At 36.4% G+C, this 72,089-nt stretch overlaps 2 pseudogenes, besides 2 other annotated features; one reads left to right on the forward strand and one right to left on the reverse strand.

Annotated features, from left to right (window-relative positions):
• Nucleotides 1-7,105: 7,105 nt before the first annotated feature.
• On the forward strand, nucleotides 7,106-8,836 carry CTBP2P3 (CTBP2 pseudogene 3; annotated as a pseudogene).
• On the reverse strand, nucleotides 17,780-18,376 carry LOC100420948 (ARF like GTPase 14 effector protein pseudogene; annotated as a pseudogene).
• Nucleotides 29,171-29,672: an enhancer, noted in NCBI's record as "H3K4me1 hESC enhancer chr18:58352137-58352638 (GRCh37/hg19 assembly coordinates)". NCBI's record gives its function as "activates a minimal SCP1, AML or CMV promoter by ChIP-STARR-seq in naive H9 embryonic stem cells {active_cell/tissue: H9 hESC(naive)}" and the evidence as "EXISTENCE:reporter gene assay evidence [ECO:0000049][PMID:30033119]".
• Nucleotides 29,673-30,172: an enhancer, noted in NCBI's record as "H3K4me1 hESC enhancer chr18:58352639-58353138 (GRCh37/hg19 assembly coordinates)". NCBI's record gives its function as "activates a minimal SCP1, AML or CMV promoter by ChIP-STARR-seq in naive H9 embryonic stem cells {active_cell/tissue: H9 hESC(naive)}" and the evidence as "EXISTENCE:reporter gene assay evidence [ECO:0000049][PMID:30033119]".

The raw sequence follows: 72,089 nt of genomic DNA on the forward strand, positions 1-72,089 counted from the left end.
CTCACATGCTGCTGGTGGGAGTGCAAAATAGTGCAGCTCTATTGGAAAGCAGTTCGAACTTTTCTTATAAAGTTAAGCATATACTTACTATATGACCCAGAAATCCCATTTTTTTGATATTTAGCTAATTAGAATAAACAGCTCTGTTTATGTAAATCCTGCACACAAATGTTAGTTTATCACAGCTTTATTTCTCATCACAGAAAACCTGGAAACAACCCAAATATTCTTCAACCAGTAAAAGGATAAACAAATTATGGTACATATGCCATTGTATACTCTCAGCAGGACATACTATTGATTCCTGGAACAACATGGATGACTCTCAAATGCATTTTGCTAAGTGAAAGAATTAGATGTGAACAATTACATACTGTCTGATTATATTATATGAAATTCTGGAAAAGGCAAAGTTATAGGGACAGGTATCAGATAAGTGGATTCCGGGGGCTAGGGGTCGAGGGTAAACGGCTGTATCTAAAGGGGCAGCCTGAAGAAATTTGGGGGTTGATGGAACTATTCTGTATCAGGACTGGGGCAACAGATACATTACTCTATGTCTTTGTCAAAGCCCATAGAACTGTACTCCACAAAGTAAATTTCACTGTTTTAATTTTTAAAATTAAATAAAAAACACGTTGGAAAATTCAAAGAAGTGACTACTTTGTCCTAGGCTGCACTGTCCCTCTCTCTGAAGTAATATAATGACTTAATTCATTGGTTAGAGGGTTAACTATAGACACCAAAATTTACAAAATAACGTATACCGGTGAATATTTCAAATATATTATCCTGTTGCAATGTTACTGAAGTGTGGGGATTCTCCATGCTTATAGTGCATTTCTGTAATTTTATATTGCCTCAGCATCGATTTTAAATATAAGTTTCACTTTCTCATGCCAGAGGCAGGACTTCTCCATCCTTGACAATTTCTAGTTCTCCACCACCTCCCAGTTCCTCAGTGTGACTGATACAGATATCTGCCTTACACAACTGCCTCCTGGTGACCACTTCCCTATGGGACAGGAAGATACAACCTCACTGACCCCCATGCTCAGCAAGGGTTGCACAGATACGCCACAGTGACCACGTCTCAGTCACAGCATGACTCCGGAGAACTCATGCCTGCTTGTTATAAACCCACCAATTAGAAGTCCCTGAGGGAAACCTGCTTGGGTAATGCCCAGGACCCCAATAAAGGCTTTAGCCCATAGGACCCACGCTCTTTCTCTTTTACTTTCCACCTGGTGGTTCAGCAGGCATGTCCCTGATGGCCCTCCCTGCGCTCCATTGGTCCTACGAGTTATGCAGTCCTTTACTTTCTGGTAGCTGTAAATAATAAGCTGCTTCTGTTATTTTAAGTGTTCTGTTGAGTTGCCTCTTCGTGTCTCACCTGACTGACATAAAGAGAACCTAACTTCTTTCCTGGTTAGGGCTCTCCTGGAGAGTGGATATTTTGGTAGGAATAAACTGGACATAGATCAGACAAGACCCACGAAGATCCCTGCCAGTGTATACAAGTTTCCTTTGAGAAGAGCACCTGGTCACAGGTCACACACATAGGCATCGGGCCACGTGCTTGGATAACAAGTATCCAGTGAAAGGCATACTGGAAGCATCCATGACCAAATCCCTGGAGCCCCATCAAGGCAGGGATAGAGATCATAGCCACTCTCCAGAGACAGAGACCCCAACATCAAATTAGAGGAAAATACAGTTGTTATAGTTATTACACCATACGTTTTCATTGTCATGGCTTATAACATAAACAGACTTTATGTTTACCATGTACCATAGGTAGAAACTCCAAGATGACTAACATGTTAGAATCCAAAAATTCATGATAGATTTCTCCAGAAAGTTCTCCAAGAATGGGGTTTAGATGCTGTTTCCATTGTGTTCAAGGCATAGCTGTTTGTAATTACTTATATTGCTGAGCATGAACTTTACAATGATCTATTGATATACAGATATTCCATCACAGTAGAATCATTAATGATAAAATATATGGAAAGCAATAAATGAAGCTGCTCATTAGACATAAATGAAGGAGAGAGAGTAAGAGAAAAGTGGTTTTACAGATATGACGAAAAGTGTCCGATAGTTTACAAACAAGAGCCACATGGAAAATTTCACATCTGTTTTGGCAGAAGATCTTGAAGTATGAAAATAACTGAGTTACAAAAATCTAGGAGAAATTAGTGTCAGTAGGATCCCATTTCATGGACTTCTGACTGATTCTTCTCAGGGAAGGGAAAATAGACAAGCTCATATCGGTGCCTCTTTCCTTAATTTCAAATGACTGGTCAATCATTGGGCCTTCTATGGTTGTTGCCATGACAACAAAAAAGTAGAAAGAGAGAAACTAATAACCATGGCTTTTAAGAAACACAATTACATATTTTGTAATAAGATGAACCTAACAGAAAATGGCAGTGCAACATGTTGCTCCAAAAGACTCAATTTGAGTACGCCTTTAAAGTAAGTTGTCTTTCTAACCATCCCATCAAGTGTTATGATATCAAACCCTAGTGAACAACTTGCCCTTGATCCAATGATCCTCCTAGGCTCTTGTTTCTTTGGGCTACAAAAATTCCTACCATGTTCTTCACTGAGAAGCTACTGTCATGCTCAGTACACAATTATTACCAGTTTGATGGTTTTGTTTACCTAAAGCAGAAGAGAAAGCTCTTGCTCAGTTGGCTTTTGGAGACAGTCATCTGAGCTATGACTCCTGTCTTTACATATATATTCCCACTACTGGTTTAGACCACTCATAAGAATTTCTTCCCAAATCATAATTCCTCTTTTAATATTTTTCTTATATTCCACTCTACAATGACAGAGACTATTTCTGGAATTTCACTTTGTAACTAGTGCCAATAACATGACCATCAAAAATATAATTCACATATGTTCACTGATAGTACTGAATACATTGCATTGAAATGATATGCTTGGCTATCTGCTTCTCTCACGAGACAATAATTGCTTCTGGGTTGGGGATGGTGTTTTACTCTATTTCTGGTAATAACAGGAGTATAGTGATGCCTAGTATATCCATGAATATCATGTGCTCAGTTATATAAAGGTAATGCTTCAAGGTTTGATAATAATATAGGATGATAAAATTTAGAATTGTAGAGAATAGTTATTCTCTGTATTTCTTTATACAACAGGTGACATTTCTCATCTCCTGTTCATGGTAAAGAAGATAAATGGTAAAGAATGTGTGATAGTCTAATACAAAGAACATACAGTACATAAACTACACTTATAGCATAATTACATGTAATCAGAGGCAAATTGTGGTTCTTTCATTAATTGGCTATGGCCCTAAAGAAGTCATGTAATATACTGAATTCCACGGTTTTAAGTGGGTGTATAATTAGGAAGCAAAACCAGAATTTTAAAATATAATGACTTTGACTACCTTTAACACATTATGGTGCCAAGGTTTTAATGACATTCTCCTCAATCATTTAGCAGTTTTCTGCTGTACTCAATTAGACAAAGATTACTTGGCTGAGGCTCAGTGCTTTGGGTGTTCTGACCTTGATTTCCTGTTGGTAGTTCTTTAACTCTGGGTCATGATACTTGTATGTTGGTCAAGTCCAGTGTTTTTTTTCCGGAGCAATTGTTAAAAGTACAAATGCATGGACTCCCCAAAGACAAACTAAGTCAGAATTTTTAAGAGTGTGATCATAATATTATTTTTTAAAGTATTGCTACTGGATTAAAAATGCACTTAAAGTTGAATCACTGGTTTATATGCCAATAAAGTTAAATAGAAAAGTCTGACCTCCTTGAGCTCTATCCCCAGAATAGCCATCAAGGAATCGGCTACTTTCTAGAGACAATAAATTTAGTTTTACATATACATATACATATATGGGTGTGTGTGTGTGTGTGTGTCTTCACTATTTTAGTAAATGTTATGTTGTGAAAATTAAATATAATAATCAAATTATATAGACTTAAGCTTTAATGGATATTTCAATGAAAAGCTCCTTCCATATTATAATTTTGTAGATAAATGCAAATTAAAGTAGTTTAACATAAATATAAATGAAGAATTAAAATGCAAATGCAATAATATATAAGTAAACATTTTCAAAGAATGTACATATTTAGATCAAAAGAAGTCACCATACTACACATTTATTGGATACAACATTTTGTTTTTCCACAACAACTGATGAAAGATTAAATATTTACTTTGAGCTTAAGTAAAGTATCCAAATGACCAAAAGAGGTTTTTGTCTGGGCGATGAATATGTTAACACTATGATCTATGAAATTTGGATACAGGTTTTAGATAGAAAATATATGCTGTTGAAGAAAGCCATCTAATGTCTAGAGAAGCAATTACAGATGATCTCTGACTTATGAAGTTTCTGCTTATAATTTTTTGACTCTATGATAATACAAAAATAATACAAATTCAGAAAAAAACAAACTTCAAATTTTGAATTTTGTTCTTTTGCTGTGCTAGCGATATGCAATGCCATCCTTTTGTTCAATGCTGGAAAACAAGCCCACAGCTCCCAGTCAGCTCCGCAATCAGGAGGGTCAATAATCAATACTCTGCTGGGTACTGTGTTGCCAGATGATTTTGCCCGATTATAGGCTAATATAAGCACTCTGAGCACTTTTAAGGTAGACTAGGCAGCGCTGTGATGTTCAGTAGGCTAGGTATATTAAATGTATTTTCCAATTATGATATTTTCAATTTACTATGGATTTATTGGGATACAACCCCATTGTTAAGTAGAGGAATGTATTATTTCATTCTCATGCTGCTAATAAAGACATAACCGAGACTGGGTAATTTATAAAGGAAAGAGGTTTAATTGACTCAGTTCATCATGGTGGGGGAGGCCTCAAGAAACTTACAATCATGGTGGAAGAGGAAGCAAACACGTCCTTCTTCACATGGTGGCAGCAAGAAGTGCAGAGCGAAAGGGAGAAAAGCCCCTTATAGAACCATCAGATCTCATGAGAACTCATTCACAATCATGAGAACAGCAACATGGGAGTAACCGCTCCGGTGATTCAATTACCTCCCGCTGCCAGATCCCTCCCAGGACACATGGGGAGTATGGGAACCACAATTCAAGATGAGATTTGGGTGTGGACATAGCCAAACCATATCGAGGAACATCTGTATTCATTCCTGAATGAAAATTGCTGAATCTGTTTTAATCATATCTCTCCCTGAGCAAAAAGAAACATGCAATTTAGAACTATAGAATGCAATCATTTCTCAGTATGTGAGGAAGATTGATTCCAGGACACCCATGAACAACAAAATCTGAGGTTGCTCAGGTTCCTTATATAAAGTGGTGTTGTATTTGCATACAACCTATATACATTCTTTTGTATACTTTAAATAAGCTCAAGAGTACTTATGATACCTAAAACAATGTAAATGTTACATAAATAGTTGTTATACTCTGTTGTTTTTTTTGTTGTTGTTGTTTTATTTTTCATTTAAAAAAATGTTTTCATTCCATGGTTGGTTGAATCTGAGGATGCTTTGCAGATACAGAGGGCCAACTATATAAGCAAAAATCATTTTAAGGATACTTAAAGATCTAATGTAAATGACTTATATTTTAGTTAAAGAGCTTATTTTATTTCTCCATAGCCCATGGATGGCATCAACTAAATTGAGAAAACATAAAGCCAGCTACATAAAAGAACCAACAAGAGATTGATCTATTTGAGTTCAGAGAAAGAATAAGAAACTGGTAACAGCCCCTTCTCTCTAGAACTCCATTCAATGGGTAAACTTGGGGTTGAGTTTTCTCTCCCTCTCCATGGACAAGGAAAACAACCAAAGAGTTAATAAGTTTTCCTAGACCAGGACTCAGCTGTAAGGGAATCAACTTTCTTGTCTGAGAAGAGCTGAAGAAGTGGTGTGAGGTTTTCTGAGATTACCTAACAGAACATTATTTGGTGATAGTTACACTAAAAGCCAAGACTTTACCACTATACAATATATCCATGTAACAAAACTGACCATGTACCCCTTAAGATTATACAAATAAAATTTTTAAAAAGAAAAAAACTTGTAACAATTTAATATTGTGCCTTGATAAAAGAAATACTTGTATGAAATTTTTGACTTCCAAAAATATACGACTTCTATGTTGCTGACATAAGTTTAATATTAAATTTATATTACTATTTAAGAAATTGAAATCCTCTTACCAAATTGAGTATTTCCCAGATAATCTGAATAACTAAAACAAACCTCTAGGAAAATGATCCATAAAACCATAGAAGTACAAGTTAGCCCCTGCAATGAAAAGGTGCCTCAAATACAGATTCTAAAGATATTTAAAGTTATTTTATTTTATTTTTAAATTTTATTTTATTTTATTTTTTTGAGACGAAGTTTCTCTCTTTTTGCCCAGGCTGGAGTGCAATGGTGCCATCTCGGCTCACCGCAAACTCTGCCTCCCAGGTTCAAGCGATTCTCCTGCCTCAGCCTCCTGAGTAACTGGGATTACAGACATGTGCCACCTCGCCGGGCTAATTTTGTATTTTTTAGTAGAGACAGGGTTTCTCCATGTTGGTCGGGCTGGTCTCGAATTCCCGACCTCAGATGATCCGCCCGCCTCAGCGTCCCAAAGTGCTGGGATTACAGGCATGAGTCACTGCGCCCGGCTATGATTTTTTATATTATAATAAAATTCAAAGAAAAAAACGGATGCCAGTAATTTTTAAAAGTATCTTACCATAATTTTCTCAAGAAGAAAAGAAAATTAGAAGAAAGTAAAAAACGTGGTGCTGGACCAGCCAGCTCGGACCCAAGGTGGCGGGGGTCCAGCCAGACGGCCCCTCATGCCAGCGAGGTCTCCGGTGCCCCTCTGGTCAGCGGGGCCCCAGCAGGGGAGGAGCTGCGAGACCACACGGGACACCGGGGTGGGACCCAGCCCGCGCCAGTGGCTCGGAGCAGGGGCAGGGACCTGGCAGCACCGGGCCAGAGCTGCCTCCACCCCCAGCAGTCGCGGACTCCGGGCGCTCCAGACCTGGGGTGGTGGTGAGGTTAGTTAATTGAATGAGCGATGGTGGCCGAGTTGCAAGCAAACGGGTTTCATCATCTTAAACGGTTTTGAATGAATGAAGCCATATTTGCTTAAAAAGACGGACAGCCCATCGTATAAACTATAGAGTTTGTGGACAGATTTATATTGGGTTCATAGTGGCGTCATGCGTGCAGACTCCTGAGAGTTCCCCAGGTTCTTAGAGGACTACTTTGCCTTTTGATCTGAGAGTTGCAAAGTTCCATAAAGAATGGCCCGTGTGGATAAGCAGAAGTTAAGAGACAGCGAGTGCACCGAATTTGTGAAAGTATCCTCCCCCAGGTCATGAACGGCCCCCTGCACTCCACCACCCCCCCGGGTGGCACTGCTGGACTGCGCAACTGCACCGTGGAGATGCCCATCCCAAAGGACCTGGCCACCATGGCCTTCTGTGATACGCACTCCACGCAGGAGATCCACGAGAAGATTTTACATGAAGCCCTGGGCGCCATGAGGTATCACACCATCACCCTCGCCAGGGCGGACCTGGAGAAGTTCAAGGCCCTGGGAGTGATCGTGCGCATAGGCAGTGGCTACGACAATGTGAACATCAAGGCTGCCTGCGAGCTTGAGATTGCTGTGTGCAACATCCCGTCCGCAGCTGTGGAAGAGACAGCCAACTCAACCATCTGCCACATCCTCAGTCTGTACCGGAGGAACACGTGGCTGTGCCAGGCATGGCCAGAAGGCACGTGTGTTACAGCATGGGGCAGATCCGAGAGGTGGCCTTGGGAGGGGCTCACATCGGTGGGGAGACGCAGGGGCCTCATCGGCTTTGGTAGCACGGGGCAAGCGGTTCCAGTTCGAGCCGAGGCCTTTGGATTCAGCGTCATATTTTATGATCCTTACTTGCAGGATGGGATAGAGCGGTCCCTGGGCGTGCAGAGGGTCTACACCCTGCAGGATTTGCTGTGTCAAAGTGACTGCATCTCTTTGCACTGCAAGCTCAACAAACATAACCACCACCACATCAATGACTATGACTATAAACTAGATGAGTCAGGGAGCATTCCTTGTGAACGCAGCCCGTGGTGCCCTGGTGGACGAGAAAGCCTTAGCACAGGCCCTCAATAATGGCAAGATAAGAGGGCAGCTCTCGACGTGCCCCAGTCAGAGCTCTTTAGCTTTGCTCAGGGTTCCTTGAAGGATGCCCGGAATCTCATCTGCACTCCTCACGCTGCCCCCCATCCAGGTGTCCCTGGAGATGAGGGAGGCGGCTGCCACCGAGATCCGACGAACCATCACAGGTTGCATCCCAGAAAGCTTAAGAAACTGTGTGAACAAGGAATTCTTTGTCACATCAGCTCCTTGGTCAGTAATAGACCAGCAAGCAATTCATCCCGAGCTTAATGGTGCCACATACAGATATCTGCCAGGCTTCGTGTGCGTGGCTCCAGGAGGACTTCCCGCAGCCACAGAAGGGATCATCCCTGGAGGCATCCCAGTGACTCACAACCTCCCCACAGTGGCACATCCCTCCCAAGCTCCCTCTCCCAACCAGCCCACAAAACACGGGGACAATCCAGAGCACCCCAACGAACAAAGCAGAGAATGCCGGAAGGTAATCATTCAGATACACTTGCGGCCAAGAGACAGTGAAAAATTGATGAACTCAGAGAAAACGAATCTGACGGTCTTTTTAGCTGATTCTGGACATATGCATTATTGATGTTGCAGTGTTAAAACTACAAGAGGTAGAAAATTGGATGTCGTCTGCTTACAGAAGCGCTGAAAGACTAGGATGTGATTTATTGACGACCTACTTCTGTCATTATGTGTTAAGTTTTTCACCTTAATCACCAAGAATGAATGGCGCTTTTTCCTTCATCAGTCCTTTGGCCACAGCAGGTCCTGAACACCCTGCTCTAGAATGTTGCATCAAGAGTTCAAACATCAAAATACAAAATACTAAGAGGAAATCTCCATTGGTCTACAGGGGCTGGTTACCGCTTTTTGCTAAGAGGAAGATCACATGACTACAAAATGGGGAGAAAACTGTTTGCCTGTGGTAGACACTTGCACGCATAGGATTGAAGACAGTACAGGCTTCCGTACAGAGAAGTCTCTCACACCTGAACTGCATACTGAGCAGGCAAGTTGGTTTAAGTTCAGTAAAACCTTCTGATGATGCGAAAAAAAGTATTAAGTTTCACAAGCTGTTTGCACTCAGATATACTTTCTCAGTTTCAGATCTTCTGCTATTTTACTGAGTGGAAAGTCTTGAGCTAAAAGGGTTCAAGAAGAATAATGTTGCATTTCCTTATGCCTCAGGAAACACTTTTTATGGAAACTTGTCAGATTGTCTATAAACAAACCCACTTTTTTTAAACATTAATAAAACCTTCTTTTCTTCACGTGGTATTTTACAGAAGAACACTTCAGAGATATTAGATGTGATTGATTTTAACAAATCCTATTAGATTTGTATCAACTAGTTACATGCTCGATTCATAGTCCTTTGTGAATCATTGTCTTTTTATTTAAAAAGATGGCCTATTTTGAGCCTCTGTATAGGTACATTCCTATTTTAGTGACAAAAGAAAAACTTTAAAATTGTTCCAAACAGAAAAATAATGGCTATCAGAAGTATGTTTTGTTTTAGTGTGAGTTACCATTACTATACTTGTTTATTTTAAAGGTGGACATTTAGCATTCAGTGTAGTTTTCAATAAAAAATAACAGAAGTTGATTAAGTAACTTTATTGCCCTGCCAAGAGGAACATATATCAGGTCCTGGTGGTTTTACAGATGGGTTTTACACACCCTGAAGGAAGAGATAATCCCAACTTGATAGAAACTATACTTTAAAACAGCATGTAAAAAAAGAAATCTTACAATCCATTTTACGTATCTATTCTGTTTCAATAAACCCAGAATAAGGCCAGGCACGGTGGCTCACGCCTTTAATTCCAGCACTTTGGGAGGCCAAGGTGGGTGGATCACCCGAGGTCAGGAGTTTGAGACCAGCCTGACCAACGTGGTGAAACCCCATTTCTACTGAAAAAAAAAAATACAAAAGTTAGCAAGGCGTGGTGGCAGGTGCCCGTAGTCCCAGCTACTTGGGAGGCTGAGACGGGAGAATTGCTTGAACCCCAGAGATGGAGGTTGCAGTAAGCCGAGATGGCACCACTGCACTGCAGCCTTGGTGACAGAGTGAGACTACATCAAAAAAATAAAATAAAATAAAAATAAAAACAGTAATATAAAATTATATTTAATACCACACTCCTGTGTGGACATTGAGGCATATAATTCAAATCATAGTTAGCAGATTATGCTCAACTAAAACAAGACTCAATATCTACAATAGAGTGTTCCTTTAATCAACCTAGAAATTCAAAGCAATTTCAATCAAATTATCAACAGGTGTTTTTAGTTTACTTTTTGAAACTTTACAATTTGATTTCAAACTTCTTACAAAGGAGCTACCAGAAATAGTCAAGTCATTTTGAAGTATAAAGAAGAATAACTTGCCCTATAGAATAATAAAATTTACCATAAAACTCAAGTAATCCAGATACTGGGATATTGGCACAATAGTAGATCAATAAATCTCTAGATGACTAGAACTGAAAGTGAGAATTCACATATACGTAATAAAAAAGTAAAAATGTGGACAGGCAAGATACACATTAGTTTTAGGATTAACAATTTCCTTCTTGAGAAGGAGGGTGAGTAATGAGTAAATATTTCAAAGGATATTTTTAAGAGCATATGGAATGTTATATTTAAGTAATCTTAAGTAAATATGAAAAAATTAAGGATTATTTATCTGCATGATGGGTGAATGGATATTTGTTAAATATTTTCTTCATGATATTGAAATATTTCACAATACAAACAAATTGAAAACTCATTTACTACACTAGTAGTAACAGAACTTGAATTTTAGACTCTCCTTGGCCTTCAAGTATCTCTGTAAACTTCACTGTCTAAATATTACTTTTATCATTTATAAAATACAGCTGTCAGAATAGATCTGTAGTTTAAAGCCATAGTCCATGCCCTAAACCACAAATGACAATGTTCCTGTTTGTTCCAACCTATGTAATTTCCAGGAATTTCAATGGGCCTTGACTTTTAGCTGTATTTATCAGTCAGCCTTTATTTGTCGAATAAGTAACTACAGTTCTTAACTCCCCTTGCTTATTCCTCCAAGAAGAAGGCAATTATCATGCCATCTTCAATGTAATGCACTAACTGGTCCTTAATGGTTATCATTTCCAAGTTTATCCTCATCTAATTATGACAACATGCCCATATCTTCACATATCCCTTTGGGAAAACAGCAAATGTATACTGGGTTCCATTCAAAACATTGCAAACAGAGCCTGGCTAGACTGCAATTCTGTATGGAAAGGAAAGCATTAGCTAGGCCTGTAGAGACATGCCAGTCCCTGGTTGATTCTCTCACCCTTCCTGTACAGTCTTTTCTATATACGATACAGCTGAAGCAAATGAAGATACCATCTTGTTTAATCCTCTACTCTTAACTTCCAGAATGTCTGCTTTGCATAATGACCAAATAGGACTATTAAAGGGGAATTTAGTAGGAAATAATACTCCTACTATAACCATTCTCTTAACCAGAGGAGTGATCTCTTGCTACCCTCCAGATAAGTTGTTACTTAGCATGATCAATTAAAACTAGGAAAAGAACAGGCTTAGACAATATCCCTGATGTAAAGAATAAAGACAACATGACCATTCACTCATTTATATCCATTCCAGTATGGCATTTTAGTAAAGCTGCTGAGACTTCAGGGTAATCACTCCAGTTATCTGTAATGCAACCCAATTTGGAAGTCAACCCATTCTTTAATCTCCTCATATACAACATTTCCATAAGCTCCTTTCATCATTGGGCCTTTCATAGCACCATCCTTATTCCCCCATGGATTACTGTACCTTGAGCTGTACCATACCTTGCAGAATTAAAGTGCTTTGCATACCACTCACTTTCCACTTCACTCAAATTGTTACTTAAGACCCAGGATTTTCCACCAGGGATTGGACAACTGGGTGAGCAGATCATGGGCTCTCAATCCTTTACAGATTCTATTACTTTAATTGAGGGTAAAATCAGCCCTGGTTCAAATATTTTTTTCATTCTAAACCTCAATCCTTATAAATTAACTTGAATTCCTCAAGGCCTTGGAGTATAAGGAGAATGGATCATGTCGTCTCCATTTAAGGGTGCTGAGTTTTTTTCTGGCAGGCACTCAGTTACTGGGGTTACATTTGAGCTTGTCAGGTTTGGTTTTATTCTTTACTATGGTAATCAATTTCAGTTTCTAACTTAATCCTTAGGCCTACATCCTTATTTTGGAGCTTGATCCTTAGCTTTAAAACCTGTCCTTTGTGGAGTCTAAATAGAATGTCCAAGGTGCTCAACCGGGCTGCTTCACTCTTCCTGGGCAGGGAGTCACGGTCCCTGGGAGCCTCACAGCAATAGCTTACTGTTAAGCCTCACAGGATCTCTTCCAGCACACCCACAACCCAGCCCAGGAGACCTGCTGAGAATCCACACTAAGACTTCCCCAGTCTCCCTCTGTGCAACTGCCTCTTCTCTGATATACCGGTTTCCCAAATCCCAGCTGCTTCAGCAGTCAGTACTTCAACTGTGTCATCTCAGTTCAGCAAGACCCCACTGACTTGAGCTGCACCTCCTGGCAACGTGCCCCGAAAGTGCCCAGGCAGAAAGGGTGATCAATGCGGTTCATACACCGTTTTCTCTTAAAGAGCATGGTTTTGCACTGCCTTTTGTTCAATGCAAGAAAACCATTGCCTCGTATGTTGTCCGGTTTTATAGTCCCTCGTGACGGGAGGGCAAGAACAGTACCTGTCACTCTGTCAGGCTAGAGGTGGACATCTGACTGTCTTTTTCCAGTGTGATTTTTTTTAAATAGCCCAAATTCAGTATATTTTCATGAAAGTGCCAGTAGATGTCAGCAAAAGGCAAGGCAGTGATACATGAATTTTGTAGTTGATGCCAAAACTTCAATTAGCAAAGTCAGAGTTCAGTCAAACATGTCAATTTTCTAAATGTAGTGACTCTACCTATAATTCTGTTTGTGGGGTGGTGGGTGGGGTTGGATAGTTGGAAGTGAAAAGAAGAATCTGATCTGCCAGATTAACAACTGACCTGCAAGTCATCAGTTGCTCTGACCTGTCGTACCGGGCCCTGAGAATTCAAACCCAGAGGACTATTCACAGAAAAAAAAAATGCTAAGCAGTGATTTATTTAGTTCCATCTTGAAGGGGAGAGTACCCTATTACACCAGATTTCTGAATAAGGTGGTGACCTGCAGGTGTGCCCCCAAGACTGACTAAACCTTAGAGAGGCATATTCCTGTCTCTAGCCTGACTTTCTTTTGCTTACATTTAATTTATGAAACATGTGAGTTCTTTTTCTGCCCCTTTGAGATATAAATCTTTTAAAAATTTTCTTGCCAGTTTTATATTGCAGGACTTTCTCAAGAACTTGGGACCATTCCTTTGAAATGTAATCATAAGGGAAGATAGCTCCTTCATCTCCCAGTTTCTGTCAGAGGAGAGAAGCCTAACTTCAGTGGACACCAAGTTGTAAAACTACCTTCTGCCATGAAGGTATGGAAATGTTTATTTTTCATTTGAGTAACGCCAATTAGCAAACATAGATGCCCTATAATCTTCCTACTCCACCTCTTAAAGAGTCTCCAGCCCTTTGTTTCAGCAGAAGTGAGCTCAAACTGAGTTTGGACTTTCTCTTGTATTGCCATAGCCTTGAATAGTCTTTCTTTACCTGTTTGTGCAACTTTGGCTCCAGCATACCAAACTGGATTTATTTAAAAATCTTTAAGTTATCCTTTGCAAAAAAAGTGTGGTATTCAGCATACTTAATATGCAGGCATTCAAGATAGGCTCTGAGTTTTTGAATGTGAAGTATTTGTGTGTGTGATAATCTATGAATTCCTTGTTCCTGCAAAACATTTCTGTGACTATAATGATTGATCAAATCAGTTAATATGCTAAAAGCTACTAAATTGTACACTTCAAATGGTAAATTGTACTATAATTCACACAATGGGTGGGTTCATCCACCCAATTACCACATCCAATGAAGATTTAACAAGAATTTATTACTTGCAATAAGTAAGGAGGACATGGAAATAATTCCCCAAAGCAGTACCTCTCCAAACAAAGGTGGAAGCTGGGCTTTTACTGGGCTAATAGCTGAATCATTGCATGTAGAAGTCAGTAAAGACAGTGCAGGTGCAGTGATTATGCTTCTACTTATGTCCTGTGGATAGAAATGGTAAATAAGCTCCTCCTTGGGCTGGGTTTTTAATATGGTAATGAGGAGGATTCATCAAAAGTTTATCTCCTACTTAGGCATCTCTGAATCCAACTGGTTTTTGTTTTGCTGAGGTTGGGCTTCTTCCTAGGAATTTTACAATATGATATGTGAATTATATCTCAGTGAATCTGTCTTGCCTGTAACCCCAGCACTTTGAGAGGCCAAGGTGGGTGCATCACGAGGTCAAGAGATCAAGACCATCCTGACCAACATGGTGAAACCCCGTCTCTACTAAAAATACAAAAATTAGCTGGGCGTGATGGTGCATGCCTATGGTCCCAGCTACTCTGGTGGTTGAATCAGGAGAATCACTTGAACCCGGGAGGTGGAGGTTGCAGTGAGCCAAGATCGCACCACTGCACTCCAGCCTGGCGACAGAGTGAGACCCCATCTCAAAAAAAATAAAAAATAAATAAAGAATCGTAGAAAGTGTAGAGTCCTGGTAAAACAAGTAAGCAACAAAAAGGAAGTGGAACCAGGTGGGGAACAATTGTTCTGAGAGATGGCTAACACAAACAACTTGCTGGCACAACATCCTGTTCCCAAATATCTCACTCCACATACAGCCTCAGCAGCAGCAACTGATCTGCATGTAACCCTTCCAGCATGACCCTATAAAACTTCCCTCCAGCCCCTGTCTCCTTGCGGACAGCCCCTTCTCTACTGTGCTGCCCATTGCACTCTCACAACATATTTTGGTACTTTCTCTAATAAACCTGCCTTTCTTTACACACAACAGTCTTGGTAAATACTTTTACTGCCCACAATGCTGGCCCCTGCCAGTTGTATCGGAAACATGAAGCGTTTAAGGAGTATGGTGATTGTTAGCTAAACTAAAGCCTAAAAAAGGCAAGGTAGGAATTTTTTTAGTGGTAATAAAATTCACAGTTTGTGTTGTTATTTCACATATTAAAGGATTCCTTTGTCTTTTAGATGTTTCAAATGCTTTCAAAACATTGTTTAGATAATTACACAACTCATGAAACAGTGGTTTGTGAAAATTAAAAATGACTAAAATTAAGTTAGTTGATTATGCATGCTAAGGAAGTTTGCTTACTAAGCAATTCTTTAAAGTACATTGTGTTTTTAAAAACTGAAAAAAAGTCATAACTTTAGTAGCTTCTCAACAGTATACTTGAACTCCCCAGAACCACTGATCAACTTGAGCAAAAATTATATTTTCTTCTTAATAATTGCTAGATGTATGTGGCTTTAAAATGTATCTTTGCTAAAAGCTACGGACATTTCATTGACTCCATGCTGTGAAGCAGTGTTATTGTACACTGTGAGTCTAGTTGTAGAAATCATTTGTTATACACAAGATTTTATAATAACTACCTTATAATACAGCATTCTTTCATGTGTAATAAAGCCAAAATTAGTTATTTTCTTATAAAGTATTTGTTAAAAACAACTGGAAGAAAGCAAAAGTGTGCAGTGAGTCTGTCATATGTGAAATTGCTCTTAAATTTTTACTTTGAAATCGAAGTTTTAATGGTTATATATTAATTTATTCACTAAACCCTGTGTACAGCAGAAGCTATTGTGTTACTATTTTACTTTGAACTGAATAGTATTCTAAAATGATTTGACCACCTTAACCATGTCACACTTACGCCATAAAATGAATCTGGATGAATTTATTATATTCGTTTTTCTAATTGTAAGTAAAGACAATACTCTTGTGATTTTTTACAAATACAAATATATATATATACACACACACACACACACATACATATGTGTGTATGTATATACATGCATAAATACACAGTGTATATAAATATATATGCATATATATCCAGATATACATTTAAATATAAACATATGTATGTACCTTAACTTAGATACATCTTTCTATGACCACTTTTTGTAGACTCATTTGTTTGTTACCTAATCATCATGAATAAAATGTGGCTAAATTGTTCTTAAGAAAGTTTTCTGTTTAAAATCTTTAAAAAATAATTATTAATGTTTTGTTACAGAATGCTTAAGTATAAAGACTCTAGATATAAAACCGCTAATCCATAGAAAATATATACCTATCTTAAATATAAAACTTTAAGATTTTAATATCTTCCAATAAATACCTAAGCAGTTCATGAAATCATACTTGAAAACAATATGAATTTAAGAACATGATATTTCCTTAAATCAGTTACAATGATGTAACCATCTATTTAAATAAATAAAACCAAAATATTCTCTTTTCATCCATACTGAGTTCTATTCTCAGGGTCACAAAACTGACAAATTGACTTTGAGAACTGTGTTGAACAAGCTAGTGGACAATTACTACATAAAGAGGACAATTGATTCTGTTTGGATGAAAATGACAGTTCTACCAGTCATTTTGTACAAATAGTAAAAGAATGTTTGTGAGAATAAAAATATTAACTACAACTTGATATAGGCTATTCTTTAAATTTCCAATAGTCAATTCCATATAACCAGCTATTAAAAGCTGTGTTCATTTAATGTCTCAAGTGCTGTAAAACATATTAAAATTTCAAAAGTGCATTTTATTGAAATAAAATATTGTATTAGAGAAAAAATTTAAAAAAACAATGTGTTGATATTGTGTAAGGCAGTTGATGTTTTAAGAGCAGGTGGTAGGTTACTCTCTAAATAAAAGGAGAAAATTCTGCTACTTCATATACATTGCAAATCTAGGTTTAATCAACTTCCACAAAACCACTTTACCTTATGTATTAACATATGAAATATGTACATTATATATGAAAGTAAGTTTATTATTTAGATTAACATAAAAAATAAAAAAATAAGAAATGTGATGTAGGTTTAAATGCTTGTAGGTTTCTAATAATAGCTTGAAGATAAGCCATGAAAATAACGGCTAGGTTGTATTCAAAATTCTGATTGATATTTAGGTTGAAATGATAATTAAAAAATAGTTTAGCACTCTCCCACTCAATTGTGTCAAGATTAAATTTACTCCAAAGTTGGGCATTGTTTCCAGCCACTCTGCCTGTTGGCATTTATTCAGAATGATGGTAAGCTGACTGCTGACTATTGGCATATCTAAAAACCATGAAAACTCAAACACTCCAAATGCAACATTAACGTATGTGGTATATGTATAATTTTCTGTCATTTGACACATAAGCTTAAAAAGTTTGTATGATTACCTCAGTTTCAACTAAATTTAGGACTTAGTTTGACCCACAAATTATCCAACATTCTTATAATCAGTGATCTCTACTCCCATTCCACCAACTCTCTCAGAGTCTCTTTGGTCTGTGGTGCTCACCTTTTTGTTCATTAAAGCCCTTACAGAGAGAGCCATGCATAAACATCCTATCATCCAACCCTTCTCAAAGCCTTTCTAGAGATCCTTCCAGTTGGCATCAGGAGACTGTGGCTATCATGGACTCTACCCATTCTTACTATTACTAGTGTGTTTGAACAGTAGATATTTCTTTCATTCTTTGGTTAGCTTCCATTCATTAGTTCATTTTTCATTTATCAGAGTGAGGAGCAAATTTGGTTTTCTTCTTCAGATTTGTTAATTATCTGAACCTTATATATAGTTCTTGCATCTGAAACACATTTTCTTCTCTGGCATTCTCCAGGTCAATACGTACACTTTCATTAATTATCTGCATATATACTGGACAAAGCTTTAAATGAGGTACAATCTGTTTTCCATATTTTGCCCTGAGAAAATGGCAACCTCTACCTTAATTACAGGTAATTTTTTTTTGCAATCTTTTGTGTCTGTTAAATAGATCTGAACTTAACTTCTACAAATTCTCAAATTTTTCCACATTTATTTTTCCCATGAAGGAGGCAAATTTAACTTTTCAAAAAGCATTTTCCTACATCTAAATAAATTAAAAGAATATCATCTCTGACAGTCCTTGAAATTCCTGTGATGAGTAGAGGAAATTTTATGAAATTCACTGGTGTAGAGCTGAACACCTGCTTCGAAAAGGAGTGGGAATTAAACAGTTGGAACACATGGACACAGGGAGGGGAACATCACACACTGAGGCCTACCATGGGGTAAGAGGCAAGCGGAGGGAGAGCATTAGGACAAATACCTAATGCAAGTGGGGCTTAAAACCTAGATGATGGGTTGATAGGTGCAGCAAACCACCATGGCACATGTAAACCTATGTGATAAACCTGCACATTCTGCACGCGTATCCGAGAACTTAAAGTAAAATAAAAAATAAAAATAAAAAAGGGGATTCAGTTTACTTCATACTAACATATGTTCCTTGCACATCACTTTGCTTAAATTTCTCTGATATCTGTAGCAGAGCATCTGAAAATAATCTGTAGTAATAGCATTTTGACATTGCAGCCTCCGTGGACCTGCATGCACAGGAGACTATGACTTGCTTTTATATCTCATATTATTGCCTTTTCTACATGAATGGTACAAGTTTTTTGAATATTTCACTTAAAAGTGCTCACAAATATATTTCCTAGCTCTGTCTTCCTAGAAACAATGATAGCTTAATAGCACAAGGTATACCTAGTACTCAAAGCTTGATTTTAAATACCAGTCTCCAATAAAAGGAACGATGAATGCTTAGAGAAATGGCTGGTTTTAGGGCTTGAAGAGGAAATGTACAATACAAGCCTGGAACAACTTGTGATGACAGAAAACCCGGAAGTAAGACCCAAAACAAACAAAAAATTAATAAGGGAAGAAAGCATGTCAAAAGGGCACAGGATCCAATAATCCACTGGAAGGACTTCCCAATGGCCAAAGCTGAGACAGTCTGGGTAACAAAATAAACATTGGTAGTATTAGATTATAACCTGTAAAATAAGATAAACCCCCATGAGTCCCTTCTGATATAAGTGAATAATTAAATGGGGAAAAAGGACTTTACTTACATTAGAAAAAATGAGGGAACTATAAAGTCATCATTAAACAAACACCAAAATAATAGTTGTTGCAGGTAACAACAATGGATACTAAAATTAGTGGACAAAAGTATGATGAAAAACAGGATATTTCGTGGTCTCAAAGTATTTCTCATGTGTTACTTTGCTGTGAAGAAACCTGGCAGATGCCACCTTAGTGATGGGATCAAAGTTAATATTGCAGCAATAGGACATATCAACAATATAATATGATTCACTGGAAAGGTATATTCTCGTTGCTGTGGTATTCCTGCCAAATGTTTATAACCTCAATCTTATCATGAGAAAACATCAGGCAAACCCAAATTGGGAAGCACTTAATAACCGAGTAGTATTCTCCAAACAAACCAAGGACATGAAAAACAACAGAAGACTGAATGCCTGTCCAGTATTGGAGGAGAGCAAGAAGATACCCACGTGCAATGATCCTGCATTGAAAAAGTACAAAAAATGGACATTATGAGGAAAGTGGTAAAATACAAATAAGGTATATAGATTATTTTATATCAATACTAATTACATAATTTCAATAATTACACTATAGTTATGTAAGATGTTAGCATTAGGGGAAGCATGATGATATATACAGGAGAACTCTCCATACTATTTTTGCAAATTATCTATTAAAATTTTATAAATAAAAATTACATTTTCTAAATAAAAATTTTAAAATAACATGCCACAGGATGTATAGTTATGCAATGTATTCATGAGTTTTTTGATGCTTATGTTTAGAAATACTTTATACTCTAGTGTTCTAAACCAACGATCAGCAAACTGCTTTGTGTAAAGGGCAATTAGTAAATATTTTAGGCTTTGAGGCCCACAAGTTCTCTGTCTCAAATATTCCAGCGTGCTGTTGTAATATGAGAACAGTCATAGAACATATGTAAACAAATGGATATGGCTGTGTTCCAATAAAACTGTATTTACCAAACAGGTAGTAAGCTGGATTTGGCCCAAGGGCCAGAGTTTGCCAACTTGTTTTCTAGACTAAGGTCAGACCATATCACCTGGGTAAAGTTTATTAGAGTTGTCCCAAAGTTGTATGAACATTTCTTCTCCTATACCCAAGGCTACCAATTAACAGGTAACCAGTATTATTGATTTTTAAATGTAAAAGAGAAAATATAATTCGTGCCTTAATATGGTTAACTAATGAGTTTTCTAATATTTCCGACTGGTTTGCTAGCTTCCTGCTTTATATGATGCTATTTAATACCCTGTTTTCCACACTCAAATTACACTGTTCAACAGTGTCATCCCCTATGTTCTTCCACAGTAATATTAAATAATACAGAAGACATAAATTGGGTTTTGGTTGTTTACCCTAGGACGAGTATAAAATATGACACTTTTAATCATATTTTAATATTGTCATAGCAAGAACAATTTGGTTCGTGTTGCTTTTCCTTCCAGGAAAATGAAATAAAAAAAGTATATCAATTACTTATGAGAGAATTTATTTAGGGTTTCTAAAGATATAATAAGAATATCTAATTTTTATTTTATTAACTGCTTTGAATAATGGTTTACAATATCTGAGAAGACTCATGTTTGTACTATACAGGTGTAAATCTATTTAAAGCCATTCAGACAGTACTAGAGAGCATATAACATATGTAAGACTCCCAGAAACAAACCCTGAGAACAGTATTTGAGTTTATATGGAAGGTGAAAGGAACACCTGTAAGGAGGTGGGAGGAGTAAGACAAGAAAGGGCAGGTGGCGGGTAAAGGGTGTCTTGACAAGCCAGCTGGACCTGTGGGTGAACAGCGCTTAAACCCTCTGGGATTCTAGGAAAGTCAGCAGTCATTAGTTGAAGGCTTCTCTGGAGGATGTTAATTCTTCAGCACCTCTGGTCTGCTGTGCACGCAAGGAACCAGGCTCTGACAGCAGATAAAACCCTCAGGCAAAGAAATGTAAGTGCTGGCCACAAGGAGTCAGGCTAGGGTATGCCGAAGAGAAGATTAGGAGGGGGCTTAGGTGGAGCATCAACGGCACCTACTGCAGTATATTTAACTGAAGAGCCCACACCAGCTTCTGATGCCTAGAAAAAGTTCCTCTTTTTTTTTTTTTTTTTTTTTGACAGAGTCTTGCTTTGTCACACAGGCTAGAGTGCAGTGGAGCAATCTCAGCTCACTGCAACCTCTACCTCCCAAGTTCAAGCCATTCTCATGCCTCAGCCTCCCGAGTAGCTAAGATTACAGGTGCGCACCACAATTCCCAGCTAATTTTTGTATTTTTAGTAGAGCTAGATTTTTGCTATGTTGGCCAGGCTGGTGCCAAACTCCTGGCCCCAAGTGATCCACCCGCCTTGTCCTCCCAGAGTGCTGGGATTATAGGTATGAGCCACTGTGCCCAGTTGATGCTTAAAAAAATTCTAATGCTATTTTTCTTACTCTTCTGTAGCAGAGTAGAAAGCAAGTTTGTTTAACAGAATATTTGGATTTTCTTTTTTTTAAGTTCTGCAAAAGCTGATCACATAACAGCAATGTATTTCCCATCTGACATGACGTTGCTTCACCGCTTGCAGCTTATCTCCAAAGCTTCATTCCTCTGTCTTTTCTTGGTAAAGAATGTTGTTGTTGGGGAAGGACTGTCCAAATAAATGGTGAAGCTATGCTTTCAGGTCAGCAACATGCTGCAGAGTCCCTCTGAGTGGTCCAGCAAATAGCACATTCTGTGAGCATCAGGGTGTTGGCAGAGTTGGGGGTCATTGTATCAAGGCTGGGCTCTGAACCTGAACTCATGAGCCCTGCCTTCTCAAGCTCATCAGGATTTGCTTTGTTAGTTATTTGGGAGATTACAGTTTGCTTTGGAAGTTGTAAAATATCTTTAGAATGCATTGGTTTCTCTAAGTCCAATTTATTTCTGCAACATATTTTATCTGAGACTACACCAGGGAGAAACATAAATTAAAAGCTACTCAATTTGTGCCATTAGCCTGAAAGAATAATAGAAGAGACAACCTCTTCTTTGTCTTGGAAAATAAGTTAGCATACTTGTTTGACTACTAAAGGTGGGATTTCCAGATGTGTAATTTAGTTTAGATAGGTTGAAATAAAAGGTACATTTTCCTCTGAAATAAAGTAAAAGAGGCTGTAGTGTGGTGCTCTGTTCATGCCTCTAGAGATGGGAGAGCAGAAGATAAAGGGAAGGGAAAAGGAAGGGTCTAGGGAGCTAGGAAAACCAGTAACTTATGAGAAGGCTGCATCCTACTGAAGAAGTTATCAACTGAATTCCTGTGGTGGGCACTGGTCAATGAATTTACAGGAATTGCAATATGTTACCTTAAATTTAAAAATCATTCTACTCTGTAATGCAACTATTCAAAATACTTCCAATTAAAGTCTGGTAAAAACAAAACTTTGGTTAGCGGAATCTGGGGCAGGGAAAGAGGAGAAAGTAATCATTATTATATAAGAGACCAGCAGCACAGCACACAATATTTAGTAACCAGAATGTCTAACTACATTGTGGATTCTAATCAACTTCCTCCCAATAAGACATTCTGCTGCAGGGACATCCATCCCACTTTGTGGGGTTTGCAAACTTCTAAGAAACAAACCACTTAATAAGAGTGTCAAACATTGAGTAAGGCAACTGACCTAGACTCTCTCTCTCTTTTTTTTTTTTTTTTTTGGTCAATGTTGTTAAAATAAAGAAGTTTGGAAAGAACAGAAGGCTTCTCTTTATTACTTCTTCACAGCAGGTAAACAGCCTCCAAAAATTGCTTTGAGGCAATTAAGCAGGCAAAGGTTTTTATAAGGTTTTGAGGATGGAATCCCTGTGACAGTCCCAGGTAACCAAGTAGCAGAGACAATGAGTATAAGACCCAGAGAAAATTCCAAATTCCCAAACATTCTGGACTGAACATTTCCAAACAGGATATGGTAACTATGAGAAAATAAAATGAAATAAAAGATAAGAAAAAGTATTCCCTGTCACTTCTCTGATAAATATATGAATAGTTATTTCTCAGTAACTTGGCATTAACTTAGGGCCAAATAGAACACTCCAGCTAAGAGACCTAGGTAAAAATTTTTGAGATCCCGGGGACTCAAGATAGTCCAGGAACATATAGTCTTTCAATGGCAAGAAAGAAAATAAATATGCATAAACTGTTCATCCTAGACTAAGAAACATAAAGATTAAATACAATGTGCAAATTTTAATTGGAAATAAAAGAATCCAACTAAAAGAGATATTTTGGGAGGCAATTAGGGCAACTTTTTAAAAATTTATTTTAAATGGACATATTAAAGATTGTAGATATCATGTACAATATGATGTTTTAAAATATATATACATTGCGGAGTGGCTCAATACAGCTAGTTAAGGTATGCGTTACCTTGCATAGTTTTTCGTTTTTTGTGGTGTGAACACTTAGACTCTGCTTTTTCTCCCCACAATTTTCAAAGAATACAATGCATTGTTATGAACTATATTATGTTGTACAATAGCTCTCTTGAATTTACTCCTATCTAACTGAAATTTTGTCTCCTTTGACTAACATCCCCTTACCTCCATCCCACCCCCAACCCCTGAGAACCACCATTCTACTCTTGTTACCGGAAAGGGGTACTGATCCAGACCCCAGGAGAGGGTTCTTGGACCTCGCACAAGAAAGAATTTGAGGCAAATCCATAGAGTGAAGGCAAATTTAATAAGAAAGTAAAGGAATAAAGAATGGTTATTCCGTTGGCACAGCCTCCCTGAGGGCTGCTGGTTGCCCATTTTATGGTTATTTCTTGATTATACGCTAAACAAAGGGTGAATTATTTATGCCTTCCCGTTTTAGACCATATAGGTAAGTTCCTGACATTGCCATGGCATTCGCTAACTGTCATGACACTTGTGGGACTGTAGCAGTGAGGACGACCAGCAGTCACTGTCATCGCTGTCTTGGTTTTGGTGGGTTTTAGTTGGTTTCTTTACTACAAACTGTTTTACCAGCAAGGTCTTTATGAGCTGTATCTGGTGTCGACCTCCTAGTTGATCCTGCTACTTAGAATGCCTACCCATTTGGGAATGCAGCCCAGTAGGTCTCAGACTTATTTTACCCAGCCCCTACTCAAGATGGAGTTGCTCTGATTCACACGCCTGTGACAGGTTGTACTTGTAGGAGTTCAGCTGTTTTAGATTCCACGTATTAATGAGATAATGCAGTATGTGTCTTTCTGTGCCTGGCTTATTTTGCTTAAGATAATGTCCTCCAGGTTTATCCATGCCATTGCACTATCACCTACTGGAGGGCCAAAATCCAAAACACTGATAACACCAAGTCCTGGCAAGGATGTGGAACGACAAGGCCTCTCATTCACTGCTGGCGGGGATACAAAATGATACAGTCATTTAGAAGACAGTTTGGCATTTTTTTTTCTTACAGAAAGAAAATATATTTTTACCATATGACCCCGCAATTACGCTTTTTGGTATTTACCCAAATGAGTTGAAACAAAACCTGAAAACAGATGTTTACAGCAGCTTTATTTATAATTGCCAACATTTGAAAGTAACCAAAATGTCCTTTACTAGGTAAATGGATAAATATACTGTATTACATCCAGACAGTGGAATAATATTCAGCACTAAAAAAGTAAGTTATCAAGTCACAAAAAGACATGCAGGAAACTAAAGTAAAAAACACAATCTGAGAAAAGTACATACTGCATGATTCCAACTATGACATTCTGGAAAAGACAAAACTATGTATATAATAAAAGGATCAGTGGTTGCCAGGTATCAGTGGGGAAGGAGAGAGAGATGAATAGGCCAAGCACAGGGAATGTTTAGGACAGTGAACCTATACTGTATGATACTATAATGGTAGATAAATGTCATTATAGTTTTGTCAAAACTCATAGAATATATAACACCAAGAGTGAAACCTATGTAAACTATGGACTGGGTGATATTGACTTGTTAATGTAGTTCTATCAATTGTAACAAATGTATCAATCTTGCATAGGATATGGATAGTGGGGAAGACTGTGCATGTGTGAGCACAGGGAGTATATAGGAACTCACTATTTTCCACTCAATTTTGCTGTGAACATAAAACTGCTTTAAAAAAATAAAATATCTAAAAAAAAACAAACCAAAACAAAATACAGCTAACATCATACTTAATCATAAAACTGAATGCTTTTTCCCTAAGATGGGGAACTAGGCAACGATCTTTTCTCACTACTGTTGTTCACTATCATACTGCAAATCCAAGGTAGAACAATAAGACAAGAAAAGGAAATAAAAGGCATACTGATTTACAACTTCCTTTCTTCCTTTGTTTGCAAACTAAACGTGCATATAGAAAATCCTAACGAATTGATAAAAGCAACAACAGCAAACAAAAGACAAACTCCTGGAGATGCTAAGTGATTATAGCAGGTTTGCAGCATACAATCTTACTATATGAAAGCCTATATAAAATCTTACTATATAAGAGATAATTTACTATATAAAAGGTAATTACACGAAATGTCAATGTTATCAAGGCCTCAATGGTTTGACTTTGCTAATGTTTAGGTTCTGTATACCAGTAAAAAGTCTTGGGATTAGAAATGAAAAACACGATCTTCTTTACATTAGCACAATAAAGTAATACTTAGGTACAAATGTAACAAAAGTATACAAGATCTATGTGAGGAAAAATAAAAAATTGTGATGAAAGAAAGAATATCTAATTAAATGAGGAGATACTCTACTTTAATGCATAGAAATAGTCAACATTAAGATGTTAGTTCTCCCTAATTTGATCTACAGATTCAATGCAATTCCAATAAAAATTCCAGCAAACTATTTTGTGGATATCAAAACCTGATGATAATGTTTATATGAAAAGATAAAAGACACATAATAGCCAACACAGTACTGAAGAAAAGCAACGAGTTGAAAGAGAGGCACTCAAAAAAGGTTTATGCTGTAAATCCTACAGTAACCACTAAAAATTAAAAAAGACATATAACTAATAGCCATTGGTGGAATTTTAAAAACAGCCCACAACCCTCAATTAAGAAAATAGAAGCAAAAATGTATAGGAGATAGAACACATGAAGCAAATAGAAAATACTACTTAAGATGGTCATTTTAAAGCCAACCATATGGATAATTACATGAAATGTCAATGTTCTCAAGGAGTCAATTGAAAGTAAGAGAATATGATGCTGGAATAAACAGATGTGACAATTTTAAGTTGAAAGTTAAAAAAAAGGAAAGGGTGAGAAAATGATAAAGGAGTCAATTCATCAAGAAAATATCACTTTCCTATGTGTATTCTCCTTCAATAAAAGTAATAAAATTTAAAAAGGAATTAAATCTACATACAACCAGAGGTTAAGACTTCAATTTTCTCTCAGTAATTTATACCAGAAATGGAGAGAATGGATAGAATATCGACAAGAATAAAGACCGAAAAACCATACAATCAATTTGATGTACTTGACAACAGAGGTGTCCTCCATGCCAAAAGAACAGACATAGGTAGCAAATATGCATATGAAAAGACTGTCACTATCATTAGTCATTAGAAAAATGCAAATCAAACCATAATGAAGAACTGCTACACACTTACTAGAATAACTAAAAATAAAAACTGACAATATCAAGTGCTGCTGAAGATGTGAAGCAACAGGAACTCTCAGAGATTGCTAGTAGTAATGAAAGTAGAGCAATCACTTTGGCAAACAGTTGCACAGGATTTTTCTATTTTGTTTGTTTGTTTCTGTTTGTTTGTTTGTTTGTTTGTTTGTTTTGGGATGGAGTCTTACTCTGTAGCCCAAGCTGGAGTGCAATGCCACTATCAGGGCTCACTGCAGCCTCTACTTCCTAGGCTCAAGTGGTCCTCCCACCTCAGCCCCTGAAAGAAGCTGTAACTACAGGTGCATGCCATCATTCCCAGCTAATTTTTTTTTAATTTTACTGGAGACAAGTTCTCACTGTGTTGCCCAGGCTGGTCTCAAACTCCTGAGCTCAAGTGATCCTCCAATTTCAGCCTCCCAAAGCGTTGGGATTATAGATGTGATCCACCGCACCCAACCCTTCCATTTGAAAATATCAAACATGATATGTTAGTCAATTTTCAAACTGCTATAAAGAACTTCCTGGAGACTGAGTTTATAAGTACAGAAAAGAGGTTTAATTGACTCACAGTTCCACATAGCTGAGGAGACCTCAGGAAACTTACAATCATGGTTGAAGGTGAAGGGGAAGAAGCACCTTCTTCACAAGGCAGCAGGAGAGAGAAGCAAGCAAGAGCAGGGGAAACTGCCTAACAAAACCATCAGATCTCACGAGAACTCACTCACTATCACAATAATAGCATGGGGGAAACTGCTCCCATGATCCAATCACCTCCCTCCCTTGACACCTGAGGATTACAATTTGAAATGAGATTTGGGTGTGTACACAGAGCCAAACCATATCATATGATTTAGCAATCCTACATCTAGATATCTACCTAAGTCAAATAAAAATGTATGTCCACAACAAGCATATATGGAAAAGTTTATAGCAGTTTCATTTATAACAGTCCCTAACTGAAAATAAACGTCAAGTTTTGACTGGACAAATAAATTGTGAGATATTCATACAGTGGAATACTATTCAACAATAAAAATAGCATACCACAGATACATGTAGCAATATGAATAAATCTGTTAAGAATTATCATAAGTGAAAGAAGCCAGACACAAAAGGCTACATATCGTCTAATTCTGTTTGTGTGACATTTTAGAAAAGCCAAATGATAAAAACACAAAAAAGTAGAAATGGTTACCAGATCCTGCAAGTTGAGGGAAGGGGATTGACTACAAGAGGCACAAGGAAAATTTTGGGATGATGGAAATATTTTATTTCTCATTTGTAATTGTGGTTACATAGTTGTATATAATTGCTAAAACAGATAGAAACGTACATTTAAAGAGTGAATTGTACAGTGGTGAATTATATCTCAACAAATCTAAATTTAAGAAGTTATTGAAGAAAAATTCTATGAAGAAAGGTATCCTTTGCTGAAATGTCACTGTAGAGTTTAAGGGATGACACATGGTGACCTAGCTGGGGTAGTATGTTTGCCCTTCTAGAGAGCAGTTAGATACACAACTCGAGGGATGAAGTAGAGTCCACCATGTGGGTTTCACTGACTGACTTAAATAGTGTCAAATGCCTTGCTTAAGCCAGAACAAATAATTGTTTCCCACTCTTCCTTTTATCGTTTTTTATTTTAACAAGATTTTATGTTTTCTCTAGAGTACCCTCCTACTGTCTTAAAAATTTTCTAGTATATCCGAAGGAAATTCAAATCTGACTTGGCAATGTCTTTGTTTATAGACAAAGACATTTCATTTGGTTTCACATATACACACTTTGTGTATATGTAACACACCTTGTGTACATGTAACACATTTTGTATATATACAACTAAATGAAATAGAAATCATTTTCTGTTTCTGTGAAAATTTCAAAGTAATCAGGAGACCATGGATTTTGGTGTGCCATTTAGCCAAAATTCTAATAAATAAAATATTATTTAAAGGGTTGATAAGCGGAGAGAATTAGCTTCTGTAAAGTACCTCATTGGTTTCTATCAAAAGAATCTGACTTCTCATTTAAAAATGAGAATATTAGTACACTCCTTGCAGTGTTCTCTTGTAAGAATATTAACTGATATTATATATATAAATTATCTGAGGCTCAGACAAATTAAGCAATTTTCTTAAATTTATCCTGAATAAATGACAGATGAGGGCCATTTTACTAATCATTAGTAGACCTTGTTAGCTGTATGTGGAAAAGTGTTGGATAGCATGACTCTTAGAACTAAATTTTATAGCTTCAATAGCATAAGTTACTTTACTGTGACTTCACAAAATACAATTAACAATCCTTTTACAATTTTCCTAATATAAAACACACACACAGACCTTCCTTGCATTTATTTAATTGTTCCACTAGATGGCATTATGAGTCCACAGGGTGTCAAATACACTTTTGTAAGAGTTCTAAAACATCGACATCTTTTATCTATGGCGAGTTAAGTAAACTTAGGCCTTAACTGCATTTGTTCCCATATATGTTGATATTTCTTTTACCATTCTCAAGCGAAATATTACTGAAAAAATGCAACATGTTAAGTTGTTTTAACCACATTACCTTGGGTGTGGCATGGTGAGACTCCACAGGGATCCAGAAAGAGAAACAAATTTTACAGTTGTGTCACACCCAGCTTCCTGGGAGAGCACAGCCAGCCACCCCAGGCCACTCCGGAGAGGTGCTGGGTTGGCCCCAAGGCAGGGGCAGGAAGGGGTTGCGGGCAAGAGCTGTTATTATGGTTTCTGCCAGAGGCAAGGGCAAGGCAGGACAGGCAGGTTTCAGGCTGGCTAATTTAAATAATTCAGTGCGCTGGGGCATAGGGCCTGTCCCCTGACATCTGGAACCTGGCCATGAGAAGACAAGGGAGGTCGGCTGCTCAAGAAAGGAACCGACTCGTTTCTAGCCAGGACCTCAAAACTGAGTCAAGACCACACAAAACAACCAACCAACAAAAGACAAAAGAACAACAACAAAAACCCTATATTGTGTAGATATTATTTATGTTTTGTGTCAAGACTGTTCATATTTCATACAAATGAAGGTCACTCAGAGCTTTCTATCTTATTGGAAATTGAGTCTCTTTCCATTCATCCCTAAATATTCATGAAGGAATTGTGACAGAGACTACAAAGCCACTTTTGTCAAGCAGTATTTTGGGACTGAGAACGGTACGTCTGGGTAGTTTCTGTTCCTAGGTGTTGGATTTGTACCTCTTGAGTGTGGACCATTTTCCTCTGTGTCTTATCTTTCTTGTGAAGAAAATTAAAAGGCTCAACTAGATAGTGAAGATTTACTCCTTTAAGTCATGATATTTGATGCATGAAACTTTAAAGAAGAGCCTGGAAAAATGGCGGGCAAATATACCCATCATGGCATAGCTAGCAGAAATGATTTGATTATGTAATATATCATAAAAAACAAATATTGTGGATCCTGATAGTGAAATGATTAAAAAGTCAGAGGGCAAAGGGACATAAAAATTCAAATGAAGAGATAAGAAGTTCAGGTAAAGAGGAGAACATATATTAAAACTTGAAATTTGAAGCCCCAGAAGCAATAGCCAAAGTCTATATCAATACCCCCAGGACTTCCAAAATCAGAAAGGGACCCAACTCCGATGCAGAAGTAAATCCTCTGACAAACAGTTCTACTCTGGGAGCTCTCCATTTGAGAGGTCCTGAAGTGGGGCATTCACACTTTTTCCACCCATGAATTTGGCCGGGCAAGATCTCAGTGATGGTGACCAGAGAAGCTGTTTCCACAGCAGCCCTCAGGAATAGCACTGGTGGATTTGTCTGTGGCAAGGAGCGAGGCATATCAGCCAGACAGGCTAATTGGTGAATCCAATATGAATAGAAAAGGAAGGCTAGAAAGAGTATTTTAGAGATAGTATTATACTGGGAGATACCAGGGAAACCGGGGAAGCATTATCACAACTTACAAATAGAAAGGTGATACAGAAGCAGCAAGATAAGCCCAAGCAGAATAAATTGCTTGACCAGGTTCAGGAGTAAACTAAAGGCATGAGGAAATATATTACAAAATGCAAAATGCTAAGCTTTACTACCATTGTTACTGTAACATTCATGTTCCTTCTTTTTTTGTTTTCAACAAAAATGAAATCAAACTTTATTTTTCTCTAAATTAAACTTTCCACATTTAACAGGTAGAATAATTCATTTGGCGATAAATTGAGTAGATTTGTATTTTTTGTATTTCAACATTTATTTACAGCACACCTAAGCTTTCAAATTATGCTGACAGTTTTGAAACTCTCATTTTGTTAACACCTCTCTTATTTTTTATATTGAATCTAAACTTCACTTTTCCCTGACTGTCTACCCTTATTTACCTCTAGTAAAATTATTATATTTTATCATAAATATATGTTTCTATGACTAAGCTCTCCACTAGGTTATCAACTCCTAATATACTGTTTTCTTTATCATTTTTGTTCCCCAAGGCCTGGGCACATTCCATGGCATACACTGGGTAATTGACATACGTTAAATGAATGAATGAAATTCATGTTTCGATATTCTAGGTGAAGAATTGGGAATTGGATAAAATATTTACATAGACTTATCATTGGGAAAAATATGACCCTGGCCATTACGATACCCTGTCCCAGAGTTTTATAACTGATTTTTATTAGGAAAAAAATGAACAGGAAAAGAATAGCCAAGAATAAGTAGTTTAAAATATCAAAAAGTAGAGTTTCCTTTTATTTAACAGAAGAGTGAAATCATTACACTGAGATTAGAGTAGAATTAATTGTCTTGTGAAACATAAACGTAAGAGAAATTTTACCGGAGTGCCCAAATCTCCCAGGAGTGAAAGACATGCAAAGAACATATAGAGAAGAATTCATTGATAGCCTCTTTTTGTACATTTACTTTTAAGTGTAGATTTCTATTTTATTTCTACTATTTTCTCATCTTCACTTTTTAGTTTTGTTTCACAATTTACAGTTAAATATGAAAAATATAAAGTCATCTATCATATAAAATAGGTTACTATTATTGCATTTATAGATTTTGCTTCTGGTGGAGATTTTTTATTTCGTTATCTTCAATTAATAATGAATGAAGGGCTTCAAGGAGATTAGGGATGGATGTTCCAGAGGTTGCACACGTATTGCAAATAGACAGCCGAAGTCCTTCCCCTCTGTATCTTATCCTAAGGAGAGATAGAACACACTGTTCTGAAAATAAACAATTGAGCTCATGATTTGGAACTCACTGGCAAAGAAGAAACAGCATGAGGCTAGTGATGGAAAGGAAGAGAAAAAGGCTGGTTTATCAATGAGCGTATTTTAAAATAATAAATGACATATCAAGGGTATCTGTCACTTGGGAAATCCAAGAAAGAGTAAGATGGATTGTTTGTATTTCTAATTCATGTCATAAGTTCCATGGATTTCTTATAACACCTATGGCAATATTTTATTCTTCATTCAGTATATGTCAAATGTCTGTTTTTCTCATTCCTTTAGATTTGGATATTTCTGTGCTAGCAGGTCTTTCCTCCACTCTGAGGCCAAGAACAAATTATAGATGCATCTTTTAAAGAACAATAGTTCTGGTGTTGCAGAGAAATTACTTTTGCAACTTCCACCATAAATTTTCTCTTAAAACACTATCTACAGTGTGAAATTGAGTAGACATGTGATGGAGCTCAACCCATTTATTTCTCCCCTCAAAAAATCATTAAGTTTTAGTCCCATTGAAAGCTGTACTGATATTAAAGAATGCATTATATTCCTTTAAATTGCTTCCTTACCTACACATTATCCTGGTACAAAAGCAGCTCACAATATTTCACATTTTGAGCTGATACCTCTGAACACAGGGCCACACACACACACGCACACATACACAACTTTATTATTAAGATATAATAGCAACGTAAAATGGAACAAATGTGGTTTACAGTTTGGTTTTGGGGGTTACAATAACTAATTTTTATGGTCAGATATGCTATTGGCAGTTGGGTTTTTGTGTGTTACTCTATTTGGTATTAATTTTCAAACAAAAGTGTTTACTATATTATAATTTATTTTGCCTTATAAAATTATCTTAATTATGCAGAAAATATTAGTACTATGGTTCACTTTTAATTAGCATATTCTAAGAAGAGAATTTAATCCAAGGGATATAAAGATATTGATTATCTGCCTCCTATGCAACCGGGTCATGTATAATGTAGAGGCTGTTTGCATTAACATAAATTTCTAGCAAGAGCATTGAAATCTGTCACTATTACTGATTTTTGCTGTGAAGCCAATGCCCATTGATTTGAGCAGAAAAAATATTGGGAGGAATTTAGCACTTGCTTGCTATGACTTGTAGTCAATATCTGACCTATTGAATAGACATGCATAATATTGCACTTAATGCAGACCCATCAAAGTACATGCAAGAAGATACAGTGGATGAGCATATTCAAAGTGGCTTGTAGCCACCTATCTTTGATGGTTATTTTCTGATGGATTTCCAGGAAGGCTGAATAGAAATTGTGCATAGGTGTGGGGCTGTATTGTAGAGTATATTTAGCAAAAGCTGTGGCATATGAGACAGTACTGTGTAAGTTGCTGGAATTTGTTAGAAAATTTCCAGGACACTAAGAGAATTAGAGTATAAGGGACTCTCTGGATTTCCACACACAACAATAGAAGTAATGACAATTATAAGAGGTTCTGAAAATATGACTAAGTTTGAAAATTCAACTGACATAGATCTGAAAGCTTATATTCTATGGCCTTGGAACTAACTGACATTTTTGGTATGCCATTATTTTGTGTTTTTAATTCTTTAAATATTACAGGCCTTCTCCCAGTTATCACCTGCTTGATGCCCTGAACCTGCCTAAAAATCAGGCCCCAAACCTGATTTTACAACCTCCAGTGATTCTGCACAGGAGAGAGAAGAAAAACACACATTTCATATTTAAGAAAAGCACCTAAGGGTGATTCCAGGGCAATGAGCGGACTTCAACTCTTACGGCTTTATTTACGTTGCACCTATGATTTTCTTGTTTCTTGAGGACAATGTTAATTAAGAAGGAAAATTGGCTGATCTTGAGTAAGTCTTTCTCTCCCAAGATTCACATCACTAATTTGTACAATAGTCTTGATTTAAATAGTCTGTAAAGTTCTATTAAGTTATACTATGTTGTATAACCCCTACTTAATATTATTAGTAGTTCAATATATTTAATCATGAATTAGGATTTTCAGGCTTATGGGTGCAGACAGTTTAGTATCTGTGAAGCATTTAGGTACCTGGTTGATACACATTTGAGTTTGGTCTGAATCTTAATGCATCATGTTCTCAAATATTAAAGACTATTGAATTTGGTTGTTCTTGGATGATCTTCACTCTGTATATCCCAAATGTAATAGTCATCCTTTTAAAAATGACCTTTGATTTTATTTGTTTGTTTTTGTTCACAAAATGTGAAGGCATTGATGAAAACTCTGTCTGTGGAGTTAGGCAGCCTTCTTTCATACCCAATTCCACCACTTCGTGACTGTGAATTTTGGCAAGTCACTCAATTTTTCTAAGGGTATTTTCTCATCTGTTGAAACAGGAAAATTAAAAAATTATGAAGTTTAAAATTTTTACATATTAAGTGCACCACATTTTAAGTGTGAGCTGTTTGTCAATAATAATTTTATTGCTATCTTTACTATTGTTATTACCTCATTTCACCAAATTGTGATTCAACACTAGAAGTTGGCTGTAAGTCTTACAATTTGATATATGTATATATTTTTTAACTCTGAGGTACGTTCATGTTCCAAATTATTCTGCCTTATTTTCTGTGCAAATTTTCTGAAATTTACACAGAGTATTGAAATGAGCATGTCTTCATAAGTGCATCAGAGCAAAACAAAAAAGACCTAGAGAAAGACTACAGTTTTACGTGAGCCAGAGAATAATATAGGATGTATTCATTTTCTATTGCTGCATTACCACAAATTTAGGAACTTAAAACCACCACCATTTACCATCTTACAGCTTCTGCAGGTCAAGTCCAGGCACAGCAAAGATAAGGCCTCTGCTTAGGATTTTACAGAGTCTCTCTCTCTGTCGTCTAGGCTGGAGTGCAGTGGTGCGATATCGGCTAACTGCAACCTCCGTCTCCTGAGTTCAAGCGATTCTCCTGCTTCAGCCTCCTAAGTAGCTGGGACTACAGGCATGTGCCACCATGTCTGGCTAATTTTTGTAGTTTTAGTAGAAACAGGGTTTCACCATATTGGCCAGGCTGGTCTTGAACTCTTGACCTCAGGTGATCCGCCCAGCTCCGCCTCCCAAAGTGCTGGTATTACAGGCATGAGCCACTGTGCCCAGCCTGCTTAGGATTTTAAAAGCTGAAATCAAGGTTTTGGCTAGGGCTGTGTTCTGTTCTGGAATTCAGTGTTTTCTCCCAAGCTCTTTCAGATTGTTGACTGAATTTAGTTCCTTGTGGTGCAGAACTAATGTACCTGGGTTTTTTGTTTGTTTGTTTTGCTGGCTATGAGCAGGATGGCCAGTAGAAAGACTCAAGGACACCCCTGTAGTGTCATCCAGAAGCAGTTCACAACATCATTGTCTGCTTTCTTCCAGGCCAGCAGGAGTGTCTGCTGCTGCATCTTGTATCTTTTAAGGGCTCACCTGATTAGGTCTCATCCAAGATAATTTATCTTTTGAGAACTCAAAGCCAACAGATTAGGAACTTTAAAGTTATCTGAAAAGTCTATTTTGCCATATTACATACTATCATCAAGGGATTAAATTTCCATCATATTTACAGCTTCTATTTGCACTCAGGGGAGAGGATTATATGGATAGCAGGCAACTTGGGGGCTATCTTAGAGTTCCGCCTACCGGAATTTTGCTTGAGTGACAAAGGCATTAATAAAAGTTTAATATTGGCTCTACTAGTCAGTAATCTTTTCATGGAAACAAACTATCATATGCAAGACATTGAAATAAATCTAATTTAGGAGTATGAAAGAGATCAAAATCTATAACGGTGTACAGAGCAAACAAAGGCTTGAAATGCAAGTGGACGAAAAATGACGGAAGAAGAACAGAAGTGAGACTGCCCTGCTTGGTGACAGGCTTAAGGAAAAGTGAGGTTCAAACACGAGGTGGAGTCAGTCTATAGGGAGTCCTTTTGCCCCAGCAAGAAAATATGAATTCCACAAATTTGTATCAGAGAAATGTAGTTGTGTTTCCTACAGACTCTTAAGCACAGAAAGGGAATATTTGCAAATAAAAATATTTGTTAAGATATATAAGGAGAAGCTCATTGGATAATTTGTGTTTTTTTTTCCTCCAAAATGAGGTAATAACCTCAGAAGAAAATATTAATTCAAAATATTTGTTATTAAATGGTTTAAACATTTATCTAACCTCAGAGGATGAGAGAAAAAAATAAGTTTAGAAATGTTAGATGAAAGGATAAAATAGGCCAATTTGATTACATGTACATAAGCGTTCTCCATGACACTCATGTTTGATAAACACAGTAAATATGAATAAAACATAGATGGTTAATTGTATGTGAGCTCATTATGTAGTAAATAAATGATAGTGGTTTTTTTTTAAGTTAGTGTAAAATGCCTTAAGGGGGCATAATTTGAACATATCTACTATTTTCTGAATGTTTATCATATGTCAGTGGGCTCAGTGCTTTAGACGTATTACCTACATTTTAATGTTTAGTTGATATTAGTGTCTCAGTTTTATGAGTAAGGAAACTGATTTGAAGAGGTTAAGTGCCTCAGGTCACAAGACCAGTGAGTGAGAGCCCCTAGAGGAAGCTGAAACTAGACCTGACTTGAAAGCCTCCTCCTCTACCGGCCTGCCCCGATTAAAGGGTGGTTAAGAAAGAGGATTCAGCCGAGACACACATACATAAGGTAAGATGCTTAGTCTTCTTATTAATAAAATAATTTTAAATGAGATATTATTTTCATTTATCAAATTATAAATAATTTTTTTCTGAACTCTAATTGGTATATTTCTCCACTTGATTGGTCCTCAAATGACAGCAGATTCAGCAACATACCTCGTTTAATACCCTTGGTTTATGTTTTGAAAACATTGGTACATTATCAAATAATAGAATTTCTAAAACCTGGTATCCTCTTTAGTTTTGTCTAATTTTCTCTGATGACTAAGAAATCTGAGAACATTTTCCTAAAACGATTTACAGACATCATTCTTGGATCAGTACTAAACAGAGTAGGATATGAAAGTTGTTGATTGGGCCGGGCGCGGTGGCTTACGCCTGTAATCCCAGCACTTTGGGAGGCCGAGGCCGGTGGAGCACGAGGTCAGGAGATCAAGGCCATCCTGGCTAACATGGTGAAACCCCGTCTCTATTAAAAACACAAAAAAGTGAGCTGGGGGTGGTGGCGGGCGCCTGTAGTCCCAGCTACTCAGGAGGCTGAGGCAGGAGAATGGCCTGAACCCGGGAGGCGGAGCTTGCAGTGAGCCGAGATCGCACCACTGCACTCCAGCCTGGGCGACAGAGCGAGACTGTCTCGAAACAACAACAACAACAACAAGAACAAAAAAGAAAGTTGTTGATTGTCCAGTTACTCTAATGACAGGAGAGTAAAAACTTCAGATTTTCAGGACACATTCATTATTTGGGACATGGTGCTAGGAAATGCTGGTAGGAGAGTAAGGAAATGCTGGTAGGAGAGTAAGGAAATGATTGAGAGAAAAGGATCAATAACAATGACATGCTAAGCCAGCTACAACTTGAGAACTCTGGAGGCAGAGTAGAACATGTGCCTCTGAGTTAGCCTGCCCAAGGGGCAAAGGAACTGGGATATATATCACCAATTTCCGTTAGTCATGGCGTGAGACCTGTTCCTATGGGATGTTAATTCTCTGATGCGTTGAAAAGCCTAGCAAAGACGTTCCACAGGATCTGGACACCAAAGAGAATGCCTCTATGACTATTCAGTGAGTGACATGTACACCAACAATAGCGTTAAAGGATGTGGGTGGAGATCTGACTCATATTTTTAACAATGTTTCTTTACTATTTGGTTTTAGGTTGCTTCTGTATTATGACTAGTTAAATTACAGTATGTATAGAATGACAAATCAAGCTTTATAAAGCTACCATATTAGTGTATCTATGGATTATATATTAAAATGTAAATGTTTATTACATAAAAATTTTAATGTACAATGTGGATGGTATATGCACATTACATACATAAAGGGTTTGCAACTATGGTAAAATCCACATAGGAAAATCAAGGAAGAAAATACAGCAAAAATTCATCTTTTTTTAGAGTATCACATTTCCTTTTACTTTTCAGTACTTTACTTCTTATATTTCCTTAAATATGCAGGTACTGCTTTTACATTAAAAATGAAAAAAAATTAAACTCTTAATTTTCAGGGCTATTTTAGAAGTAGAGTATAAATACACAGTTTGATACACACGGTAATTATTTCCTTAGTGACAAGCTCTGATGACTGTCTTCTGCAGCCTGCTGCATAGCATTTACAGGTCTGAGGAAGAGTACAGAAGTCCATGTATAATGGCTCTAAATATTCAAAAGTTATAAATCAAGCATTCAAGCCATTAAGTATAACATGTTTGTTGATTGAATACTTATGGATCCAAGAAATTTTACACAGTCACGATGACATAAAAATTTAATATTTGTTAATAAAAGCAAAAATAAAAAAATAACAAGGAGCCAGAAAAGGGAAATTACATTTTGGATGGCAACTTTTATGAACATTGTATCTATCCGGATGTCACTAATGAACACCAGCTAATATAAGACACTGTGTGAGAACTTATAAGATATCTTTGCCAACCTTTAGTCGGCATCTGTGTCTCTTGGAGCTATCCTGTTGGAAGTATTGAGTCTCTATTAACATTAAGTGCTGGAGTGAGAGATCAAGTAGACTGTACAAAACTGTAACGTGTTTTTTAATCCAACAATTGGCCCTAGGAATTTGCATTGAAACCTTTATCAAGACAGTGAGTCTGTTTAACTTCTTTGGGAAAAAATGCTCCATGGTTTGCTTAGTTAGTTATTTAAAGAAATCTATGTTTTTAATATGTAAGCAAACTTTAGGTTGTATAAACACACTCATACAAATATATACATACATACATGCACATATTCTATTTCTACTGTATGATCAGATTATATAGAGAGTTAGATAGATGGATGGATAAAATATCCAAGTCCCAAATTTTAGCCAAGAATAGATATATTATTACTATTATGCTACTGACCTGTGGACTGTCTCATCTGTCCATCCCTGCCAGACACAAGAGGGTCCTGATTCCCTCAAGCTAATAAAAAGCCCATCCTCTGTTTAACCCAACATGCAATAATCATTCTGAGCAGGCTCACGTCTTCTTCCATCTGGGTATAAAATTTGATAATTGCTCATTTTCTTATTTTTGTGAGAGAGAAAGCCACTTCAAAGAACCATGTGAAGGGAAGTAGGGCATAAGCCATTCTGGATGCTGACCATTTGGCAGCACTTCTATCCCGGGCTATGGAGCATGTATCCCTGAATATCAGGGTGCTTGTCATTGCTTTCCCAAATGCTGCACATTGCTAGACACAGAGTTTCACCAATGACATTGGATCAGAAATGTCCCTTTCTGCACCTTATTAGCTTTATTTTTTCAAGACGAGTTGTATAATGAGAAGTTATTTTAAAGCGGCATTTAAAAAGAATGTGAATGCATTGTAAACAGAATTTCCTACAGAATAATTGTGCAAACATTGTAATTATCTAAAACACAGAAAAAAACCCAGCAACCATTAACAGGTCTCAATCTTTTGATATTAAATAGATGGACAGGACCTAAATAGCATTAGAAATAATAAAACACTTTCATGGTTGCCATAACATTTTTTGTTGTATCAATATTTCAAAATTCAAAAAAAGATTACAAGAATCAAAATAACAAATTATGAAAAATTAAGCTTAAAAAATATGAAGGGAATTATTGTATGTCCACAAGGATGGAAATTAAAACGTGGATCAGCCTACATATTTTTCACATGACATTATTTGTTCTCTGGGCTTTATACATCATCAAAATCAGAGTAAATGTAGTCACAAATATTTCTGATCATTGGCAATGATTGCTTTAGAGTTTCTGATTTTCTTGTTTTCATTTTAAGCAAATAAAAAGAATTTATTCTATTTCTTAAAATTTAAAGTTGTTCTCAACTATATCTCCTCTATACTGTTTGCAACAAAATATTTAGTCTCTTTATCAAATATGCAAACGTTTGTTTTAATTTAATGTGGTGGCTCTAATTCAATTAAGTGATCCCTGTAAGGGCAAATCAATTCTGATGCCTCCCCATTTCTTATTATTTTTGATCTCAATATGTACTATAAGGCAAGTCTTTTAAAACCTGAGGTGCAATCATTCCGTAGGTAATTTAAATTGCATATATTATTCAGGTCACAGTAGATGATTACAATTTTGAACATCACAAGACACTTTGAGATGCTGATGGAGTCTCTATAGATCTATAAAGATCTATGGATAATTCCCCTTGATAATGTACAATAAATGACAAAAATGATATACACAATTTCAGGGGAACTGTGCCCTTTTAACTGAGTTCACGGACTTCAATTAAGAAACTCTAGTTTATTTTTCTCCTCTGTGTGTAGTGAATGGAAATAAGCAAACAGCAAAAACAAGTGAGATATTAAGTTAGAATGGTGATAATGACTTCAACTGCCTGCACCTCCTCTTTGGCAAAATGAGGGGATTGAATGAGATGATCTTGGAATCTATTCCACCTCTGACATTCTGTAATTACATGTAATGATTACAATGATAATGACAATAATTTATCTAAAAATAAATCTTCATACTGTGCTCTTAAGCCATGGGGGTATTACAAGGTGCCTAAGAGCCATCATGGGAGAGTGAAGGGTGCTAATCAGTAAGCTGGATTTAAGACTGCTCAGACCCTACAGAGAGCAGGTCTTCTTGGATTTCTTTTATATATTAGGCATCTGCATGTGAATTCATTTAAAGAATATGGATATATGTATCTATGATATGGTTTGGATATTTGTCTCCTCCCAATCTCACGATGAAATGTGATTCCCGAAGTTGGAGTGGGGCCTCGATAACTGGATCATGGGGATGGATTTCTCATGAATGGTTTTGCACCATCCCCGGGGTGATGAGTTCCCGTGAACCACACTCTGTTCACATGAGATCTGGTTGTTTAAAAGAGTGTGACACTTCCTCCCGGCACTCTCTTGCTCCTACTCTCACCATGTGATGTGCCTGCTCCTACTTTGCCTTCCACCATGATTGTCAGCTTCCTGAGGCCCTCATCAGAAGCAGATGCGGGCAGAATGTTTCCTGTAAAATCTGCAAAACCATAAGCCAATTAAACCTCTTTTCTTTAAAAATTAGTCAGCCGCAGGTATTTCTTTATAGAAATGCAAAAACAGCCTAACACAATATATAGACATATATATGTATATATGTGTGCACATATATACACACACACATATGTATCTGTTTATATATGTATATAAAACTATAGACCAGCACTTTCAAATATAATTTTTTGTATTATTGGAAATGTTTCATAATATGTTCTATATAATATGATGACCACTAGCCACACGTGATTATTGTATCCTTGAAATGTGGCAAGATTGAGGAACTGAATTTTTAGTTTTATTTAATTTTAATTTAAATAGCCATTTGTGCACTTGGGGCTAGTTTCTAAGATGTTGGATAGGACAACTATAGAAATGTTTGAGCTAGATAAACTGTCTGCAATTTTTCATTATTAGCAATCTTTAAGTATTAGCTAATGACTAATTAAAATAATTGTTTTAGAGATCATTCAAACACCAAAGGAAAAGACCGAGTTAGTAACATCTGTGGCCCTCAGCTTCAGTGAAGCAAGAACAATAATTACTATCTCACTGCATTGCTGTGAGATTAAAGAAAAGAACATGTATCAAGTTTCTATCACAGTGCCTAGCCTATGTAACCGATCTTCAACAAAGGTTACTTCACCTGTATCTGTAGTTATATGACTTGTAATTGAGGTCATGTTTAATTCATCTTTTAGAAGTTACAGGTAAAATAGGCCTTTAACTAGTATTGAGGATAGAATTAAAAAAATAATATAAATGCTGTCAAACTAGAGTTTTACTTCTTCAAATGTGATCTTTAATTTAGTGGCTAACTGTCCACATATATCCCCACACTGTGGGAGCAAGGGGATGGAGGGTAAGATTTGACACTAGAGCTTAATATAAATGATGCAGATTTGAATCTTGCAAAGATAGCTATTGCCACTAGCAAGAACAGTACCATCAACTCCAAACTGTGCCTTGATTGACACTGAGTCCCTAAAATACTGTGCAAGTGCTTATGTGAACATGCAATCCCTTCCATGATTTTACTTCTTCTCCAGTAGCAATATATCAACTACTGTAGAGACACGTTGATTTATCAGGAAGAGAGTTCATTTGAACAGCATTGTGATAGCCGTTGTCCAGAATTAATTCTAGTAGCATGCTCCCTCCTTGTCGCTATATAGTCAAAAACTGTTTTTCTTGGCAAATATCTCAGTAAGGGACAAAGAAAGGAGATTCTGTTTTCTATCGGATAATACATTTAGTGCTCTAAGCAGGCCCTGACACACAAATATGAAACTTGAACACATGTCTCCATGTTATGTATATTTTCCACTTATTCTTGACTCGAAATTCCAATTCACAGATTTCCACCCAAAACGTGCTTAGGAGACAGTAGTTCTTCAAAAGTTTTAGTCCAGAAAATCTATTCTCCATTCCATGAAAAAGCTGAGTTTCAATGTAGTTGAAAATCAGAAGCCTAAAATATAATTTTGTGTTAAAGTAGTTATATAATTCTTTCCCTTGTAAGGAGTGTTTTTTTAAATATTTCTTTGGATAATTCCAAAACTGTCGTGCTAACTCCTGCTGTGGGACTCTTTTTGAAGCCCGACAGCACAAAACAAATTTGTTCGATGAGTCTCAATAGACTCACAGGACATTTTACTAACTCAAAAAAGAAATATTTGTATACTGTGCTTTTTGGAGGTCTAATAAAGGTCTAGACTTATTTTATCACTAAAGATAGATTAGTAATGAGAAGCTTATTTACAGATACAGACCCTCATTGACATTTGGGAAGGTGTGTCTAAGCAGAGAGCTCTGATTGACTTCAAGATGCAAAATGGACGCACAGCGAGTTACTGAATTATAAACCTCACCTCCTTCACTAAAATGAGTTTTATGTAAACATCTCCAGCACCTGCTGGAGAGGCCTGACCTTCAGGGAACCTGACTATCTAATTCTGATGGCCTACAAAACTACATAATGCAAAGCCCTTTGCTTGTTCTAAAAATAGTGAGTATAATTAGTCTTGCAAATCAATGTTTCCACTCATCAGGATGACAAAATAACTTGTTAAATAGCATGACTGATTTACATATCCAAGAGTCAACAAAAGCTTCGTCTACTATTTATTTGATTATATCTTTTCAGGAGAAAAAAAATGCAATTCATTGGCCAGCTGCCACCCTCTAAAATATGGGAGGTAATTAGAACCATACTGTTGTCATGTTTTTATAGCAAAATAGTGTGCTTTCAGAGAAGATACACCATTATCCTATCCAGAGCTGCTTTACTCATAATTATTATATTTATGCTTATAGATAAAAATAATTTTTAAGTGAGTACATTGAAAATAAATTTCACTAGTAATGTTTTGTGATTAACTTAACAAAGTTTTTAAAAATAAAAATATTATGTATAAAATGTATATACGGAAATACTTTATTTTTTTTTCTAATAAAGGACAAAAATAAAATGTTCTTTTTTTAACACAGTAATACTATTGACACATCCTTAACTCGTTCTTTTCAAGTGATATGAAACTACACTATTTAAAAGATTTTGGCTGGGCGTGGTGGTTCACACCTGTAATCCCAGCACTTTCAGAGGCTAAGGCGGGTGGATCACCTGAGGTCAGGACTTCAAGACCAACCTGGCTAACATGCAGAAACCTCATCTCTATTAAAAATACAAAAATCATGGTGGCACATGCTTGTAGTTCCAGCTGTTCTGGAGGCTAAGGCAGGAGAATCACTTGAACCTGAGAGGCAGAGGTTGCAGTGAGCCAAGATCGCGCCACTGCACTCCAATCTGGGTGACAGGGCGAGACTCCACAAAAAAAAAAAAAAAAAATTTTTTTTTCTTCACTGACACTGGAATTGCACCATTATTAAAATATTTTGAAGAATAGCAGAAAAAATATACTGAACTTATGGGAAAACATAAAACAAACATAGAGAAGGCTTAACTTCGTAGTCTATATATTTGTCTGTTTTTTCAAACATCATATCATTTTCTGTTGACTGAAATCTTGCGAATAGTAATTCTTCCTCAATCAACTGCTTTCCCAGAAGAAATATGTTGCATGCCTTTTAAAGTATGGCAATTTTTAAAATTATAATTATATACATTTATTTACCAAGGAATTGGAACTTCAAATCATTGACACCAGTGATTTTTTCCTTGTGGAACTTGGGAAAGCAAGTTCATTATAGGAAATTAGATTTGGTAGCATGACCTTAGAATCAAGAATGACAATTTTCTGGCTTCGAGTTAAAATAGCATCATAACATTTTAAATGAGTGCTATTTAAAATAAAAAATGTGAATTCAATTACATTTAAATTACATTTAAAATCAATAAATACTTGTTGAATAAATGCATGCGCACTGGCCTGTATTTCAGATACTGTACTAAGGACTGAAAAGCCAGTAATAAGACCGAAATGGTCATTTCCCTTACAAAGCTTACAAGGAAGAGATGACCAAAAATTCGTAAATCATTTACTATGTGTGGAACAGGGTAGCTTGAAAATAGCTAGTATGAAGAGCTGGGTTTGTCCAGAAGTCCTCTGGATTTTCTCTGAAGATATTAAATATAACCTGAAGCCTGAAGAATGAATAGAAGTTGAAGAAAGAGAGTTATTTTATTCTTCCTTTTCTTGGTTTAGTGGATTATCTCAAATGTTTAACATTAAATGTTAAATTATGTTATCTATGGGTTAAATTACTATTTAGCTTGCTTAATACTAATAGCTTAGTATTAAGCCTCCTGAGTAGCTGGGAGTATAGGTACTTATTCTTGCACCACTATGACCTGCTGATTTTTGTATTTTTTGTAGAGATGGGGTTTCATCATGTTGCTGAGGCTGGTCTCAAACTCCTGGATTCAGTTGATTGGCCCACCTTAGCCTCCCAAAATGCTAGGATTACAGGCATGAGCCACCGCTCCTGGTCAAACATGTGATTAATATTTGAAGTTTGATATACATTTTTTTTAACATAGTCTTGTTCTGTCACCCAGGCTATAGTGCAGTGGCGCGATCTCAGCTCACTGAAAGCTCCGCCTCCCAGGTTGGAGCGATTCTCCTGCCTCAGACACCCCATTAGCTGGGATTACAGGCACGCACCACCACAACTGGTTAATTTTTGCATTTTTAGTAAAGACGGGGTTTCGCCATGTTGGCCAGGCTTTTCTCAAACTCCTGGCCTCATGTGCTTGGCCCGCCTCAGACTCCCAAAGTGGTGGGATTACAGGTGTGAGCCACCGCGCCCAGCCTGATATGCTTTCTAAACAGAATGTGTATTGCACAAAGTTTTCACTAATTTTAAGTATCTGTAGAAAAAGGAAAGGAAAAGAAACATTTAAAAGGTAAATATCTACAGCAAGCCTATCCTAGGAACTATAGAATCAAGATAAAATAGTACAATAACAAATATTATTATTTTCATAAACATATATGTATTTACATGTAATTTATGTAGATTATAAATTATAAAATTAATGTATTATAGAATACGAATATTATTTCTATTTTAAAGAATCAGGGAAATTAAATAATTTTACATAGATCTCATAGCTAGGAACTGGAGTAAACAGGACCAAGGAAATGAAGACCCATCACATCATCCGTTTCTACTTAAGCAGTCATCTACCTGGATGGAATTATCACTATATACATGGTTCCCTATTAAGTTTAATAAGAAATAACAAATAAGTTACAAATCTATTCTGTACATTGTTTTATTTATTATGATTGTCCTTATTTTACAAATATTTAATGTAGTTTGTCAACAATTAAAAAGCACATATTGCAAGCTAAGACAGGAGCCCACAATTTAGAGAGAGAGTCAGACGCATAATGAATAGATACATGGTTCAGCAAAAACTTTTGTGCTTATAATCTCATTTGATCCTGAAAAAAAATAAGTTAAATAGGAGAGGTATTGTTATTGCATTAATTTTAAAAGGAAAAGTTACCTGATTCCCCTTCTAAGAATTTTGTAAATTATAGAAGTGAACTATATGGCCATAGGTTGTAGGATATCACAAAGTTCAACAAAAAACACTTGAATTAAGTTAAAAAATCAGAATGAGTTACATACTCTTAGTTAAAAATAGAATAAAGTAGTGAGAATTTTATTTAAAAATTCTATCGAGATAATGATTGCTAATGCAGCCTCTCCCAATTCCCCACCAAAGAAACAATTAAGAAACGGAAAAGAGATGAACATTAATCTAAGAGTGGCAATTAGTGATCACCAACATCTGGAGCTGGAGGAGAAATTCATTAATTATAATGTGTGGATCCCAATTAGCCATCATAATCAAAAGTTATCATTCATTCATTCATTTATTATTAAATGTTTACTGTAAGCCAGATATTTTGTTTTTTCTTGAAAGAAAGGTAGAACTATGATTCAGGTTTTTATCTCTACTCTTCTGCCTTTGGCTTACAAAAACATAGTGTCTATGTGAAGCAGAAAACTGGGCAGTTTGTCCTTCTTTCTGAGATGGTCAATAGTAACAGAGTCATATTCAACTTCCCAGAGACTGCAGCAATCTAAAAACAGAAGGGCAAAAACTGTAGTTATTGTTATGTGTCCACATGCATTGTAGTGGCAGGGGAGAAATGGGCACTAATCTCAACATGGAAGTCAAAATACAGAAGTGAGTGAAAGCAGAAGAAAGAGCTTAGCATTCTTCATTTTGTTTTTATTCTCTACTATTTCATATCATGACAAAAACATGCAATTAAATAGGAGATAATATTTCTGTCCAGCAAAGTTTAAGAAAGTATATGCTTGCTAGTCTAATTTGGCCTTGTGATGTATTACGAATCTGGGCTGCAGAATCTCTCTCTACTATTTAGAAATACAGATTAGACCAAGTGCGCAACCATCCTTCTTTCTGTTATAAAATGCTTGCTCAATTCTAGCAACATTCAAGTGGACATGAGCGGGGAAAAGGAGAATGTATACACCTTGATTGTACAACATCTCAACAGATTGATATTTCCTCTAGAATAAGTAAACATGTAAAAATGCCCTGGTGTTCTGCTGCTGCTTAGGATGCAGAAAGCTTCAAAAGAATATTACTTTCAAACTAACAACAGTGAAAGAAAAAGCCAGATAATCTTCAAAATCATAACTTTTTATTGAACCCATGAGAGAGCTAACGTTACAAGTCAACGAAGTAAACTGAATTTGAGAGAGAGAGAGAGACAATCCTCTCCGGTGAGAAATGGGACAAAGGAAACTTTTGTTTCACGTGAGACAGAGAATAGATGTAGACGCCATACCAACAAGTAAGGGAAAAAAAAATGACTGAAATTGTAACACATTTTGAAAGAACAAATGTGGGCTGGCAAGTCAGGTTAGAATAGCTAGAATCCCCAGAAAAAGGGAGGGTTAATATCCTCTTCCTATCTGTCTTGCACAGGGCACCTGTAGATGCTCATGAGGGAGCGTAGGGGCATGAATGGAGCCTGAAGAGGCCTCCTTTGGTGGCACAGATATGCAGGGGTGATCAGCTGCTGCTTAGGCGCAGACATTGCGTGTTTTTTTCTGGTTTCTTCTAAAAACTTTATTGTTTTATCTTTTATATTTGCATCTGCATTCCATTTATAATTGATTTATATGTACAGTTTGAGGGAGAGGTCAAGGATATTTTCTATGTACATATCCAATTGATTTAACAGCATTTATCGAAAAGATTATAATTTCCTTATTTCTCTGCAGTTTTTATGAAAACTCAGCTTGGGGCGGGGCGCGGTGGCTCACGCCTGTAATCCCAGCACTTTGGGAGGCCGAGGCGGGCGGATCACGAGGTCAGGAGATCGAGACCATCCTGGCTAACACGGTGAAACCCCGTCTCTACCAAAAATACAAAAAATTAGCCGGGCGTGGTGGCGGGCACCTGCAGTCCCAGCTACTCCGGAGGCTCAGGCAGGAGAAAGGCGTGAACCCAGGAGGCGGAGCTTGCAGTGAGCAGAGATCAATCACGCAACTACACTCCAGCCAGGGCAACAGAGCGAGACTCCGACTCAAACAAACAAACAAACAAACAAACAAACAAAAACTCAGCTTGGGGTAAAGGGCCAAATCTTTCTTTGGGCTAGGCTAATCTTTTAATATACAGTTCTACATAGCATTATTAAATTAGGTTCCTCAAAATGTGTGCCACATAGACATACGTATTTATTTTTCCCATCTTTTTGTGTATGCTGATTCAGTGATCTACAGTAAACAAACAAACAAAAAAATCTGCTGCCGAAATATAGTAAGTTGACATAATGACTTCCTGATTTTTTAAATAATTTACTGTTTAGTTCTCTTTTTCATTTTATTTTTCTACAGTGGTATCAAGTTATCAATTAACAAAATTAAATCAAGACAGTGCTAGTGAACATTTAAGGGAAATGTTGTAGTACGAATGAGAAATAATCCGTGGAATTTATTCGGATGTGTCTTTTAAAATTTGAATAGCCAAGCAAGGATATTAATTATGTTTACTGCTTTTTCCATTTGCATTCAAAGTATTATTCATGTCAATTACACAAGCATGCACTTTAAATATATACAAATCTTAGAAAAGATAATGTTTTATATGGATGCCATTATCACTTATATTTCTTAATTGTTATACCCAAAGTTATTGGTAATTATTTTGGAATTTGATATCTAATCTATCAATCACAAAGCACATTTTTCCAACTGTGAGTGCTTCCCTATGATTTGCATTTTATTTTATACTCTTTAATCTGTGAAAAAAATTGAAATGAGAAATGACCAGATAACCAGATAAGAGTCTGTATCAAAGATGAGGGGATTTTGTTAGGATATTAAACAAAACCATTTCTAGTTAGTTTTTTCCAAATATGCTGACCTACTCATGTTTGTAAATGTATATCTCATTTGAATATAATATCATTCACAGCTCATAAGCATGAATATAACTTGGTGAATTAACAGTCAAGTTATTCTTTTCCTCCTAAGAATAATAATTTCTTTACTTAATGAAAATATTAGAAATACTTCCTACGTTAGATGATAAACCTAAAGGGTGACAGATTATGACTAGCTGAAAAGGTTACTGAAAAGTCCATCAAAGGCAAGATTAGGATTTGAATTGAATGAATTTTGGAAGGGAATAGAGTCCTAGTATACCTAGAACTGGAGATGGGTAATATCTTTAGAATGCTTGGAGAATACATCTGGACTAGAAGCTGAAACCGATACACATGTTAATTCAAGCTAGGGTCTGGGGTAATTCAACCTGCTTTTTAAAATTTTAATTTTGTAAAAATTCTACACCTAGCCTGTCCTTGTAAGAACAACCTTCACCCTCTTAAGTTGTAACAGTATGAATACAGAACTAGCAGACATTTAAAGGTTTTACCACTGAAGCAAAAATTTCCTTTGACTAAATAATCTAGAAAGTAGCATTTTGGAAAATAAACTCCATTATCTAAACACTACAGAATTTTAATATTTTTTAACAACAACAACATACTGATCAATACAAGATTGGTTAGATAAAAGCCTTGTGTACTAAGCAGTAGGGAGGCTGCCCCTACAACATTTGAAAGTATAAAATTTGGTGCTCATCTTCATAGTAATACAAATTCCCATTCTGCTTTAAAAAAGCACCAAGGAACCATCTTTACTAAAGCATGGATGTTGGAATATTGCTTGAATAAAAGAAGCCATAATGTGGCATTTATAAAGGTTATGTCTATTTCAGAATTCTCATTGTAATGGTATTTATTGCTATTGATGTTGATTTGCATCTATTATATCTCTATCTGCAGAGGGTGATGTTCTTGGTAACATAAAAATAAATCAATTAATGAATCTGAGTCCCCTGGTAGGTGTTCATCTGAGACCAATAATTCTAACATTAACAGACGTGGAAAGGATTACTTGAACACAAGCAAACATACAACACCATCAAAACCTCATTAATTTGGTCATAACCTTCAGAATGTATTATTATTTGAATTACTGTTTAGTTTTGATAAATCTTCATAAAGTGTATAGACTAAATACTTGAGAGAATATTGTATTTACAAGCCCTTTAGACACACTCATTTACCTAAATGGTGTTGCACTTAACAATAGCTAATCCACAATAATTTTTATTTTTATTAAAGTTCTGGGATATATGTGCAGAACATGCAGGTTTGTTACATAGATATACACATGCCATAGTGGTTTGCTGTACCCATTAACCCAACATCTACATTAGGTATTTCTCCTAATGCTATCCCTCCTCTAAGCCCCCACCCCCTGACAGGCCCCATTGTGTGATGTTCCCCTCCCTGTATCCACGTGTTCTCATTGTTCAACTCCTACTTATGAGTGAGAACATGAGGTGTTTGGTTTTCTGTTCCTGTGTTAGTTTGCTGAGAATGATGGTTTCCGGCTTCATCCATGTCCCTGTAAAGGATGTGAACTCATCCTTTTTTATGGGTGCATAGTATTCTATGGTGTATATGTGCCACATTTTCTTTGTCCAGTCTATCATCGATGGGCATTTGGGGTAGATCCAAGTCTTTGCTATTGTGAACAGTGCTGCAATAAACATACGTGTGCATGTGTCTTTTTTTTTTTTTTTTTTTTGAGACAGAGTCTCACACTGTTGCCAGGCTACAGTGCAGTGGTGCAATCTCGGCTCACTGCAACCTCCACCTCCCAGGTTCAAGCGATCCTCCTCCCTGAACCTCTCAAGTAGCTGGGACTACAGGCACGCACCACCATGCTTAGCTCATTTTTCGTATTTTTAATACTGATGGGGTTTCACCACGTTGGCCAGGTTGGTCTCAATCTCTTGACCTCGTGATCCACCCGCTGTGGACTCCCAAAGTGCTGGGATTACAGGCCTGAGCCACCACACCCGACCGCATGTGTCTTTATAATAGAGTGATTTATAATCCTTTGGTTATATACCCAAGTAATGGCATTGCTGGCTCAAATGGTATTTCTGGTTCTTGATCCTTGAGGAATCACCACACTGTCTTCCACAATGGTTGAACTAATTTACACTCCCACCAACAGTGTAAAAGTGTTCCTATTTCTCCACATCCTCTCCAGCATCCGTTGTTTCCTGACTTTTTAATGATTGCCATTCTAAAAACCACAATAATTTTTACATGAGAAATTGTATCTTTTTTTCTTCTTCTTTGAAAATGCCCAAAGTTCTTCAATATTTAAATAACTATCCCTAATTTAATGATATCTCCTTGAACATATCTTACTTCAATCCTCTTTTACAAGGGACAACATTTTGAACTTTATTTTAGTTTTGATATTGGTTCTACAAGGAATTATGCACAATCATTTGGGAGCTTGTCCAAGGTAGAAGAATTAAGGGATTTGGGACAGGGAGGCAACAAGAAGCAAAGATAGTTACAGTGAATAATTACCTCCTAAAAAGTAACCAGAATACTTCAATGAATTGTTTATTAAAACTACAAAAAACAAGAGAGTTATCTAATACTTTCCCTCCCTCATCTGAGATTTTTCCCTGGGGGCATTATCTCTCTTAGCAACGAGTAATACATGAATGTAGCCTGAAAAAAGTCCTCTCCAGGTCTTTAGTGAAGGAGGAATTTGAACGCAAAAAGTGAAGATTTGTGGCTCACAATTTAGGTTAGACTCTATCACACAATCAGCATATAAAGAAGTCAAACACACCTAGACCTATCCATGGTATCTACGGCTGAAATCCAGATTAGATCTAGTAGATGTGAATGGCTCAAAGTGTTTCTACTATGGTCCAACCATTGTACCTCTCAGATTCTCTCATGATTTACAGTTACCTAGACTTCATAGTGGTTGTTATATGTAATCCTTACAAAAGAACAGTACAGGAGGAATAAACTATAGTCTCCATTGCTAAAATTGGGCCCAAGATTATAGTAGGATTGCATCATCTTCCTCTATGACCACCAATTCTAGAGTGCCCCCACCTTCAGCCAGCACTTAAAGTTGTCCAGTATACAACCAAACTAATAAAAGTGAGAAGAAACAGTATAATGTACTGCAGTTGGAAGAGAAAATGTAGGTAATCAAAACTACCCTTGAGATGACCAAGCTCTTATCTCAAGGTTAAAATTGTTAAAATTAAGAAATAAAGATTTTAATGGGGTAATTACAAATACATTCAAGGACATAAAGAAGAAAGCATTCATAATAAGTGAATATATAGGGAATAATATCAGGAAAAATTAAAACTACATAACTAAAATTCTAGAGTTAGAATGTGTAATTCTGAAGTAGGATGTTCACTGGATGGATTTAGGATCAGATTGAGGATAAAAGATAGAAATCATTCATTTTAAAAAACAGAAAGGAAAAATATTTAAAAAAAATGAATGAGGCTAAGTGATCTGTGACATAGTATTGAGTAACATAATGTATATGTAACTGAACTCTTAGGAAAAGAGGAAAAAGCAAGTGTGGCAGAAAATATATTTAAAAGAATAAAGCTGCCAGGTCTCCCAAATTTGTAAAACAATATTAAGTTAAAGACCCAAGAAGTTGAGAAAGCTCCATAAATTATGAGCCTCACTTTTGTCATTACTACTTCTGTATTAAACAGTTATATACTGAAGGTACTTAAACAATTAAAATATGTTATATTTACCCATATAGCTACCATTTCCACTGTTCTTCATTACTTTGTGTAAACCAATATTTCCACTGGTGTCTTTTTGTACTTCCTGGAGAAATTATTTTACATTTTTCTAGTGCAAGGCTTTTGGTGCAACTCTCGGCATTTTTATATCTAAAGAGTCTTTACTTCAATTTCGCTTTTGAAAAATATCTTTGCTGAGTACAGAATTTTAGTGTGGCTATTTTTTTTCTTTAAGTACTTTATGGATGGTGTACCACTGTTTCCTGGCTTCCACCATTTCCAATCAGAAGGCTGCTTTCATTGTCATCTTTGTTTCTTTGTAGATATGTGCCATTTTTAAAAAACTTATTTTTATCTCTTATCTTAAGCAATTTGATTATGATGTGACTTGGTATGCTTCCTTCATGTTTCTCATGTTTAGAGATATTCAGCTCCTTGGATATGTGGATTTATAACTTTTATCATACTTGGAAAAATAAATGTCTATAATCTCTTCAAATATACTTTCTCCTTCTTCCTTTTAAGTCTTCCAGTTACATATAAACTAGAGCACTTGAAGTTATCTTACAGTTAATTCATGCTCTTGATATAGCCAACCACCTGGGCTTCTCCATATTCTCTTTTCAAAGGAGGGTGACTGCCGTGCTCCTGATTTTCTCCTCCCTGGAAGGGATGCATTCTCCAGTTAGGGTACTTTAGCAATCAGCTCACATTATTTGTTTCTCTTCTCTTAGTGATCACTGTCCTTTGTCGCCCAAAGTTTACTGTCTTGAAATACCATTGTTTCCATATTTCCCTTTGTTTTTTAATTGCGTCACATGGAATGTTATGTACATTTTCTGTTATTCACTGAGCCAGAAGAGGAACTTGTCTTGTCAGTGCAGTTTTAGATGTTTGTGGGTGAATTTATATCTCATTGTAATTCCAATGTTCATTTTCTTGATAACAAATAATATTTAACACTTTTAGTGGTCATTTCTATGATATCTTTTGTGAAATGTCATTTTTGTCCTGTTATTATTTTTAATTATAGCTCCTGGATTACAGTGGACATCTACACTATAGCGGACTTAGGGTTTATATGTTATGACTACATCTTTGGATATAAGGTTAAAAGTGAATGTTATACCCAAACGTGCACAGGCAAACCCAATCATGTACAAATAAATGGGATGTGGCAGCCCATTCAAGAGAATTTGCCAAAGTCCATTCAACCTGGTATTTTTTTTTTTCACTGCTGACTAAATAGAGAGTGGAATCATGAATTGATGGTGAATTAAGGAGGAAGAACAGGTTTTAAGACATGGGGTGAAGAGATTAAAATTGGAATTCAGCTTCAGTCATATTGATTTGTAATAACTATTGAACTTTGAATATACATGCAAATGCTTGTCAACCAACTATGGGGCTACATCCTGATAAACCCATCCTAAGTCAAAAATATCATGAAGTGAAAATTCATATAATACCCCAACAAACCCATCATAAAGTCAGAAAGTTGGAAGCTGAACTGTTGTAAGTCATGAACTATTTGACATATATATATGTGTGTGTGTGTGTGTGTGTGTGTGTGTGTGTGTGTGCGCGTGTGTGTGTGTGTCTGTATGTGTGTGTGTATTGTATATTGAGTGGTAGATTTGGGAGCCATTGGCATTTTTAAGGTAATTAAAGCCATGCTGGTAGCTGCATCCACCAATGAGCAGAGCACATGTGAAATGAGAGGCAACTGGGTAGCTTGAAGACGCAGTTGGATCATGGTCACTTCTGATCTCCTCTGAAAGTCGTTAAAATTTCTTGTAAATTTTAAACTAGTTTCAGATTCTGTAAAACCAAACCAAATGCATATAATATAAAATACCTGTAAATGGTCAGATTCTCTAATTTTTTAGAACCCGGACAACTGTCCTCCAGATCTGTCACTATCCAAGGGATCCTAGGACAGCCAGTCACTAGATACTTCTCCCAGCCACTAAGCTGTGACTGGGGAGCTTTACTCTTTTCACATGCTTTTCTAATTATGCCTGAAAGCCCCACTACCTTGTTAGGGAGAGACATTCTAGCAAAAGCAGGGGCCATTATACACCTGAACATAGGAGAAGGAACACCCGTTTGTTGTACCCTGCTTGAGGAAGGAATTAATCCTAAAGTCTAGGCAACAGAAGTACAATATAGATGATCAAAGAATGCCCATCCTGTTCAAGTTAAACTAAAGGATTCCACCTCCTTTCCCTACCAAAGTCAGTACCCTCTCAGACCTGAGGCCCAACAAGGACTCTCAAAGATTGTTACGGACCTAAAAGCCAAAGACCTAGTAAAAGCATGCAATAGCCCCTGCAATACTCCAATTTTAGGAGTACAGAAACCCAGTGGATAGTAGAGATTAGTGCAAGATCTGAGGATTATCAATGAGGCTGTTGTTTGTCTATACCCAGCTGTACCTAGCCCTTATACTCTGCTTTCCCAAATACCAGAGGAAGCAGAGTGGTTTACAGTTCTGGACCTTAAGGATGCCTTTTTCTGCATCCCTGTACATCCTGACTCTCAATTCTCATTTGCCTTTAAAGATCCTTTGAACCCAACGTCTCAACTCACGTGGACTGTTTTACCCCAAGGGTTCAAGTATAGCCCCCATCTATTTGGCCAGGCATTAGCCCAAGACTTGAGCCAACTCTCATACCTGGACACTCTTGTCCTTTGGTACAGAGATGATTTAATTTTAGCCACCTGTTAAGAAACCTTGTGCCATCAAGCCACCCAAGCACTCTTAAATTTTCTCGCTACCTGTGGCTACAGGTTTCCAGATGAAAGGCTCAGCTCTGCTCACAGCACGTTAAATACTTAGGGCTAAAATTATCCAAAGACACCAAGGCCCTCAGTGAGGAACGTATCCAGCCTATACTGGCCTATCCTTATCCCAAAACCCTAAAGCAACTATGATGGTTCCTTGGCGTAACAGGTTTCTGCCGAATATGGATTCCCAGGTATGATGAAACAGCCAGACCATTATATACACTAATTAAAGAAACTCAGAAAGCCAATACCCATTTAGTAAGATGGACACCTGAAGCAGAAGTGGCTTTCCAGGCCCTAAAGAAGGCCCTAACCCAAGCCCCAGTGTTAAGCTTGCCAACGGGGCAAGACTTTTCTTTATATGTCACAGAAAAAAACAGGAATAGCTCTAGAAGTCCTTACACAGGTCCAAAGGACAAGCTTGCAACCCATGGCATACCTGAATAAGGAAATTGATGTAGTGGCAAAGGTTTGGCCTCATTGATTATGGGTAGTGACAGCAGTAGCAGTCTTAGTATCTGAAGCAGTTAAAATAATACAGGGAAGAGATCTTACTGTGTAGACATCTAATGATGTGAACGGCACACTCACTGCTAAAGGAGACTTGTGGCTGTCAGACAACTGTTTACTTAAATATCAGGCTCTATTACTTGAAGGTCCAGTGCTGTGACTGCGCACTTGTGCACCTCTTAACCCAGCCACATTTCTTACAGACAATGAAGAAAAGATAGAACATAACTGTCAACAAATAATTGCTCAAACCTATGCCGCTCAAGGGGACCTTTTAGAGGTTCCCTTGACTGATCCCAACCTCAACTTGTATACTGATGGAAGTTCCTTTGTAGAAAAAGGACTTCAAAAAGTGGGGTATGGCAGTGGTCAGTGATAATGGAATACTTGAAAGTAATCCCCTCACTCCAGGAACTACTGCTCAGCTGGCAGAACTAATAGCTCTCACTCAGGAACTAGAATTAGGAGAAGGGAAAAGGGTAAATATATATACAGCCTCTAAGTATGCTTGCCTAGTCCTTCATGCCCATGCAGCAATATGGAGAGAAAGGGAATTCCTAACTTCCAAGGGAACACCAGTCAAACATCAGGAAGCTATTAGGAGATTATAACTGCCTGTACAGAAACCTAAAGAGGTGACAGTCTTACACTGCCAGGGTCATCAGAAAGGAAAGGGAAGTAGAAAGGAACTGCCAAGTGGATATTGAAGTCAAAAGAGCACAAGGCAGGACCTTCCATTAGAAATGCTTATAGAAGGATGCCTAGTATAGGGTAATCCCCTCTGGGAAACCAAGCCCCAGTACTCAGCAGGAAAAATAGAATAGGAAACCTCACAAGGACATACTTTCCTCCCCTCCAGATGGCTAGCCACTGAGGAAGGAAAAATACTTTCACCTGCAGCTAACCAACAGAAATTACTTAAAACCCTTCACCAAACCTTCCACTTAGGCATTGATAGCACCCATCAGATGGCCAAATTATTATTTACTGGACCAGGCCTTTTCAAAACTATCAAGAAGATAGTCAGGGGCTGTGAAGTGTGCCAAAGAAATAATCCCCTGCACTGCAGGCCATACATTTCAATCCCTGTATCTTTAACCTCCTTGTTAAGTTTGTCTCTTCCAGAATCAAAACCGTAAAACTACAAATTGTTCTTCAAATGGAGCACCAGATGGAGTCCATGACTAAGATCCACCGTGGACCCCTGGACCGGCCTGCTAGCCCATGCTCCGATGTTAATGACATTGAAGGCACCCCTCCCGAGGAAATCTCAACTGCACAACCCCTACTATGCCCCAATTCAGCGGGAAGCAGTTAGAGCGGTCATCAGCCAACCTCCCCAACAGCACTTGGGTTTTCCTGTTGAGAGGGGGGACTGAGAGACAGGACTAGCTGGATTTCCTAGGCCAACGAAGAATCCCTAAGCCTAGCTGGGAAGGTGACTGCATCCACCTCTAAACATGGGGCTTGCAACTTAGCTCACACCCGACCAATCAGAGAGCTCACTAAAATGCTAATTAGGCAAAAATAGGAGGTAAAGAAATAGCCAATCATCTATTGCCTGAGAGCACAGCGGGAGGGACAAGGATCGGGATATAAACCCAGGCATTCGAGCCGGCAACGGCAACCCCCTTTGGGTCCCCTCCCTTTGTATGGGCGCTCTGTTTTCACTCTATTTCACTCTATTAAATCTTGCAACTGAAAAAAAAAAAAAGAAAATATTTTCAAATTCAGATTAATTCTGGACAAGTTAGAGAGATAACTTCATTTATTCAATTTATATAAATTTTTTTCAAATAGTTTTACTTTGTACTGTAAGGTACTGGAATATAAACTAACTAGTAATAAATATTATCTAAAATAACAAACCAAAGAGAACCTTACTTACAAAGACTATAAAATTAGGGCTTTCATTTTCATCTAATAATGTAATAATGAACATATGATAATTTATTCATACTGATTAAAATAATCTCAAAATTGTAATTTAGTAAAATAGTAAATCCTATTTTTCCTCTGTAAAATGTTTAAACTCATAGCAAATGATCCAAACATCTGAAAGAAAGGTTATTTTACTCATCTTCAACTTGTAATTCTAGCAGACAACAACATTAACAAAAATGGTATTTCTAGAAGAATCTAAGTTCATAAGTTTGCATATCTCATGAGAAGATAGATTAAAGAAAGATCTGTGGCAATACCTGTTTCAGAAAGAATGGCATATTTAGATTTGGAGAACAAGCTTCAAAATGTGATTCAAACATCCATAAATTTTTGTCAAAAAATGTATTTCAAACATTTGTCTTTTTCTTGGTAAAATCAAACAAGATCTAAGAAAAATCAGAACTCTAAAAGTACAGAGGAAGTTGAAGTTGTACCTAGGAGAAATTATTAATCACCATTAGACACAGCTTTTGACAGAAAAAGTAAAATTATTAAAACTTTTATTGGACTCTTGTTCATACAATCAACTTATATTCAAAACATAATTCCAAAGTCACCCATGGAACTGTCAAGAGGATGTCTGTATATTTTGAAATTATAAAATATAGGTTATAAAATGAATATATATGAATATTCTTTTTGATACAATCAAAGGCAATTTTTGCTATAAATCTTTTGTGATTTTAGGAGGCAGTGAGAATTTGATATTTTAAGGCAATTACTAGAGAGACACTGAAATACAGCACTATCAGCAAAAGCAAATTTGAAAGATATTCTTACCTAAAGAGTCCTGGACACAAAAAGCTGCTTAATGCTTAATGGAAGTCTATTTTTTGGTTTTATACAGAAAGGAATGCTACTTTTACTGGTAAAATCAACTACAAAAGATGTTAAAAGACATAGCTCCTGATTCAAGAGAGTTTTTCTGTTATAATGTATGTACCTCCCAAAGTGCCTAGCCCATTTTAGATGGGACTCCTCATCGGTAAAGAATAGGTAAACCAAAGATCTCTTGTGAAGATTAAATGACATTAAGATATCATTATTTGAAGATTACATTTATAAGATATCAAGTTTTATGTGTCAATAAAATGAGGTTGCTCTGATTTGCAATGATTTTAGAAACCTCTACAAAAGAAGCACTTAGACAAACAACAGAAGTATGTCTAATAGAAATATGTCTGCTAAATACTTAATTTTAAATTTTCTAGTAGCCACATTACAAATTTTAAAAAAAGAAGTTTAAAAGTATAGTTTATTTAACCCAATACATCCAACATATGGTCGTTTCAAACAGTAATCAAGATACAAATTATTAATTTGATATTTTCCTTTGTTTGACAAGTTTTTGAAACCTGGTATATATATTATGCTTACTGAACATCTTAATTCACACTAGTCTTATTTCACGTTCTCAATAGCCATATATATCTAGTAGCTAAATAATGGATTGTGCAGACTTAGATATTGATAAATGTTAGTATTACCTGTCTTGTAGCAAGGACAATCTATCAATACAGTTCACAACAGGTTCATTATTCCATCCTTCCTGGCACTCCAATGTCTTTTCTCTTGCCCCTCCTCAGTCCTGCCCCTTGAAGTCCTCAATCATTGCACCATTATTTGTTCATAATCTACTACATTACAGACAATGTTCTCGTCATTGAAGAAACAACAGAAAACAATACAAATAAGTCCTCTGTCATCATCACCCTATATTCTACTGGCTACATCACTTTCTGTATCAATTAGTGATGGTCAGAGGTACAGAACCACTGTTAATGATATGGAATAAGGTATTGATTACAAAGATTAGGCCTTACTCAATGACGAGAACTAGTTAAGTGGCCTATGTAAATCAGCTGTTTCTGCATCTAGTGTTTGCCCTGAAGTCAGCAGAGCTTATAGTAAAGAAGGAAAGATGATATTAATTGGGGTAGATTTGATCATTACACATTGTATGCTTGTATCAAAATATCATCTTTAGCCCATAAATATGTGCAACTATTACATATCCACAAAAAGTGAAAATAAAAATTAAAAACTGAAATCAAGAAATTTACTTGAAACCTCATCTGCCTCTTGCTGGTATTAATCCTGATGCTGTGAGTGGTGGATAGACTAGCACCATCTGCTACAGAGCAATGAAGGGTACCTGGACCAAGACTCAGAATCTATGAAAAAAAAATATCAGGCAGGAGCTGGAGGAACTTTGGTCTGTCTGCTGCCCCATGTCCACAATACAAACACATCATCAGCAAATACCTGCATGAACAGTGGCAGTACCCATCTTATAACAATTTTTAGTATGTACCCGTGTTTGCCCCTTGACTTCTGCCTTCCAGTTCTGCACAAATTCCCCTTGTGGCCAGTTTCAACGCAGGATCATAAAGGAATGAAAATACAATGAAAAAGAATTTTAGCTTAGCTAATTTGACGTGGTAAAAATCCACCATAATATCTACCTCATGGGGTATTCCTGATATCCTCTTTACAAATATTGATATTTATTTTTCTCTATTTCATTTGATATGGTGTAATGAAAGTTTTGTCAAAGAAGCTTGACTATCTAATCAAAATGTCAGAAAAGTAAGCAGTTTGCAAAAACCAGGTTTACGTGTACTAATCTGCATATTTTTTAATACTACTTTACATGTCCAAGAATGCTGAAGTTAGTAATAGGGCTTCCTTTAAATTGACACACAGAAGAGGTGTTCCACTTACATGAATGATCTAGATATATTGAGGTTACCCCATTAAACTCATAAAAATTAATCTGTTTAGTGAAAGCATCATTATTTTAGTAGTCAATTCTGTGCTAAAGTCGTTGATGTCTCCAAAAGATCACAGTCATTTTCCATTGCCATTTAATAATGACAAGGTACTTTTGAAATTAAGTCAAAGATGGTGAAATTATTAACTTAAAAATTATTTCTATACAGCTGCTTAGAAAGTCACTGAAAAGAACAGGAAATAAGTAATACCTAAGCTGGCCAAGAAGCAATCCAAACACATTAGGAAATAATGCATTTACTGATCTCTACTTGTCTACAATACATAACAAATGAAAACATCTAAAACAAGAGCTATGCTCACTTAATTAAATTTACAATTTTTGTCATACATTGCAACTTGCTTTCTTAATATGCATTTTAACTATCTCAACCCAACTTTTAACAGTCCCTTTCTTTTCATTTCAACAGTGATAAATAATCAGTCTACAATTTTTGCTGCCGTCAATGTATCAACCTCTATGGATTTTTCCTTACTTATCTTCAAGTAAATCTTTGGCAGGCAAGGAAATTTGATTACTGTAATTCAGGGGAAACTTCTGTACATTCATGAATAGACCCCTAGTGACAATGCAAAGGACTTTTTATCTTCTTTCAAATCATGGGCTTTGTCACATCTATCTGGGTTGCTCAGATATATATTTCACTTAATTTGCTTTCTCTTTCTGTATTCAGAAAATGATATATTACCAGATTAATTAACTCAGAATAAGTTGGGGATTAATTTATGTATACATGTAGAATTTATGTTTAATTATATTGTCACTAGTGATTTTGCTAGTCTTGGTTTCTGTTGTTAACTACGACAATTCTAAATGCTTTTATTGCCTATCATAAAATAGCTATTTGGAACAAATTCCAATGATACCACTGGCAAAACTCTATGGAAAATTACTTCCAATTCAGTGTTTCATTTCTTATGCTTTCCTCTTATTTAATTCTTCCTGAAATGAATGTTTTTTTCACTTACAATCTGAGACATGATGAAATGTTAATAAGAGTTATTTCCTAAGATTACTGGAGACATTTCAATTTGAGTTACTTATTTGAAGGTGATATATTAATGACCTACATAAATACTTTTGATTTTTAACTACTGATGAAACTATATTGTATGAAATTAACTTAGTGCTGATAACATCATCTCCTGAATTCTGAAAAAGGGGATGCTAATTACAACTTTTCAATTCCTTTTGTTTAGTGATTTTTCACTTTTTATCTTCTTAAATTCATGTTTTATGACACTCCATTGCAATCAAATATAAGATGTTTTAGTTATAAAACATACTATTTATTGAGCATTTATGCTGTGGTTGTTACTACACATGAAATATCTTATGTCCTCTCAATTAATCAAGATAAGTAGTGGTATCTATCTCTCTTTTTATCTACATAGAAACTGAGGTTCAAAAAGTTATGTAACTTGCCCTAGATTACACAGCTGTATGAGTCATAGCAAGAAATTTAATCTAGCTCAGTTTGAATCCAGACTATGTGCTCTTTCCTCTCCAGCATATTGTGCTGTTTTTGTCAAAAAAGAAACTCAAGAGGATATACTACATATATTTTTATACAGATACAAAAAATAAATATGTGCCTCCAAATAACATGCACATGGGAACACTTATTATGAAAAAGAGGTATAACTGTTTGATTTATGTCAAAGAGTTTTGTGAAGTTGATATATGTGATCAGTTTTGTATTTCATAAAGAACTGTCTAAACAACAAGTTTCAAAATTATTTAGCAGCTAAGGTGGAATAAATGAGTGGAAAAGAACACAGCCTCTGCCTGTGTTTCTGATTTGGTAGTTAAGAGGAAATAAAGAGAGAAATATAAGACTTAGAATTTTTATGACTCTGAGAATTTTGACAATGAGAAATCATTGGAAAATTGATACTTTATTTATTTATTATTTTGCATCAGGGTCTTGCTCTGTTGCCCAGGATGGAGAACAGTGGCATAATCATGACTTACTATAGCTACAACCTCTTAGGCTCCAGTGATCCTCCTGCCTCAGCCTCCCATGTAGCTGGGACTACAGGCATGCATCACCATGCCTGGCTTACTTTTTTATTTTTTGTAGACATGAAATTTTGTTATGTTGCCCAAGCTGGTCTCAAACTCCTGGCTTCAAGGTATCTGCCTGCCCTGGCCTCCCAAAGTGCTGAAATTACAAGTGTGAGGTGCTATGCCTAGCCTGAAAAAAAGTATATTTATATACAGCAGAAAGTTTATTATTTATCTAATAATGATTCAAAAATATCAAAATGTTTTATTTAACCTACAGAATACTTTTATAAGATGTATTTTATACATGTAGTATCTTCTCATATCACTGGTGTACAGTTATTTTTTTCTGTTCTCTAATCTTTGGTAATACCACCTACAATTGAAAGTCATATATTTTGTTGATGTCTCCAGACAGATAAATTCAGAAGTGTCAATTTATTACTGACTTTTTAATCTTCCTTGCATTTTCTCCAAAACTCTTCCATTTTTGTTTTTATTAACTCAGAATTCTAAGTTTATCAGAATAATTTAAATTGGTTGCTAAGTCTTCTTTAAGTATTGAGGTACAGATGGAAATATCATGGAAGTTATTTGAATTTTCAAAATCCTTTTAGTGCTTTTAGGTAAAAACATATTGAATAATATATGCAATTAAAACAGACATACAATAAAAATTATTCCACATCTATTAGTTGCTAGAAACAGTAGGGTTTGATAATACAGGTATTTATACCATTGGCCAAGGTACAATGTGACAGTATATTGTGGGGTATAACAGATTAATGTACGACTTTGGGCAGATTATTTAACCTCTCTGTACCTCAGTTTTATCATCTACAAAATGAAAGTACTAATGTGATTTTCACTACATTGTGGTGAATATCGGAAGTCTTAGTCCTTGTAAAGTCCTGAGAATAGTGTCCAGTATTTAGTAAGGAAATGGTCCAGAGGCAATTTCTCAACCACAGTACAAAACTGGAACATAAATTAAGGCTGACAGTCTCTTTGAATTGCTGAGACAAAGATTGAATATAATATGTGAGACAGAATATTCCGTGAGAGGAATCTGCACAGGGAGAAATTTCCAGAGATCTCAATAAAGATATTTTCAAGCCTTTGGCTGAGTACTATTACGAATATGCATTAGAGGAAACTTCCTAAGATTGAGGAAAGAATCAAAGAAGAGTAGAATGAACAATTCATGCATCCCATACGGTGTTGAGAATAGTTGTGTTCTCACCAACCAGAATGGAAAGACCTCATAATACATGGCGCACTGAGTAGAGTCCTAAGAAGTGAATGACCTTAGTGGTGGAGCTAACGTGACGTTCAATTAATGCTAAATTCAACATTTACATAACACAACCACTTAAAATAATAAAACCAAATTTGGAATGTCAAAATGTAAAATTTACTGGGTTTGACATCCAATGTAAAATTATTAGGAATTCAAGAAAGGCATTCAAAGTTATAATGCGTAGTGAAGAGAACAACAAGAGAAATAAAACAAAAATGAAAAGTTGATGGAATTAGCAGACAAGAGTGTTTAAATAATTACTATAAATATGTTCACATGTGCAAAAGACAGGCAACACATTTAAGGATAAGAAGACAAGTTGAATATATAAAAGATGACTCAGATAAGACTGAACAAAGTAAAAATAAAATATTTTTAATGAAAAAAAAAACACCAGTATGAGTTGACAGCAGATTAATACCACAAAGAAAAAAAAATGACTGAACTTCAAGATAGTACCTGTATTAGTCTATTCTCATGCTGCTAATAAAGACATACTCAAGACTGGGTAATTTATAAAGGAAGGAGGTTTAATTGACTCACAGTTCCACATGGCTGGGGAAGTCTCAAAGTCATGAAGGAAAGGGAAAGAGGAGCAAAGTCATGTCTTACGTGGCAGCAGGCAAAAAGAGGAGATGTGCAGGGGAACTCCCCTTTATTGATTGTTTATAAAACAATCAATCTCATGAGACTAATTCACTATCATGAGAATAGCATGGGAAAAACCTGTCCCCATTATTCAATTACCTCCCACTGGGTCCCTTCCATGATATGTGGGGATTATTACAATTCAAGGTGAGATTCAAGTGGGGAGACAGATCCAAACCATATCATTCTGCCCCTGGCCCCTCCCAAATCTCATGTCCTCATATTTCAAAGCCAATCTTGCCTTCTCAATAATTCCTCAAAGTCTTAACTCATTTCAGAAGTAACTCAGAGGTCCACAGTCCAAAGTCTCATCTGAGACAAGCCAAGTCCCTTCCACCTATGAGCCTGTAAAATCAAAAGCAAGTTAGTTGCTTCCTAAATACAATGGGGATACAGGCATTGGGTAAATACACCCATTCTTAATGGGAGAAATTGGCCAAAACAAAGGGGCTACAGGCCCCATGCAAGTACAAAATCCAACGGGGCTTCCAAATCTTAAAAGTACTAAATGATCTCCTTTGACTCCATGTCTCACATGGAGGTCACGCTGATGCAAGAGGTGAGTTCCCATGGTCTTGGGCAGCTCCACCCCTGTGGCCTTGCAGGGTACAGCCTCCCTCCTGGCTGCTTTCACAGGCTGGCACTGGGTGTCTGCAGCTTTTCCAGGTGCACAGTGCAAGCTGTTGGTGGATCTACCGTTCCAGGGTCTGCAAGATGATGGCCCCCTTCTCACAGCTCCACTATGTAGTACTCCAGTGGGGACTCTGTATGGGGGCTCTAACCCCAATTTCCCTTTTGCACTGCCCTAGCAGAGGTTCTTTATGAGGGTCCCACCCCTACACAAACTTCTGCCTGCACATTTAGGCATTTCCATACATCCTCTGAAATCTAGGTGGAGGTTCCCAAATCTCAATTCTTGACTTCTGTGCACCCACAGGCTCAACACCACGTGAAAGCTGTCAAAGATTGGGCTTGCACCCTCTGAAGCCACTTTTCTCCCTCACTTCCGTGACTTCAGGATGGAGCTGGGGCCCATGTGAAAAAAGCAAGTGAGCAGGGGGAGAGTTCAGCAGTGGTAAATGGCAGCTGAGCAGGAGAGCGTGTATATGAAGTCAGAGACTGATAAAGTAGAGACAATTGAGTAATTAGTAAATATGTTAAGGATTATGAGACCAAGGTTTCTGAAATTGGAGAAGATATTTAGAAAAATGAAAATGGGAGAGCAGAAACAAACCTTGATGTGTTAGATTTGAAAGCATCAGTGTAAACTCATGGTTATCAAATATGTATAGATATAGAAAAAATGCCAATGGAAAACATATTTTTTGTGTGTGTTTGCATGTTTGTATGTGTGAGTATACATTGTGTGTGTGTGTGTGTGTGTGTGTGTGTGTGTGTGTGTATTTTTTTCCTGGCTTTGTTTATCAAGAGAGATTAGGAATAGCAACACTCCAGGAACAATGAGTACACCTAGTACCAAGAACTCGGTTTCTAAATACCATTCTCCCTGGAAAGGAAGCAGAGTTTCTTAGAGAAATGACTGATTCTAGGGATGTGTAGGCAAAATACAAGATCAGCCAGAAACATGTTAATGTGACATAAATTAAGGAAATGCTACAAAACTGATGGAAGCCTGTCAAAAAGAATATAACTCAACTTTAATGAACCATACTTTCCATGCCTGAGTAATATGAGCATCTAAGTTAATAATTTCCATGGATTTTATCACACTGAACATTTAGCAATATTTAGTAATCCATGAAATTATATGATATAAATAGATGAAGGGATGAATGAAGAAAAGTTCTTACAATAGAATGCTAATTAATAAAATGCTAATTAATGTAAAGGAAATTAGATAATTATAAAAATCACCATTCGGGAGCCATCATAACAATATCATTCTCAGGCAAGATTATTCACTGAACTAGGAGTTGAACTTTGATGAACAAGAAGGTGAAAATAGGACACATAATGATAAGTTTATATAATGCAGGACTATCTCTACATAGTTATTATACATAGAAAAATAGAAATCTTACCGTGAGGAAACTGACAGACACCTGTGAGTCAAGGAAAGACTAAGAGATGATTCTACAGATGAGTAAATAAGTATATATGGTAAGCATAGTGAAGCCAGGTTTCTCAAGTTAGAGAGGGCATTTACAAATATGAAAAAGAAGATATGAACCTTGAGGTTTTGGATCAGAACTGGTGGTGTCAGTGTGACGTCATGGCATTCAATCAATTGATCGATAACTAGATGGATAGCTAGATTGATAGATATAGAAAAACAGAAGGATGACAGAATGATTGATAGAGTAATAGATATTGAAGGAGTCTAAGGAGATATGACAATTAAGTGCAATGAATGATCCTGGAATTGGATTATTTTTCAAAAAATAGACATAATTGGAACAGTTGGCAAATAGGAATGGGATATTGGATGAAAGGAATATGGACTTTCTGAAAAGTAATAATTATCTCAAAATAAAGTTTTTAAAAATTATAAAAAATTTTACACAGGATAAATACTTTGTACGTTATAATTTGAAATAGGCCAATATATCCAACTTAGTGTGTCTTACAATACAGTTTTCTATTTTACTATGTAATTACATGTTCTAATTATACAACTAATTCCTGTAAGCATACTTATATAATTAAATGATATAATTACTGAGAGTAATTGCATAATTATTGTAATGACATAATTATAATAACTACTCAATTGCAAAACATTCAATGCACAAGTAAAACAACCAAATTAATTGCTTTAATGAAATAGCTCCCTAAAACTTATTTTGAATTTCAAACAAAATTTTTGTTTAGAGTTTAACCATAGCACATTCCTAAAACCATAAAATATGAATTTTATATATCTTTAGTTCTTTATATTTATCTACCATTTGAAAGATACAGACTTATTCAATCAAAATATTGTTCATTATTGTTATTAAATATTTGGAATGAATCAATTTTCTAAAATGTATAAATCTATTGTGTTCATTATTTTCTAACATTTATTTCTAAGTAATTGAATGGAAACATGGAGATGTTATGAAAGGAAACAATTTTGGTGATTTTTTCTTGGTAGTTCTTACCAAATAAATTTTCATGTAACTAAACTTTCTTAAATACTTTTTACTGATCTCAGGGCAAATAAGAAATCCTCAGCATTATGCAAAATAGATCAAACTTTTACACTGGATAATTCATTATATAAATGACCAAGATGAATGTTCTGAGAAGATTGCTCGACATGACATGCTGATTCTAAATTTTAAATTTTTGATTTGGATTAACATCTGAATGTGTATGTGACCCTCAAGTAACTGAATATTTTTTCACCTTTGTAAAACCAAAAATATGTCTTGTTTAGTTTGTCAGTGCCTTCCTTTGGGTAGCACTCCCTGAAAAGTGTTTTGTAGCGTTAGCATTGGGATAGCAAATGCTAAATATAGCCATAAAAATTCCAGCTTCCCCTTTTTATTTCTCTAGTATTTGTCTTTTTGTTTAATTTTTAGGGAAAAAATACTTTGTCTTTTTTACGTACATTTAGGACATTTGGGCAGAGGTATTTTTTTTTTCCCTTTGAGTCCAGAAAGCCTTTAGTTCTTAGCAAGTTCTTAGCAAGGAACAGGGTGGAGCAATCAGCGATATTTATTTGCATGAGAAATGGTTTGATACGAAAAAGAGACAGCTTTAGTATTCCTGACCTCAGAACACATGGACAACTGCTCTCTGCCAGTATTTGCATTTTGACAATTTAAAGAGTCATGACATCAAAACTTTTCTCTTCCTTATCGTAATGAGAGCCTTGAACTTCCATGATATTAGGCTTTAGTTTCAATTCTGAAAAAAACAATTACTTGTATGTAATTTTTTTAATTAAATGACTGTTATAATCTATATTAAAATTCCAGTCAAATTATTTGCTTGAAAGTTTGAAATTTGGGGTGAAATTTACATGTCATAAAATTAACCATTTCATTTCTAATTCAAAGAGCTTTGTATAATAAAGCCATACTAATGAACTCAATAGGAAAAGACTAATACTATTAAACAAAACTTAAATAATTCATTGTAGAAACTAGGCATAATACAGCAAGAAAAATAAATTCTAACTGCTGAAAATATGTTACTTTTTCTTATGCCAATGCATAGTTCTTAAATCATAGTGACAGTTTTTCCTCTCTTTTGTTGGAATACATGACAGCTATGCATATACCAGAACAGGTGCAAAAGATAAATGCTTTCCTATTAAAGCCAAGAATATCAGCATTCAATGTGCAATGGTGGGTTGACCGCCATCATTTTTGCTTAAGATATCTCCAGGAAAAGTTATTGCCAGATCTTATGACTACACTATCAACTTATTGTCATCTCAAATTATTATTCTTCAAAGGCAGTCAGCTGAGTTACACTTTATATACATATATATTTCAATAGCTTTTAAAATACAAGTGGTGTTTGGTTAATGGATGAATTGTGCAGGGGTGAAATCTGTGAGATTTTAGTGCACCCATCACCCAAGCAGTGTACATTGTTCCCAATATGTAGATTTTTTTGTCCCTCCCTCCCTTTCCACTCTCCCCTTTCTCAGTCTCCCAAGTTTATTCATCACTCTGTATGCCTTTGCATACCCATAGCTTAGCTCCTACTTATAAGTGAGAACATATGGTTTTTGGTTTAACATTCTTGAGTTACTTCATTTAGAAAAATGACCTCCAGCTCCATCTAAGTTGCTGCAAAACACATTATTTCATTCTTTTTTACACCTGAGTAGTAGTTCATGTGGTATATATATCACATTTTCTTTATGCACTCATCGGTCGACGGGCACTTGGGTTGATTCCCTATGCTTGCAATTGTGAATTGTGCTACAATAAACATATGCATGCAGGTATCTTTTTGATATATTGACTTCTTTTCCTTTCGATAGATACCCAGCTGTGGGATTGCTGAATCGAATGGTAGTCTACTTTTTAGTTATTTAAGAATTCTACATACTGTTGGGCCAGGCGCAGTGGCTCACGCCTGTAATCCCAGCACTTTGGGAGGCCAAGGCGGGCGGATCACAAGGTTAGGAGATCGAGACCATCCTGGCTAGCACGGTGAAATCCCGTCTCTTACTAAAAAAATACAAAAAATTAGCTGGCCGTGGTGGCGGGCGCCTGTAGTCCCAGCTACTCAGGAGGCTGAGGCAGGAGAATGGCGTGAACCCGGGAAGCAGAGCTTGCAGTGAGCCGAGATCACGCCACTGCACTCCAGCCTGGGCGATGGAGCGAGACACCATCTCAAAAACAAAATAAACCAAAAAAAAAAAAAAAAAAAAAAAAAGAATTCTACATACTGTTTTCCATAGAGGTTTTACTAATTTACATTGCCACTAGCAATGCACCAACATTCCCTTTTCACCACATCCATGCCAACATCTACTTTTTAATAATGGCTGTCCTGCAAAGTAAGACGGTATCTCATTGTATTATAGTTTTCATTTGCATTTCCCTAATGATTAGTGATGTTGAGCAGTTTTTCTTGTTTTTGGACATTTGTATATCTTCTTTTAAGAAATGTCTATTCACGTCATTTGCCCACTTTTTGATGGGATTTTTTTTTTTTGATGATTTGTTTCAGTTCCTTGTAGATTCTGGATATTAGTCCTTTGTCGGATGCATATTTACAAATATTTCTCCCACTCTGTGGGTTGTCTATTTCCTTTGATGATTATTTCTTTCCTGTGAAGAAGCTTTTTAGTTTAATTAGGTCCCATTTATTTATTTTTGTTTTTGTTGCATTTGCTTTGTGGGTCTTAGTCATGAATTCTTTGCCTAGGCCAAAGTCCAGAAGATTTTTTCCTAGGTAATATTCTAGAGTTTTTATTTTTTCAGGTCTTAAATTTAAGTCTTTAATTCATCTTGAGTTGATTTTTGTATAAATTGAAAGAGAGGGATCCAGTTTCATTCTTCCACATCTGGCTATTCAGTTTTCCCAGCACTATTTATTAAATAGGGTGTCCTTTCCCCAGTTTATGTTGTCATATGCTTTGTCCAAGATCAGGTTGTTGTAAATATTTGGCTTTATTTCTGGGTTCTCTATTTTGTTCCATTGGTCCATATGTCTACTTTTATACCAGTGCCATGCTGTTTTGGTAACTATAACCTTGTAGTATAAGTTGAAATTTGGCAATGTGATGCCTCCAGATTTGTTCTTTTTACTTAGGATTGCTTTGGTTATTTGCGCTCTTTTTTGGTTCCATATGAATTTTAGGATTTTTTTCCAATTCCATGGTAAATGATGTTGGTATTTTGATAAGAATTGCACTGAAACTGTAGATGGCTTTGGGCAGTATGGTAATTTTCACAATATTGATTCTTCCAATCCGTGAGCATAGGATGTGCTTCCATTTGTTTGTGTCTTCAATGATTTCTTTCAGCAATGTTTTAATTCTCTTTGTAGAGATCTTTCACCTTCTTGATTAAATCTATACCTAGGTATGGTATTTTTGTGCAGGTGTTGTAAAAGAGGTTGAATTCTTAATGTGATTCTCAGCTTGGTTTTTGTTGGTGTATAAAAGTGCTATGGATTTGACACATCGATTTTGTAACCCGAGACTTTAGGGGTGAATTTGTTTATCAAATCTAGGAGTCTTTTGGAAGTCTTTAGGATTTTCTAGATGTACACTCATATCATTGGTGAACAGCACTAGTTTGACTTTCTCTTTTCCAATTTATGCCTTTTATTTCCTTCTCTTGACTGGTTGCTCTAGCTAGGACTTCCAGTATTATGTTGAATAGGTGTGGTGAAAGTGCACATCCTTGTCTTGTTCCAGTTCTCAAAAGGAATACTTTCAATTTTTCCCCATTCAGTATGATGTTGGCTGTGGATTTGTTATACATGGCTTTCATTATTTTGAGTTAAGTCCCTTCTTACCTGTGGACTTATTATACGTGGTCTTCATTATTTTGAGGTAAGTCCTTTCTTTGTTGAGGCTTTTATAATAGAGGATGCTGGATTTCAATGAATATTTTTGCTGCATCTATTGAGATAATCATATTGTTTCTGTTTTAAATTCTGTTTATGCGATGCATCACACTTGTTTTCTTGTAT

The sequence above is a fragment of the Homo sapiens genome, chromosome 18, assembly GCF_000001405.40.
Source record: "Homo sapiens chromosome 18, GRCh38.p14 Primary Assembly".
Classification (NCBI taxonomy): Eukaryota; Metazoa; Chordata; class Mammalia; order Primates; family Hominidae; genus Homo; species Homo sapiens.